At 52.1% G+C, this 71,199-nt stretch overlaps 1 protein-coding gene across 1 annotated transcript; it reads left to right on the forward strand.

Annotated features, from left to right (window-relative positions):
• The first annotated feature begins 29,793 nt into the window (after window positions 1-29,793).
• Window positions 29,794-30,927, forward strand: ACTRT2 (actin related protein T2). Its single transcript, XM_068537696.1, has one exon. The coding sequence runs from the start codon at window positions 29,794-29,796 to the stop codon at window positions 30,925-30,927; it is 1,134 nt and encodes a 377-aa protein (XP_068393797.1).
• The last annotated feature ends 40,272 nt before the right edge of the window (window positions 30,928-71,199 follow it).

The following is a 71,199-nucleotide window of genomic DNA, read 5'->3' on the forward strand; positions in this document are numbered from 1 at the left end:
ATGCTGGTGTCGGCTTCCCCGAGGGATGACCGGGGTCGCGGCCGCGTGGCTGTGTGACGATGCCGGTTGGTGGGTGCTCGCCCCCTCTCCTGGGGATGGCATCCCGGGCCCTTCCCAGGTTTGCTATTGTGAACGATGCTAAGATGGACCTTCTTGCAAAGGTTCCTTGACACCCACAAGTGAGCTTCTTAAGAGCGGAATTGCCAGGCAGGCGTGTCTTCACCTGCGAAACTTGCCAGGTCGCTTGGGGGCGCTGCGTCAACAGGGGTGCCTCCAGCTGCTGGCGATGGGACAGAGGTCCCCAGCACTGGTGTCAGCAGACCTCTTCTGGTGCCCGGCTGGGCTCTGGGGGCCTGTCACTCCTGCTTTGATGAGCAGCTCCCTCGGGGCTGGTGAGTTTGAGCATCTCTGCCAGGAGTTCAGGCATTCGTGTTACCGTCCCCGTAAAAGCCCCTGATCGCTTTTACCCATTTTTCTACTGGAATCCTTTGTCATTTTCCTTTCTCTTGTGTTTCTTTAAATGAACATTTTATTAAAAGACAACATACATACAAAAAAAAATGCAGGGCTTCCCTGGTGGCGCAGTGGTTGAGAATCTGCCTGCCAATGCAGGGGACACGGGTTCGAGCCCTGGTCTGGGAAGATCCCACATGCCACGGAGCAACTGGGCCCGTGAGCCACAATTACTGAGCCTGCGCGTCTGGAGCCTGTGCTCCGCAACAAGAGAGGCCGTGATGGTGAGAGGCCCGCGCACCGCGATGAAGAGTGGTCCCCACTTGCCGCAACTAGAGAAAGCCCTCGCACAGAAACGAAGACTCAACACAGTCATAAATAAATAAATAAAAGAACGTGAATTTCTTTAAAAAAAAAAAAAAAAGCAAAACTGGGCTATTCATTAAAAAAAAAAAAATGCAAAAGTCGTAAATGTGCAATTGGGTGAATTTTCACAAAGTGGGCACACCCGTGTATTCAGCACCCAGATCCAGAAACAGAACATTCTGGAACCCCACAAGTCCCCTCGGGTCCTTCCCGTCACGACCCCACCTTTGGCACCAAAGGTAGTGACTATCCTGACATGACACCGTGGATTCGTTCTGTGTTTCTGAACTTCAGGCAGGAGGGACCACGTGGCATGTTCTGTGGGTGAGTCTTGTGGTTTCCTGCAGGGCGTAAGTGCTGGTGGGTCTCTGTCCCCCTGAAGCATTCTCTTGTTTAAATGAATTATTTATCCATCCATTCTACTACCAAGCTGTCCCCAGTTTTACGATATTTTGATGAAGGGTCTTATCCACAGTCCTGTGGATGCCTGTGGGTACACCTGTGTGCCGCTGCTCTTGGGCATGAACTTGCGGTGGGCCCCTCTGGCCACGCGGGAGGGTTCCTCTTGCTCCCCGTTCCTGCTGACTTGCCTTATCAGCCTTTCCAGTTTAGCCAAGCCAGGATAGCTTATTGTGGTCTTAATTTGCATTTTCCTGGAGGCTAAAAAGGCTGGGATTGTTTCATGCTTTCTGGCCATTTGCTGCTCCACCTTCATGAAGAGCCTGGCTCAGATGCACCCGTGTTTCCGTAAGGTTGCCTGCTGAGACTTACTGATCTGCGCACGTTCCGTGTGATTCCAGAAGCCATCCTTTTGTCACTTACATTGCTGCAGAGGTCCTGGCCCATGCTCTCGCTTCTTTTGACTCCCATAATTGTCTTTTGTAATGGATAGAATCCCTTCATTTCACATAATTCAGTTTATTAATCTTCTTCTTCTGGTTAGTACTCTGGGTGCCCTGTTCAAAGTCTTGGCCTGGTGAGGTCATGAACGTAGTCCACAAGACCCTCTAGAAGCTTTATTGTTTTTCCTTTCCCAGTTAGAGCTGCCTTCCACCTAGACTATATATTTTTTGCATGGTGTGAGGTAAGGGCCAAGTTTCATTTTTTCACTGTACGACTATCCAATTGACCCAGCGCAACTGATTAAAAATACCATCCTCTCCCTACTCTTCTGCCTCAACATCTTTGTCAGAAGCAAGTGTCCTTGTAAGTATGCATCTGTTTCTGAACTCTGTTCTGCTCCCTGAGTCTGTGAGGATGAGGATGAAATCAGCATGGAGCTAGGAAGTTGTAAACAGAGATGGGACATGTATCAGTCTTCTAAGCTGTGTAACAAATACCACACCCTTAGTGGCTGAGAACATCACCTATTGTCTCAGAGCTTCTGTGGGTCAGGAATCCAGGTACAGCCCGACCATTCTCTGCTCAGGGTTGCACAAGACTGTAGTCAAAGTGTCAACTGGATCATGTTCCTTTCTGAAGTTTGGAATCCTCTTTGGAGCTCATGGTTGTTGGCAAAAATCAGTTCCCTGTGGTTGCAGAACTAAGGCCTTTGTTTTCTTGCTGGCTGGCTGCCAGGGTCTGGTCTAAGCTCTAAGTCCTTGCCAGGTGGCCCCCTCCAACCTCAGAGCCAGCAATGAAGACCGTCCCTCACGTATAATGGCTCTCTCTAATGGAAGAGGCTCCAAATCTCTTCCCCCAGAACAGCGCTGCTCCCTTCAAGGGCTCATGTGAGTAGGTGAGGCCCACTGAGGAAAATCTCCCTATCTACTGATTTGCCACCTTAATCACACTTGCAATTAAGTTCCCATTCACCCTGTTGTGGGTTAGCTGCATCAGGGGTGGATGATGGGTCTCCCAGCATTCTACCCAGATCCAGGGAGAGGAACACACATCACTGACACAGCTTGGGCTCTGAGATGGTGTAATAAGTAGATGGAAATTCATTTGCTCTCTCACAACAGTAGAATTGCAGGTTGTGAGCTAAGTGGATGACTGCCCAGAATGACAACCCAGCCTCCCTTGCAGCTAGTTGTAGTCATGACAACAATTTGACTCATTGGAGTTGAAGTGAATGGACAATTTCAGGATTGTGCACATAAGGATGTTCTGATCTTTTTTGTGGCCTCTGTCCTACATAGACATGTAGTTGTGGTCTTGAATCTTCCTGGGTCAGACAGCTGAGGGTCGCACCTTAGAGGTGGGGAGGACAAAATAGAGAGAGCCTGAACCCTCAGACAGCCTCCTAAAGGGAGCTGCCACAATAGCTGTGGATGGCCTCTTTCCACCCCTGGGAGAATTAAACCTTGTGTGTTTACTGCGTATTTGACTTTTTTGTCAAATGCTTTAAACCTAAGCCTAATTAATACTCAAGGTAACTGATGTGAATTAAACTTTCTAATGTTAAACCATTTGCATTGCTCTGATAAACCCAGTTAGGTAGTGATAGTTTGTCTTTTATTTGTTTGCATATTTCATTTTGATGGATTTAATTTTTGGCAGTATTATTTATGAATTTTTAAAAATCTCTGTTCGTAAGTGGATTTAGCTTATAACTTTCGCTTCTTGTATTGTCTTTGTCTGCTCTTGACTATCAAAGTGATTTTAGCTTTGTTAAATGGTTTGGGGGGGTTATTTCTTTGTTAGTATTTTGTGAGAGTGTTTAGATTTGGAATTTTTACTTATTGAATATTTTGGAGACTACCCTTTAAAGTGTTACGATTCTAATGGTGTGTTTCATGGGTCTATTTTGCATTATCTTTAATGGTAAGAGATTTTTGCTGATGTTTATATTTCTTTTTTAGTAAGTTTTTTTAAAAAGACTAAATTCTAGACCTCTTTTGGATTTCAGCAGCATTCCTACCAATGTGCTTTTTCTGTTCCAGGATCCAATCCACTGTGGTCGGTTGGCATGTGGTCTCTTCCAATCTGTGACATCCTTGTCTTTCCTTGTCATTCATGGACCTTGACACTTTTAAAGAGTACACGTCAGGTATTTAGAAGAATGTCTACAAACTTGAGTTTCTTTTGTTTTCTCATGGTTACATGGAGTTTGGCATTTTAAGGAAAGAATGCCACAAAAATGCTACGTCCTTCTCAGTGCATGCTATCAGGGAGCAGTGATGTTACTATATCTTAGGACAGATGATGTTAACCCTGACCTCTTGGGTAAGGTTGTCTCTGTCAGGTTTTACACTGTAAAGTTACTATTTTCCATTTGTAACTAATGGAAATATTTGAGGGGAAATACTTTGAGGCTATACAAATATCCTGTTTGTCCTTAAACTTTTACCTACTAATTTTAGCTTTTATTGATGGATCCTGCCTACAGCAATGATTATTGTGGTTTTCTAATGATGATTTTTAAATTTCCATCCATTCATTTTACATTTATTAATTGAAATGTTTCTCAACAGAAGAGTTGCCTATTCTCCCACATTTATTTATCTATTTAATCATTTGTTTATGAAACCATGGATATTTTCCCTTCTGGGTTTTAATCTAATACCATTATTATTTATTATATTACTCAAATTGTTCCAGCTTTGGTCACTGAAAGCTCTTTTGATTGGTTCCTATGTCCTTCAGACATGCACCTCCTTCCCATTTGTTCATTTTTTTCCAAGCTTGTTTTGACTCTTCTGGTTCCTTTGGATTTGCATATGGATTTTAGGATAAGATTGTCAATTACAGTTTAAGAAAAAAAAGCCAACTGGGAATCTGATAGAGATTTCATTGACTCTCTGGATCAATCAGGGGAATATTGCCATTTTCACAATATTAAGTCTTCTGATCCATGAACATAAATGTCTTTCCATTATTTAGTTTTTTAATTCCTTTCAACAGTGTTTTAGAATTTTGAGTGTACAAGTCATGAACATCTTTTGTTAAATTTGTTCCTAAGGATTTCATTCTTTTTGAAGCTATTTATTATAAATGAAGTGGTTTTATTAATTTCATTTTCAGAGAGTTTGTTGCTAGTGTATAGAAATTTAATTGCTTTTTGTACATTGATCTTGTATCCTACAAATATCTTGTTTATTAGTTCTAATAGATCCTATTCCTCAGGATTTTCTATATAAAAGACTATGTCATCTGTGAATAAATATAGTTTGCTTCTTCTCTAAACTGGATGACATTCATTTCTTTTTCTTGCTTAATTGCCCTGGCAATTACCCCCAGTACAATGTTGAAGTGATGAGAGAGCTGCCATCCTTGTTTTATTCCCAATGTTAAGGAAAATCTTTCAGAGTTTCAGTGTTAAGTATAATATTAGCTCTTGATTTTTCATAGATGTCCTTTATCAGATTGAGGAAATCTCCTTATATTCCTTGTTTGTTGAGTGTTTTTACCATGAAATGGTGTTGAATTTTGTCAAATGATTTTTCTGCCTTTATTAAGAGGATCATGTTGTTTTTGTCCTTTATTCTATTAACTTGCTGTATTAGGTTAATTGATTTTCATATGTTAAACTAGCCTTACTTTCTTTGCATAGATTCCCATTGATCATAGTGTATAAGCTTTTTTATATTATGTCATTGGATTCAAATTGCTAGTATTTTTGGATGGTTTTTACATCAATATTCATAAAGGATTCTAGTCTTTTTTCTAGATTCTAGTTTAGTTTTCTTTTCTTGGGATGTCTTTATCTTACATTAGTATCAGGATATTATTGCCTTCATAGAAAGAAAATATTCCCAGAACTTCCCTGGTGATGCAGTGGTTAGGAATCTGCCTGCCAATGCAGGGGACATGGGTTCGATCCCTGGTCCGGGAAGGTCCCACATGCTGTGGAGCAACAAAGCCCGTGAGCCACAACTACTGAGCCTGTGCTCTAGAGCCCGCGAGCCACAACTACTGAGCCTGCATGCCACAACTACTGAAGCCCATGTGCCTAGAGCCCGTGCTCTGCAACAAGAGAAGCCACCGCAATGAGAAGCCTGTGCACCACAATGAAGAGAAGCCCCCGCTCACTGCACGCAACAATGAAGACCCAATGCAGCCAAAAATAAATAAATAAATACATTTATTTTTTAAAAAAAGAAAGAAAATATTCCCTCTTCTATTTTTTGTAATAGCTTGTGCAGGGTTCTTTTTTAAATGTTTGGAAGAAACTTGAGAACCAGAAGAGCTGATCTTGTAGCTCCAAGAGCTGACAGGCTCAAGACCCAGGAAGACCTGGTGTTTCAGTTCAAGCCTGAGGCAGGAGAAAACCAATGTCCTATCTTGAAGGTGTTCAGGCAGGAGGCGTTCCCTCTTACTCACGGGAGGGCCAGACTTTTTGTTCTATTCAGGCCTTCAGCTGGTTGGATGAGGCCCATCTACTTTAGGGAGGGCAGCCTGCTTTACTGAGTCCACTGATTCAGATGTGAACCTCTCCAGAAACATCCTCATAGACAAACCCAGAATCACATCTCACCAAATCTCTGGGCCCCCCGTGGCCCATCGAGCTGACACACAGAATTAACCATCACACCTTCCTCCTGTCTGCATTAAGTTTGGTTGGCACCTCTTTTTCTAGTGTCTTAAGTTGGAAGGTTAGGTTATTGATTTGCGATCTTTCTTCTTTCTCAATATAGGTGTTTTTAGCTGTAACTTTCTTGCTATATTCTGTTTTGGTTGTATCCCATAAGGCTTTGGTATGTTGTGTTTTCATTTTCACCAATCTCAAAGTAATTTCTGATTTCCATTGTGACGTCTTCATTGATCCATGTGTGTTGTGTAATATCTACATATTTGTGAATTTCCCAATTTTTCTTCTGTTACTGATGTCTGCTTTCATTCCATTGTGGTCTGAGAACATACTGTGTATGATTTCAGTCCTTTTAAGCTTATTGAGACTTGCGTTATGACCTAACGTATGGTCTCCCCTGGAGAATGTTTTATGTGCACCCAGCAGAACGTGCATTCTGCTGTTGCTGGGTGGAGTGTTCTGTAGATGTCTGTTAGGTGCAGTTGTCTTAGGGTGCTTTTGAAGTATTCCATTTCCTTGGTGATCTCCTTCCCCGGTCTATTCATTATCAAAACTGTGGTAATGAAAGCTCCAACTATTATTGTGAATTGTCTGTTTCTTTCTTCAATTCCATCAGTTTTTGTTTCATGTATTTCAGGGCTCTGTTTTTAGAAAGATATGTTTATAATTGTTATGTCTTCCTGACAGATTCTTTTTATCATTAGAAAATGTCCTTCTTTTTTTCTCATGCCATTTTTGTCTTAAAGTTTGTCTATATGATATGAATATAGCCACTCTGGCTTTCTTTTGATTTCTGTTTTGCATGGTATATTTCCCCCATCCCTTTACTTGCAAACCATTTATGTCTTTGAATCTAACATGTGTCTTTTGTACACAGTGTGTAGTTAGATCATGATTTTTATAAATCTATTCAAAAGGCCAATCTCTGCCTTTTGATAAGAAGAGTTAATCCATTTACATTAAGTGTAGTTCAAATAATGTAAAATTTATGTCTCTGATTTTGCTGTTTGTTTTCTGCATGTCTTATGTCATTTTTGTTCCTGTGTTCCTTCATTACCACTTTCTTTTGCGTAAAATAGGTGCTTTCTGTGTGCCAATTTACTTCTACTGTTGCTTCTTTTACTATATTTTCTTAGTGTTTTCTCTGGGGATTACAATTAACATCTTAAATGATTGTAAGCCAGTTAGAATTAATATCAACTTAATTTATTATCTATAGTATACACAAACTTTGCTTTTCTATATAGCTCCCTCTATTCACTCCCCCATTTTGTGCCATATTGTTGTAAAAATTACATCTTTATACATATTAAGCCCATCAGCACAGTTTCATAAGTGTTGTTGTACACAGTTGTGTACACAGTTGTCTTCTAAATCAAATAGAATAAGAAAATAATTACAACCAAAAAATACATTTATACCATATTTTATGTTTACCTTTGCAGTTCTCTTTATAGGTACTTTTCATTTCTTTGAGTGGATTCAACATACTGTCTAGTGTCCTTTCATTTCAACCTGAAGAACTTCCTTTAGTGTTTCTTGTAGGGCAGGTCTGCTGGTGATGAATTGTTTCACTCTGTTTATCTTGGAGTGTCTTAATTTCTTGTTCATTTTTGAAGGGTAGATTTTCTGGATATAGATTCTTGGATGATAGCATGTTTCTTTCAGTGCTTTGAGTATATGATCCCACTGCCTTCTGACTTAAAGTGTCTCATGCAAAGTCAGTTTTTCTGGATATAGATTCTTGGATGATAGCATGTTTCTTTCAGTGCTTTGAATATGTGATCTCACTGTCTTCTGACTTAAAGTGTCTCATGGGAAGTTATCTTTTCTTTTTCTGTTTTAACACTGCCTCTGTCTTTCGGTAGTTTGACTATGATGTGTCTTGGGGCGGAACTCTTGTAGTTTGTTCTACTTGGAGTTCACCGAACCTCATTGATGTATAAAGTTTTACATCAAATTTGGGAAATTTTGGCCATTATTTCTTCAAATTTCTTTCTGCCCCTTTCTCCCTGTCATTCTGGGTCTTCCATTATGTGTATCCTGTCATGCTGCATGGTATCCCACAGGTCTCTGGGCCTCTATCGATTCTTTTAAATTCCTTTTTCTTTCTGTTCTTCAGAATGGATTATCTTAATTTACCTAACTTCAAGTTCACTGGTTCTTTCTTCTGCTCAAATCTGCTCTTGAGCCCATGTAGTGATTTTTTTTTCATTTCAGTTATTATAATTTCAACCCCAGAATTTCTTTTTTTAAATAATCAATTAATTAATTTTTGGTTGCATTGGGTCTTCGTTGCTGCACGTGGGCTTTCTCTAGTTGTGGCGAGCAGGGGCTACTCTTCGTTGTGGTGCATGAGCTTCTCATTGAGGTGGCTTCTCTTGTTGCGGAGCATGGGCTTAGGTGCGCGGGCTTCAGTGGTTGTGGCACGTTGGCTCAGTAGCTGTGGCTTGTGGGCTCAGTAGTTATGGCTCGTGGGCTCTAGAGCACAGGCTCAGTAGTTGTGGTGCACGGGCTTAGTTGCTCCATGGCATATGGGATCTTCCCAGACCAGGGATCAAATCCGTGTCTCCTGCATTGGCAGGCAGATTCTTAACCACTGCACCACCAGGGAAGTCCCAGAATTTCTCTTTAATTATTTTTAAAATAATTTCTACCTTTTTATTGACATTCTCTACTTGGTGAGATGTCATTCTTATGTTTTTCTTTAGTTCTCTAGACATGATTCCCTTTAGTTCTTTGAACATATTTATGGTAGCTGATTTAAATCTTTGTCTAGGGCTTCCCTGGTGGTGCAGTGGTTAAGAATCTGCCTGCCAATCCAGGGGACACAGGTTCGAGCCCTGGTCCAGGAAGATCCCACAGGCCGTGGAGCAACGAAGCAAGTGCGTCACAACTACTGAGTCTGCGCTCTAGAGCCCGTGAGCCACAACTACTGAGGCTTCATGATGCTACTGAAGCCTGTGTGCCTAGAGCCCGTGCTCTGCAACAAGAGAAACCACCACAATGAGAAGCCCACGCACTGCAATGAAGAGTAGTCTCCGCTCGCCGCAACTAGAGAAAGCCCACGTGCAGCAATGAAGATCCAACGCAGCCAAAAATAAGTAAATAAAATAAATTAATTAAAAAAAATAAATCTCTGTCTATAAGTCCAATGCTTGGCCTTCCTCAGGGGAAATTTCTACTGACTGCTCTTTTTTTTCTCTCTTGTTGACCTCGCTGTGCTGTTTCTGTTCAAGTCTCATAATTTTTTGTTGAAAAGTGAACATTTTGGGGAATTCCCTGGTGGTCCAGTGGTTAGGACTCTGCGCTCTCACTGCCGAGGGCCTGGGCTCAATCCCTGGTGGGGGAACTAAGATCTTACAAGCTGCGTGGCATGACCAAAAAAAATAAAATAAAATAAAAAATGAATATTTTAGATAATATAGTGTGACAACTCCGGAAATTAGAGTCCTGTCACCCTAGAGTTTTTGCTCTTGCTACTGTTTGTTTATTTAGTGACTTTCCTGAACAAATTCTATAAAGTCTGTATTCTCTGTCATTTGTGGCCACTGAAGTCTCTGCTTGGTTTGTTTAGTGGTTAATGAATATTTGGACAGAGATTTCCTTGAATACCATTGATCAATAAATCTCTCAGACTTTGATGAGGGCACTTCAGTGCTCCAGCAGGTAGGTTACTACTCTGTCTTAGCCTTCAATTCCTCCTTGTACAGAGCCCCAAATTCAGCTGGAGGTGAGAGATTAGGGCCTTCTCAGATTTTTCCTGGGCATGTGCACCCCCTTGCACATGTACGTGGATTTCTAGATTCCCAGGAATTTGTTGGAACTTCCCCCACCAGTGCCCATTGGGCTGTTGTTTTTTTGTAGCAATTGTTACTGACATGCTATTGGTTTTTAGGCCACCACACTGTTGGGAGAGGGGAATGGGGTAGGGCAAGTTAAAATGCCACAAATATCTCTGTTCTTAAGATTCAACCATTTTATTGAAGAAATGCTCTTCAAATTATTGGAGGCCTTAGATGAATTTCTAGAGTCCTAAAAAAGTTGTTTTTGGTAATTTTTGCAAGTGTTCACCTTGCTTTTATGGAGGAGCAGAGTTTTGGAGTTCCTTACTCCACCATTCTGAAAATGCTTCTCTTCAGATTTTAAAAATTTCCATCTCAGTCAAAGTAAAGCATGACAAACTTTCTTGTAATATTTGTGTGCCGCTAGGTGGATTTTGTTCATATTCATTCCTTTCACTGAGATTGTATGGGGACCACGGCTTCATGCAGAAGTCTCAGTCCAAACACTTTCCCCTTTGGTGCCTATGGGCTTCATCCCCTCTTCTGGGAGCCCATTTCAAGCCCCCTATCAAGACCAGCATCTGGGAGCCAGCCCCCAGGCAGCCACAGTGCTAGCTCACCTCAATTAATATTTTGGGTCATGGAAATTTCCATTACTCTTCTGCAAGTTCAGCTCTCCTTTTGAAAGATGTGTATCATATTTGCCTGGCATTTCTAAGCTATTTTTTATTCAGAAGTGTTCTCAGGTTATCTTGATTGGAATATTCCTAGGGAAAAAAAGGAGCACTCTGCATTTTACCGCTCACATAAACATACACATATAACTACCAAAATGCAATAGGTACAAGCAGGAAACATTGAACCATGATGAAGACAGTGAGTACGATTATCTTGCATGCAGATGAGAGAGTCTGACCTGGGTCCGGCATTCCTCAGGACCATCAAGTCCACCTGTGGTCCTCACAGGAGGTGTTTAATGTGATGGGAGGGGAGTGTTTATTTAGGGTGCTGCTAACAGCCAGGACAAAGGGAGCCTCCTGTAGTCCCAGAGCCTCTTTGTATCCATAAAGGGATCTACTTTTCCTGAAGCAGCAGTCTAGAGCTTCCAGGACTATTGTTAGGGACTCAGGAGCCTCCCCTGTCAGTGGAAATAGTGGAAGGTTCATAAGCCAAAGTTCAGTGGGGAGATTGTCTGCTCACTACAGCAGGTGCCAGGAGATGTTAGAAGAAGAGTATTATGGACTGAATGTTTGTCCCCAAAATCCATACGTTGGAATCCTAAACCCTAATGTGATGAGGCTAGGAGGTGAGGTCTTTGGGAGGTGATTAGGTCATGGGGGTGGAGCCCTCATAAATGGGATTAGTGCCCTTATGAAAGGGACCACAGAGAGCTCCCTCACCCCTTCCACCATATGAGGACACAGCAAGAAGATGGCCGTCTATTGACCAGGAGGTGAGCCCTCACCAGACACTGAATCTGCCAGCACTTTGACCTTGGACTTCCAGCCTCCAGATTGTGAGAAATAAATGTCTGTTCTTTATAAGTCCCCCAGGCTGTGGTGGTCTGCTAAGCAGTTAACACTGACTAAGACAGAGGGGATGCCCTGGGAGAGGTCAGGATGAAGTTGGTACTCCTGGAAGCTGATCTATTTCTATAAGGGCAATTTATGGGCTGGGAATGAGGGTGATTACTAGATTACCAAGGACTCTCCCTTGGTGAAAAGAATGCATCTATCTTTTTTTTTTTTTTTTAAGTTCTTTTTTAAAAAATTTATTTATTTATTTATTTATTTATTTTTGGCTGTGTTTGGTCTTCGTTTCTGTGCGAGGGCTTTCTCCAGTTGCGTCAAGCGGGGGCCACTCTTCATCGTGGTGCGCGGGCCTCTCACTATCGTGGTCTCTCTTGTTGCGGAGCACAGCCTCCAGATGCGCAGGCTCAGTAGTTGTGGCTCGCGGGCTTAGTTGCTCCGTGGCATGTGGGATCTTCCCAGACCAGGGCTCGAACCCGTGTCCCCTGCATCGGCAGGCAGATTCTCAACCACTGCACCACCAGGGAAGCCCCAGAATGCATCTATCTTAATGGGGTTCAAAATCCAGCAGGGAGAGACGTGTAGACTAAGGACTGAATAGGTGGTGGAATTGTCCAGAGGGTTGATGTTTTCTTAGGAAAAATATTTGGGAATATCCCAGTCATCAGGACGTAAATATCATATCTCCCTCAACCCCAGCATTTGAATATGTATATTCATACAATTCCACTTTTCTCCTTTTTCCCTGCTTTCCAACCACGTAGTAATTTTATAAGCTCTAAATTTAGAAAGCCACAGAGTGGCTGGGATTAAGCTCCAGGCATTTAGATGACTGGGGCCCTGTTTTTACTCAAATCTGATTGTTAGAGAGACCAGTGAGAGGGTGGAGTCTGATGTGGTAGAACCAAATGTCTCCGTCATCGTTATCATCGCCGTGTCATCAGTGACCGCTGTGCCCTGAGCGCTGACCCATGTGCAGGTGTTTTACTAAGTGCTTTATGGGCACCGTATCATTTAAACCTTTCAGTTTCCTGGGGTTTCCATTATTCTCCACACTTTACAAAGAATGAAAGTTAAAGAGGGTAAGGGAGCGAGCTGCTCATGGCCCCAGAGCTACGAAGTTGCAGATCTGGGATTTGAACACAGGATTTTCTCACTCTGGAGTGCATAGTGGAATTATCATGGTTTTTCCTGACACATTTTTCATAGGGGAAATTCTAGTCGCCCAGCCAGCAGCAAGGGTCGGCTCAAGTGTCTTCCTTGAGTCCACTTCCCCTGACCCCGGGTGTAGTTGTGTGTATCAGGGACATGTTCACCAGCAAAAGCCTGCAAGGGAGGGGCAGAAGCAGGGCAGGGAAAGAGCTGGTCCCTTGTGGTCTCAGCAGAGTCTCTGCAACATAAGGGGTTGGGCTCCAGAACATAGAGTGTGCTGCAGAGACCAAGGTCTCTCCTTTTATACTCTACTGTCATTGGCCAGGACTCTCCCCTGGGGGTTGCATAACTTCTAGGGCACCTGAAAGCAATTCTCAGAAGGAGGCAACATAAGCCATTAGCACCCAGCACTCAGGCAATGGGGAGACGGCGCCATTGATTGAGGATCTGAGAGGGGCCCCAATAGGGTCTACTACATTTCGCCCTTGCAGGCTCAGAGTCACCTCCTTCCCACAGTAAGTTCACCTCATCCAGCCACAGGTTCTCCATGAGCCTGGTCTTAATTCCTGGGAAAGGTTATAAGACAGTCAGTGAGATAAACAACAGTCCCACAGCTACAGTGGGTCTCAAGACTAAAACTGACACTCATCATCTCCTTATTCTAGACGTCCTCTCCCGAACTAATGCTCCTCCAGGTCTAGCTGACTTGACTACTGAGGGGACCCACTAGAAATCCTGGTTACTCTGCCCTTTAAGGCCATAATTATTGTACTTGCCCATTTACAGTTAAAACTGGGCACTGGAGTCCCAAAGCTCATATGAATGATCTCAGCGGATCATATGAATGCCAGGCATGTTCCTCCCTACCCCACTGTATAGCAGTCCCCCTTCCCCCCAACCAATGGTCAGGATCAATTATTCCTTCCAGGGCAATGGCTCTCTTGTGTCTGCTGGTTTACTGGTACAATGAGGCAAGAATAACTAGAGGGAACTGTCCTAAATTCAGTGGGACTCTTACGACTGTAATCCCTGGTGGAAATGTGTTCTTCTGGGAACCACAGAGCCAAAAGTGTGAGGATGGGAAGCTCACATTCCCAAAGTGAGTCACTTGGGATGATGGTGAGAGGGACCACCTGCTGTCTACTTGGTTCTGAAGTCCATGTGTTCAACCAGTTGTGGCTACAGCACCATACAATTGTTCCCGGCTTAAGGAGCAACCCTTGAATGAAGGAATAGCACTCCACATTCCAGAATGTCATCATTCTGAGCTGCATCACAGGGGCCCATCCATTCCTCTGCCAGGCTGGCCAGTTCTGGATGGTGTGGTGCATGGTAGGACCAGTAGGTCCATGGTCAGAGGCAACATGGTTCAAGACCCTCTGTTACTGAATCGGACACTCTGAGTTCTTGGTTATGGTGCCCGAGGAGATCCCACGTGCAGGAAAAGCAAACCCATACGTAGAACACAATCCATCAGGATGAGTCCCTGGACTTTCCAGCATGGAAATGGTTCCATGTAACCAACTGGCCACCGAGTGGCTGGTTGGTATCTTCGGGGGATGTTGTGGTGTCATGACAGGGACTTAGGGTCAGTCCCTGATACTGAGAGCTGGACATACAGCAATAGTAGAATTACATCAACCACAGTGAGAAGAAGACCAGACGGTAGCTTCAAACTCTATTGCCATGCCTACTTTGTCCATGAATGATCTGCCCAAAACAGAGATGGCCGAGGACAGAGGCTGCCTGAGGACTGGTCCAGCAATCCTGTCCATGGGGTTGCTCGGTGCCCCTGGTGGACATCGTCGTGTGACTCCGGCCCCTCCTCGAGGTCCATCCAAACGCCTCTTCCCCAGAACTGCTCGTCCCCTCTCTTCTAGTCGGTTTCCTCCCAGTCTTCTGAGCAGCTCATGAGGCCGTGCACCACTGCCCACGTGTTCGTGTAGATCCTCCCCTGGGCCACTTCTCTCTCCACCCAAAGCTCTGCCTGAGGAAGCCTCCCCTCACCATGTCCTCCAGGGTCACCTCTGCAGGGGGCAGCGCTACAGCCTCGATCCCTCTGCAGCTGGCGCTGTGCTACGAGCTGCACTGTGTCCTCCAAATTCAAGTGTCGAAGCCCAAACTCCCAATGTGATGGGAGTAGGGGTGCAGCCCCTGGGAGGTGGCTAGGTTTAGATGAGGCCACGAGGGTGGGACCCCATGAAGGGATTAGTGCCCTGATAAGAGGAAGAGGAGACCAAGGCACTCACCCTCTCTCCTTTTCTATCTCCCTTCTGCCCTCCCTCCTGCCCCATCTCCTATGTCTGGACACAGCAAGAAAGCAGCCTGAACTGACTCAGACAGGTGGTTAAGGGGGAGTCTGACCCAGAAATCCCACCTCAAGGATTTGATCATAAGGAGCAGATGACACCCCTGTGCAAAGACGTATGTCCAAGGATGTCCACCTCAGAGCCATCACCGTGGGAAGCTATCCACTCTTAGGAGGCCAAGCGAATAACCAAAATGAATTCCACTTACAGAAAACCCCACCTTTGCCCATCATTCTGCAGAGATGCTCATGGGCTCCCAGGAGGCAAGAGTGAATCGGGCGCTCAGCTCCCCTCCAGCTCAGCCTGACGCCCAGGCTGGGAGAGGAGCCCCGGCAGGCCCACCAGCCCTGGCCCCTGCCCACAGGTGGGAGGGCCCAAGCCAGGGTGTTGGGGCCACTTGACAAAGCTGAGACATTGGCCGTTACAGATGGGGCCCCTCAGGCCTCTCAGTGGGGGTGACGGCTTTCCCTGGAGCCTCCGTCTTCGGAAGGCCAGGCCACTCGGCCACGTTCTGTGGGGAGGACCCCGGCTGTGGCCGCACAAAACAGAGAAGGGGCTGAAGGCGAGGGGACCTGAACCCTGGGCTCCCGGCCACCTCAGCCCAGCCCAGTCCTGACCCCAAAGCCTGGCCGCCCCTGGTATCCGCTGGCATTGGGTGTGGTGCTTCCCCTGGCATGGACCTCTTTACTTACCAGGTCAAGGCTGATGGGGAAACACCCTGAATCCGAGAGCCAGTTTTCACGGTCAGCAGAGAACTAGGGGTGATGACATCCTTCCTGCCCCAGGGCCTTTGCCCGCCCCATGCTGTTCCCTTGCCATGCTGGAGTGCTCTGCTGCCAGCTCCCCCATGGCGCCCTCTGTCTTGTTTTTGGGGCCTCGGCTCAGTGGAGCCCTCAGCCCATGTGTCCTGAACTCTGTTGCATATTCTTCACGTCGCGTCCCCGGCTCCGACACCACCTGGATGTGTGTTTGTTACCTTGCTCCCTGCCCACCACACTCCCCCCGCCGAATGGTCCCAGCTCGCTCAGCCAGGGGCTCGGTACATGCCGTGGTGCAGTGGGAGGGCAAGGTGGGGACCCTGGCCGGGTCTGCACTGAATCTTTGAAACAACATCCTCGAAGATTCGGCCACTGAAGCACACAGGCGGCGGAGGCGGGACCATTACTCTCCCCAGAGCGGCAGACCCTGTCCTGGGTTCCTGGCACCTGCCGAGCTCCCGGGCCTCTTGGGTCTGGCAGTTTCAGGCTAACCGAGCTGCTTGGGAACGTGGTGATAAGGGCCGAGCACAGGTAATGGTTACCTCCCGGCCCTTGTGAGAATGGCGAGTGCGGTGTGACTGTTTGAAGTGTCTGCCGCTGGTTTTCCAGCGGTCTCTCTCTTGGGAGTCTGGACAGACAGGCAGGGGCGTGGGGGAGGGGCGCCGGTTTCCATTTTTAGGTTGAATTCCTTTCTGGAAAGCTCCAGGCATGTCTTTGGCACAGATGCCCGGGGGGCACAGCTCTCCCCAGCCGGGCTCCCCGAGGCTCACGTTCCTCCCTCGTCTGCCTCTTTCCGATGGGATGGGGCGAGCTCTTGACCCAGTGCTGCTGCGTGTTTGAGGTTCCTACGAGGAAAACGCCAGTCACCAACATGCCCACCCCAGAGAGCTTAGGACCCATGCCTGTGAGCTGGGCGCACGCACGTGGGGTGGCCAGGTTTGCAAATACAAGTTCAGGACACCCACTTAAATCTGCATTTCAGATAAACAAGGAAAAAGGCTTAGTACATGCAAGTCCTGTGGCAGGTGGTAACCCCACCTCTGCCAACCAAGGCTAAAGTCAAAAAATCCGCACACGGGCACACCCCTGATTAACCGGCCAGGTCGGGGGACGCCGGGCGGGGAGCTCAGGGGTTATCCTGGAGGGCGTGGCCCCAGACATCACTATCCACAGACCTCCATGCCCTGGTGGGCAGGCCTGCACAGGCATGTCCAGCCTGGCAGCTACCAGCCACATGTGGCTACTGCCTGGTGGCCTGGGGCACTGAGCTTGTCGACGGACACGGTCACAGGAGGCTGTGGCTACCCTGTTGGGCAGGACAGGAGGAGAGGGTGGTCCACGAGGCTCCCCTGAGCCTTTGTGTGGACGTCTGGAAATTTGGAGGAAATGCTCCCCAAACTGGGGAGAAGAGGCACCCCTGACCCCGAGGAGCTGGAGGACGGTGGGTGTGGGGAGCGGGCAGGGCCAGCTGGCCTCAGGCCTCTGGACACGGTCTGGCCGTGGATTTTGTTCAGCTTGAAGGACAGAAGCGGCAACGACACCGGCTGATCCCGTGCATTTTCACCACCCTTCCCCGTCTGCGGCAGCGGGCCTGGCCAGATGCTTTGCTGTGTCCACCAACCGGGACTGCCGTTCCCTGAGCACTGAGACAGTTGTCAGCCAGGAAGGAGTCAGGCAGAGAAGGCACTGGAGGAGGGGGCTCGGGGGTGCGGTTCTCCCGGCCTTGGGTCAGGAAACCCCTGGTGGTTGGAGGGCACCTCCACCCCCCCATACTCACCACCAAGATCTCAGATGCATGATCCTGGCTCTGCCCAGGAAGGCTTCTCCTGAGTGCCCTGGAAGGTCTCCCTCTTGATAGGCCAGCAGTGTTTATTTGTACAGAAATCTTGTCCCCAGCCCCCCGGAAACCCTAGATCTGTGGCCAGTTGCCCAGAGTCTGAGGCCGCCAGGGGGGACGGTGAGATGCGGCCTGGGGCTGAGATAGGGGGACCTCCCTGTGCCAAGAGCTCCTCCAGCCTCGTCTCCTCCAGGATGCTCCAGGGCCTCTGCCACCCAAGCTGGGAACGAATGCTGAACATGCGAGATTGCCTTCTGGGTACCTTTTAAGAGAAGGTCCTGTAGATCCTCTTAAAAAGAAAAAGAGCAGTCAGGACAGGGGAGATGGGTCATTTTGGAAAGGCAAGCTGCTGGGTGTGTTTCATCCCCACCGACGTTCCGCGGCTGCAGGGAAAGCTGCTGCAGAGGTGTGTCCGCAGGCTCAGGGCACCCGGCGCTGCCTCAAAGCAGCTCGGGGAAGGGAAGCAGCTCACAAAGGGGATGCTTTTTGTCACCCATCACGGCACCTGTGTTTACATAATGTCAACAGATGGATGCTGGTTGCAGGTACACAGCTCAGACCTCTGACCGTTGCCCTGTGAATCTTCTGGGCTGTTGTAACAAAACGCCACAGCCGAGGGCTTAAAACCACAGAAACGTGTTCTCCCGCGGTCTGGAGGCCGGAAGTCTGAGTCCGGGAGTGGGCGTGGCTGGTTCCTTCTGGAGGCTCCGGGGACTACCTGCTCTGTGCCTCTCCCCAGCATCTGGTGTTTCCAGCTGTCCTTGGCTTGTAGACACATCACCCCTGCTTCTGCTGTCACGTGGCCGTCTCCCTGTGTGTCTCTGTTTTTGCTTCTTCCAAGGACACGAATCATTGCAACTAGGGCCCATTCTAATCTAACATGACCTCATCTTAACTTATCTGATTGCATCTGCAAAGACCCTATTTCCGAACGTGGTCATATTCCGAGGTTCTTGGTGGCCGTGAATCTTGGGGTGACAATGACACAACACACAGGTTCACACATCCTTCAAAACTGAGCGTGGATTCTCCGGCCTGTCTCAGCCACGATTCCAGTCTCTTGGGACCCATCTCCTGGTGGCCCCGGCCACTTTCCTGATGTGTGGATCAGGCCGGAAGGGGGCGAGGCCAACTGTGGGCTCCCTCCTCGGATGGGCCCCGGCCCCCCACCATGGTAGAGACTGCTCTACGGGGCCCCAGAAGGTATGCAGCCGCGGGGGACCGTGTCCGCATCACGACGCCTCCATCTAGAAACCCGAGCTGTCGGGGAGGGACGAGCATCCTCGGAGAACGGGCAGCCCCTCCACTTCTCGCCCTGGGCTTGCGAGGAAGCAACCTCGCCGTGGACAAAAATCCTTTCACCTGGAGTCGAAACTCCATGGAGAGGATAAACCATGTTCCCCCCAAGTCTGGCTTTCAGAACCAATGCCACTCACAATATGAAAAATGTCGGCTAGCCGGCTGGAAGCAGCACATGGTAAAAAGGTTAGTCCCCGAACCTTGGGCTCCAGCCCGTCACCCTGCCCCCACCAGAACACAAAGCCTTTTCTTTCTCCAGCTGGAAACGCGCACGGCCCACCCGTGAATGCAAAGAGCTCTTTCAACGTTAGATTTTAAATTATTTGAATTAAATCTGGGATCCTTCCGGGCCCTGCGTGCTCCGGGTTATTTATCACTGGCTAAATGCAGAGGTCTGCAGGGCCTCTCCAGGGACGGCCCTCACTTAGACGCTGCCTCTGAAATGTTATAAACTATTTAAAACCGAAAGCTTGGCCGTGTCCGGCTTGGGGTGGGGGTGGGGGGGCAGCGTGCAAGCTCTGCTCTCCCGATCTCCCTGGGAAAACGGGCGACTCACCACTCTACACACTTGTTCATTTGCTCCGCTTTTCCTCTGGGTAATCACTTTAACACACTTGAAAATAAACCTTTTCCCCACTGAGGCAGGGTGATTTTTTTCTCCTATTTAGCAAACATTGATTTTTTTTTTCCTCCCCCCAGTGTCCTGCCTGCATGGAGCTAACAAGCCTCCTTTGTTCCCGAGCGCCGGCCCCGCCCCCTGACGCTCCCCCGCCACCGTCCCAGATCTCGAGGCGGTTCCAGCGGGGCGCCAGCAGGGGGCGGGAGACCTCTTTTTTGAGGGCCGCACGGGTGGGGGTGTGGCGGGCAGCTCCGAGGCTCTGGGGCCAGGGAGGCCTGCGCGGCTGGTGGATGCAGGGGCTGGGGGGGAAGGGCGGGAGGGGGCGGGGGGGGCGCCCTAGGTCCCCTGGGGATGTCCTAGGTCAGGACACAGCGTTTCGAAGCAATAAGAAGTGGCCGCGGCGGTGTTTTAGGTAAGCGAGGCTGCCAGGAGGGGCCCAGAAGAGGCGGCTCCCAGCCCCGGTGCTCCCGCCAGCTGATCTGTGCCCCCTGCTCTCCCCAGATGGCCGCACACCCTTTTCCCCTTAAACTCCATCAGTGCCCTGAGCTGCCAGGCATCAGGCGACATCCCTGCTGAGCGGAGGAAACCAAGGCTGGAGAAGCCGTGCTGGGGTCTGAGCTGCCCGCCGGCGACCCTCCACCCCGGTCCTGGCGCTCTGGTCAGCGCCCCGGGCAGGCAGCCTCCAAGATGGCCCTCGATGACCCCATCTCCCAGCACGTGTGCCTTTAGTAACACCACCCCCTGGTCGGCACTGGGCTGACTCGCTTCTGACTCGCTTCTGAAGCAGCAGAGGTGATGAGACATCACTCCCGAGATCAGGTTATAAAGGTGCTTCTGTCCTCGGTGTCCCCCCTCCCACACCCAGGATTGCTCTAAGGGAAGCCGGCTGCCATGTCATTGCGAGGCTTCCTGGGAAGGCACCTGCGGCGAGGGACCGAGGGCTGCCGACAGCCACGTGTGTGAGCTGGGAAGCGGAGCCCTCCTCACCTCTCTGCCCGGTCTTCAGATGAGACCGCAGCCCGGCCGGCAGCTGGCTGGCCACCTGATGAGGGGCCCGAGCCACTGCTCCAGGTGAACCACGCCCAGATTCCAGACCCATGGAGCCGTGAGATAAGAAGTGTATGTAGTGTAATGCCCTTGGCTGTGGTCCTTTGTCACAGTAGCCGGAGGAGACGGATATGGCAGGTGTTGCCATTCTAACCACGCCCCCCTCTGACTTTCCACATGGATGTTTTATAACACCTGGCAAGGAGAGAGACCCTTTAGGACTTGCTCCATCATCTCTCAAAAATGGGGCCTCAGAATTTGTCCATTTCTTCCAGGTTGTTCATTTTGTTGCCATAGAGTTGCTTGTAGTAGTCTCTTATGATCCTTCGTGTTTCTGTGGTGTCAGTTGTAACTTCTCCTTTTTCATTTCTGATTTTATTGGTTTGAGCATTTTCCTAAATGCCCATCAACAGATGAATGGATAAAGAAGATGTGGTGTGTGTGTGTATATATATATATATATATATATGTACACAATGGAATATTAGTCATAAAAAAGAATGAAATAATGTCATTTGCAGCAACATGGATGGACCTAGAGATTATCATACTAAGTGAAGTAAGTCAGACAGAGAAAGACAAATGCCATATGATATCACTTACATGTGGAATCTGAAAAGATGATACAGATGAATTTATTTATAAAACAGACTCACAGACACAGAAAACAAACTTATGGTTACCAAAGGGGGAAGGTGGGGGAAGGGATAAATTGGGAGATTGGGATTGACATATACACACTACTATATATAAAACGGATAAACAACAAGGACCTACTGCATAGCACAGGGAACTCCACTTAATACTCTGTAATATCCTATATGGGAAAAGAACCTGAAAAAGAATGAATATATGTGTATGTATAACTGAATCACTTTGCCGTACACCTGCAACTAACACAACATTGTAAATCAACTCTACTCCAATATAAAATAAAAATTAAATTTAAAAAATGGGGCCTCAGACCCCGGTAGCTCCCTCCACGCTGTAAACGTGTGCAGACTTCCCTGCGTGGTCCTGAGTCAGAGTCTGGCCCTTGGCCACACCAAGCACGTGGAGAGGGGTACGTGGGGAATATTCAACCATGGCTTCGTTTGTGATAGTTTAAAAAAAATCTGAAAAACCTCAATAACTGAAAAATTATTAAATGGAAAAACGTCAGTGGAGATTGTACAGACAAATTAGGTCAAGTGGATGACAGTCACCGAGCGGCCGTGAGAAGGTCAAGGCCGCGCTCCGCGGGCTCACAGACAAGGGTGTGATGCTCCCCAGGGGAGGGCAGAACAGCACGTGTGGCTGCATCCATTTTACAGCAAAAGCCTATTTCCGGGTGTTTCCATAGGTACTTGTGCCTAGAAAACATCTGGAAGATTCAGACCCAGTGGTGACTGTGGCCATATTTGGAGAAACACCGGTGGCGGAGGTGGTGAAGAGGGGTCTTCCTCTGTCACTTTACAGGGTCTGTTGCCGTCATGTTTCCAGTCAAAAGCCTGTTACCTTTAGAGCAAAGTCAGAAGAATGAAAGCAAAAGGGACGGAATGCATGGCGAGGCCGTTGCTCTCCTGCCCCGGCTGATGGAGCCTCTCGGGCTTGCCCAGCAGTGACCAGAGGCCAGCTCCAGGGCTGTCTCCAGTCTGTCCACTTCTGCTGCCTCTTGACAGGGTGCAGGGTGGGCAGGGTGCCCATGGCCCACACCACGCACATGCATTGTCCCAGAAGAGGACACGATGGGGCCCCAAGGTTTCCAAGTCCAGGAGGAGAGAGGACTGACTGCCCATGAGTGTGTCCCCCGTTCCTCTGGAGACAGGTGAGGCCCCTGGCCGGCCCTCTGGCTGCCCTCTCCTCGGACCACCTCTCCCTCCCCTCTGTCCCCGCCCCCCGCCTCCTGGGCAGAGGTGCTTGGCATCTCAGCATGTCTGGGCTCTCTCTCCCCTTCTCTGCATCCAGGTTGGATGCATAGTTAGGTGACGCCAAGGCTCCAGGAACCGGCCAGTAGACTGTGAGTGCTGAGTCGCTGATGACCTGGCCTCCGGCAATCCTGCCCTCAGAGTAACTCTCCTGCTCCCTTCCATGCAGGGATGGACAGGACAGCCCCTGCTATGGGCTGAATGTGTCCCCCCCCCGCCGCCAATTCCTATGTTGAAGCCCTGACCCCCAGTGCAGTGGTATTTGGAGGTGGGGTCTTTGGGAGGAGATTAGGGTGAGATGAGGTCATGAGGGTGGGGCCCATGATGGGATTAGAGCCCTTAAAACAAGAGGAAGATTCACCAGAGTTAGCCCTCTCGGCCCCATGAGGACACAGCGGGAGCCCAGGAAGCAGGACCTCGCCGGGAACTGACCCGGATCTCGGACGTCCAGCCGCTAGAGCGGTGAGGACTAAGTGTCCGCTGTGTGAGCCTCCCAGCCTGGGGTACTCAGTTACGGCAGCTGAGCTATGAGGGCAGCCCCCCAGGTGGCAGTCCCGGGTCTCTGGACCACGCTGGGCTGTGCTGGGAAGGCCAACAAACCTGCATCCACGTCCCTGACGCGTGGGCTTGGGCCACGCGGTTAGAGTTCCTGACGTCCGACACCCACCCGACACCCCCATCGGGAGAGGCGATCCTGAGGGGCTGTCTTTCCCAGCCTGCTGAGGTCCGTGGACCCCTCGCAGAGCCCTGGAGCTGTTGCAGGGGTCCCCTGTCCTGTTGGAGACAGAACCTGGATCCCCAAAACCTCAGTCTTGGGGTTGCAGCCACACCTGTCCCAGGGGAGGGTCCACCTCTCTGCCCAGCATGTGCCCAGGTGGGGCTCATCACCTGTCCAGGGAGGCCGGCTGTGTCTCCTGCCGGTTGGGGGCTGGGTGGGGCTGGTCCCCTCCCTCCGGCCACAGAGGCGCGTGTCCTCCGAAGCTGTGACCGGTCTCCACGGCATCAGAAGCCTAGATGCTTATGAGGCTTGATGGGCCAGCCTGTCACAGCACCCTTGACCCCAGATGACTGCCCGCAAGCCGCAGAAGCAAACGCTACAATAAGGCGGCCAGATAGTAAACAGTATGCACAGGGAGGGGCCAGGAAGGGCCCTCCACCCTTCACTCCCACCGGCATGCAAAAGCCCGTTGTTACTTTGGAACAAAATGACCAGGGACCTGTCACAGCACCGGTCAGGAGGGGGTGTGTGAGGTGGCGCAGAGAGGATTAGACAGGTGAGCGGGGAGGTGCGGACGCGCTGGGGCCGCGGTGGGGAGCAGGAGCCCGGCAGCCAGAGCACGGGCCCCATGCTGCCCCCTCCGTGGACCTGCACCTAGAGGTGGCCCAGGGTCAGGCTCTTGCCCATCTGCGAGGTGGGGACCCTAGACCTCCAGGCCCTCCAGAGCCCCTGGGGAAATGCTGGTGGTGCTAGGCTGGGGGCAGCAGCGGGAGGCCGTGGTCACACTGGGCACCTCTGCAGGGGAGCGGCCCTCCCGGCTGACATCTGCTGAAGCGTCTGGGGCAGGGAGCAGCTCTGACCCTCAGGTAGCCTGCTCCTGGCTCTGACCATGGGGGGGGGGGCCTTGTGAGACCCACTTAGAAGGAGGAGGGGAGGGGAGCTGCCCCAGGTGAAGTCTGAGGCCCCTCCACATTCTCCTACCATCACTGCCCACCCCCAACCCACCTCCACCCAGATGAGCGATGAACAAGGAAAGCCGTTGCCTTTGGGCCGTGGACACACCCACAGGGGTCCCACTATGACAGGTGAGGGGTGATCAGCCTCAGATCCTCTCCCACAGCCCTGGGGGCACTTGGCCCCTGAGCCACCAGCACCCCCAATTCAATGCATGACCAAGAGCTCCTGGAATGCAAGACAAACCCCACCCCCAACCGGCCCTGCACGGGGTCTCCCCAGGGCTCTGCCGGAGGACACTGGGCGGGCCTGAGCAGCCGTCACGGCGGAAAGTGAGGCAGGCAGGGTGGGAAGGACGGGAGCCCACGGGGTGGGGTGGGGAGGGTTGCGGGCCCCACCCTGGAAGCACGGACCCAGAGAAACAGCTGTGGGAAGACTCTGGGTGCGCCCGCAGGACGGGGCGAATGTTGACGGACGTGAGACAGTCCAGTGGAAGGCTGCACGTAGTTACAGGTCATCCCCAAGGAGCGTAGCAAAGTATCAGCAGGGCTTAGCCAGGTAGCGCCAGGGGTACTTTTTATCCGCTTTGTAATGCTGTTCTTGTGTTTTCCAAAGTTTCTCCAACAAAAATATTCTTTTTAAACATTTTCTGAGTGCTCAGGACCAGGGTTCCGGGAGAGTGAGGGGCAAAAAGCCGGGGTGGGGGTAATTGGTGGTCTGGCCTCAGACGGCCTCGCCCCCAAATGGGTCTGCGTCGCTCGACCCCTCAGTGGCGTGTCCACTAAGCGATGCAGGACCGTGGACGGCCCCACCAAGGGCTGCCTAGCTGAGCTCCCCAGAGCACGTCAGCCGGCTGCCAGCTCCTTCCTTCCGCTCCGCGAACACCGACTTTCACTGGTGTCATGTCGGCCGAGGTGGGCCAGGCCTGCCCCATCCGCTCCAGTTCAGTGAGCCAGCCTCACGGGAGGCTGAGAGAGGAGCGACCTAGGGGTGTCATTTCTGCCCCAGCTGGCTGGAAGAGGACAGCGGAGCAGGCAGGACTCACGGGTGTCGTGCTGGCAACTGTGGGGACGCAAAAGGCTCTGCTGAAGCCCAAAGGTCACCAAGAAAGGAGGGGGACAGAGACAAGACCAGATGCTCAGTTCAGCTGCTAAGAAAGGAAAGGTGGATGGGAGGGTGGGAGGGATGGGAGGCGGGGAGATAATTAAATAGGAGGTTAGATGGGTGGAGGGATGGATTGGGTGGGTAGATGGAAGGATGGATGGATGGATGGACGGATGGATGGATGGATGGACGTGTGGGTGGGTGGATGAGTGAATGGATGGAGGAGGGATGGATGGATGAATGGTTGGGTGGGTGCGTGAATGGATGAATGGATGGATAGATGGATGGATGGATGGACAGACAGATGGATGGATGGATGGACAGACGGATGGGTGGAGGGATAGATAGATGTATGGGTGGATGGATAGATAGATGTATGGGTGGGTAGATGAGTGAATGGATGGAAGGATGAATGGTAGATGGATGGGTAGATGGATGAATGGATGGGGGATGGATGGATGGATGAATGGTTGGGTGGGTGCGTGAATGGATGGATGGATGGGTGGATGGACAGACAGATGGATGAATGGATGAACAGACAGATGGATGGGTGGGTGGGTAGATGAGTGAATGGATGGAAGGATGAACGGTAGATGGATGGGTAGATGGATGAATGGATGGGTGCGTAGGAGACACAAGTTCCGTCTGAGAGATTCAAAGGGGCTAGGCTCCCAGGAAGAGCGCTCAGGGCTCTGGGCTCCTCTGGGAACGCCTGGGGCAAAGAGGTGGAAGAGAAACCATTCCCGGGGGCACCTGCAGGCACCCATGGCCCCTGGGCTCCCACAAGCCCCCTCTAACACGTACATTGCCCTCTCTCTTGCCTGAGCAGTGCCCATCTTGCCATCTACAGAGTCGCCCTGTTCCTTCAGGCTGCCGGCTAACACGGGGCCAGGCCCTCAGCAAGCAGGATAAGGCCACCAGATGTCAACCAGTACTAATAAGTCCAGTCTGCTGGTCACTAATTGGTCGAGGCTCTGGGCGTCGGTGACAGATGGAATGAGGGACGATGGGACAGACAGGGAAACCTGGCCCAGGGCTTGGGTGGCCCAGGCTCAGTAGCCAGGGCAGTGGGAAGCAGGGGTGCCCAGCAGACCCAGGGCTACCCACTCCCAAGTCTAAATGCCTGGCAGCCGCCCAAGGCTGCCCAGTCGCCGTCTACCTCCCATCGAGGGCATGGGCCTGGGGGCCGTGTGGGAGCTGGGCGGCTGCTGCTGGGTGTGACTGCTGGGGCAGAACCAGAGCGAGCCTTCCTGCACAGGACGGAAACAAGTGCCCTGCAGAGTAATCACAGCGTGAGCCTTGCCCTGCGGAGGGAGATGGAGTTATGGCCAGTTCTCCCATAAACTCGTTCAAGCGATTTACGAGGCATGGCCGGCATGGGGTGGGGGCAGGGCGGCCCTGGAGGGAGACTTCTAGCTGGGTTGGGAGAGGGCAGCCGTCCCTGGGTTAATAGCAAACACCCCCCCGCCCCCCACAGCGAATGCTCAGAACATCGCATCCCTTGAAGGGGCCAGGACAGCTGTGGCCATCGACATGGACACCTGCACCGAGATGCACGGGGCCCCTCCCAGACGTCCTGAGCCAGGTGGCCGGAGGGATGGGCGGCAGACGGGGAAGGGGAAGGAGGCTGAGCAGAGGATACCGGGCACCTGAGCGCCACGGGGTGGAATCTCTGTCCCGGGGCGAGCTTGAAACCAACGCAACATCACGTAGCCCATAAACCCACTGGTTTTCTTGGTGCCCACGTGGTGTCACCCCCCAGGGAGTATCCCACTTCTTGGGGGTGGGGTCCTCAGAGCCTTCCTGCCTCTCCAGGTGATGGACAATCTATGAGCCGGTTCAGACACTTGTATCAGTATGCAGAAGCCTTCCCCGAGCCTGGGGCGGGGCTCTGACAGCAGATGCAAGAATGCAGCAGGGGAGCTGGCCCAGCGGCCAGAAGAGAACTGGTTTGCCCAAGTGCACAGAGACAAGCGAAGTGGTGACCACTTCCCCGGGGCCTGCTCTGCCGGGCGCGTGGCACCCAATGGCCGTGACCGTCGTGGGTGGTCAGGAGTGTGGGGTCCCAGACCCAGGGTGAAGGGCTGCACTTCTCCCAGGCTCATCAGGGAGAGTGAAAACATTTAGGAAAAGGGGTCCTGGAACTCCTTGGATGGCTTTGCTGGGAGCCTCTGCCCTGATGGATGGCCCAGCTTTCACAGCTCTGTCCTCGAGGGTCTGAGCTTGTCTGGGATGGGCAACGGTCACAGGGGGACAGAGAACTGCCCGCTACAGGTTTGGCAACTGGTGGAGGGGCCTGGACTTACCCTGCTGGCTGTCGTGCACGCCGGGCCTGCAGAGAACGGGGAGGGGGCTGCGTGTGCCCGTGGGACCTGCACCAGGTCTGGCCAGCTGTCCTGGGACATTGTTACACATTGTGCTGTGTGCTGTCACAGCTGCGGGGTGCGGTGAGGCCTCAGAACACCCCCCCACCCAGCTGGTCAGTCCGAGCTTTGCATGAACGTTTGTCCTTCCCCCTGCTCTGTCCCCCTGCAAATGTCCGTGCCCCAGCCAGCCCTGGGCCCCCAGGACACACTGAAGGGCCCCGCCCCTGCGTTTGACCTCTGCACCCAGCATGGTTACATCACCACCCACGTGGGCCACTTTTAGGGCCAAAATTGAAAAAGCTTGAGGTCACAGTCCTGGTTCAGCCGGGAGTGTTTGGCAACAATGGGAAAGTTCTAGCAAAGCCTGAGAAGCCGAGTGCATAGGGCTTTTGTGATGTAAGCAGGCTGGAACCCCCAAGACACGGCACCCTAAGGACCGTCCTCGACCCAGCAGCCTCCAGGCACACGTGCTCCCCTGAACGCTGGGCCCCAAATCTTAGAGGCCCACACAGTGGTAGCTGTGGTTCTGGGCTGTGTAGTCTGGGGGGGGTGTCTTCTCCCAGCGTCAACCCCGGCGTGCATCTGATTCCAGAGGTGTCCTTTGCGGGAGAATCTCAGTGATACCAAGTCTTTATCGACTCCCCCAGTCTGAGCCCCAGGGGTTCCCACAAAGCTGCACGTCCAAGTCACTGGTCTACACCACGTGTCTATAACACACACCCACGCCGCGCATCTACCCTACATGACAACACTTTTTCACTTTTTGCTGGTGGGTTTAGAAGGGTCGGCAGGACATGCAGAGACGGCCACCCGCAGAGGGAGGTGAGGGGACCTGGAGGGGAGCTGGTCTCCTGGGAAAGCTTTCTGGTTGGGGAGGAGCTGGCCTGGAGGGTGATTTCGGACGTGACAGAACACCAAGTTAGCATTTTGTTCTCCAAGACCGGCTCCACCTTCCTTAAGAAAAAAGTCAGCCCTGGTTCCCTAGTCTGAGCTCCCTCCCAGTTTCTCCCCCTGAGCTGGAAACCAGCCCAGGGTGTGATTGCAGGGCTGCTGGAGGGGTTCTCCGGGAGGCTGGAGTGGGCGCCCCCTGCCCTCGTGGGCTTGGCTAAACCTGCAGCCTCACTGCCCTCCCGGCCTCACTCTCAGCCTCAGACTTGCTGACCTGGTCACTTCTGACAGCGCTTCAGTGGGCTTGGCCAACTGTGTCACAGGCCCAAAATAGAGATGTCCGGGGCTCCAATCAGGGCTGCCCCCCCGATGAAACCTCAGATCCCTGTCTTCACAGGCCACTGGGTTCCCAACCCACAACCACTGGATATTGTTTGTGACAGCACTTCCGGGACTGCAGAGAGCAAGGAGGGCCCTTTACCTCAAGCCAGAGCAGGGGTACATGTGCCTGGAGAGAGAGCCAATAGGCCCAGAGGGCTCTGCTTAGTAGCTACCCTGTGAGACAGAGTCAGGGTGCATGAGGTAAAGAGAAGAGAAATCCCTGAGAGCTTCCTGGAGGAGTCTGCATTCCAAAACTATGTTCTGAGTGCTTGCTGTATCGGAGCCCTGGGCATTGCTCCTCCAACCTGGACCTCTGCCTGGTGCTTGGTCTTCCCCTTTAGCAAAGAGAAGTGTGTTTGTCACCCTCCAAACGGCAGCTCCCTCCACACAGAGGGCCAGAGATGCCAGTTTTATGAGCTGGCCCAGGCTGGGCTGCTTCGCTGGTTCCAGGCTCCACAACAGGCTGCTCAACACGGCCCGTGGGAACAGCCGGACTTCCCCTTTGGAGTCTCACCAGGTGGGGGCGGGGGCAGAGACTCCAAGCCCCCAGCCCCAGAGGCCCTCTGATGCTGGCTGAGGACAGTGGTTGCCTTGGCTGGATTGTTACATATGGGACGTCATTCCTGAAGAGGCCTCAGCAGCCCGGGCTCCCTGAGAGGAGAGCAGATCTGCGGGTGGGGGTGGAGGGCTCTCGGGGACAGGCCGTCTGCTAGCCCTGACTGGGAGACGCCCCGAGAACTGTGGAATCCTGTGCCCTCGAAACTTCCAGAGGAGCCTCATATGTCACAAAGTGGCCCAGGAGGCTTCCATCTTCATTTTGGCGAAGTGCGGATGAGGATGCCACAGGCATGTTTAACCCACACGTGTTAGATTCTCCAGCTGTGATTTTTGACAATGGGTCCGGGCTCTGTAAGGCAGGCCTGTCTGGAGAGATCGGCCCCCGCCACGTCGTCCACTCCATCGTGGGGCACCCCAAGTTCAAGATGCCTTCTGCGGGGGCCAATCAGAAGCAGTACTTTGTTGGGGAAGAGGCCCTGCACAGGAACGAGGTCTTACACCTGCACTACCCCATCGAGCGAGGCCTGATCACAGGCTGGGACGACATGGAGAAACTCTGGAAGCATCTCTTCGAGTGGGAGCTGGGGGTCAAAGCCAGCGACCGGCCGGTGCTCATGACGGAGCGCTCGCTGAACCCCAGGGAGACCCGGGAGAAGACGGCCGAGGTGATGTTTGAGAGCTTCGACGTGCCCGCCTTCTACCTGTCGGACCAGGCCGTGCTGGCCCTCTACGCCTCGGCCTGCATCACGGGCCTGGTGGTGGACAGCGGGGACGGGGTCACCTGCACCGTCCCCATCTTCGAGGGCTACTCCCTGCCCCACGCCATCACCAAGCTCTACGTGGCAGGGAGAGACATCACGGAGCACCTCACCCGGCTGCTGCTGGCCAGCGGGAGGACCTTCCCGTGTGTGCTGGACAAAGCCCTGGTGGACGACATCAAGGAGAAGCTCTGCTATATGGCCCTGGAGCCGGAGAAGGAGCTGTCGCGGAGGCCGGAGGAGGTGCTCAGGGAGTACAAGCTGCCCGACGGCAGCATCATCTGTATCGGGGACCAGCTGTACCAGGCGCCCGAGGCCCTGTTCTCGCCCGAGCAGCTGGGCATCCAAAACCCGGGCCTCTCCAAAATGGTCTCCTGCAGCATCGCCAAGTGTGACGCCGACATCCAGAAGATGCTCTATGGGGAGATTGTGCTGTCCGGGGGCACCACGCTCTTCCGGGGGCTGGATGACCGTCTTCTGAGGGAGCTGGAGCAGGTGGCTTCCAAAGGGACCCCCATCAAGATCACAGCGCCGCCCGACCGCTGCTTCTCCACGTGGATTGGCGCCTCCATCGTCACCTCCCTGAGCAGCTTCAAGCAGATGTGGGTCACCTCTGCGGACTTCAAGGAGTTTGGGACGTCCGTGGTTCAGAGAAGGTGCTTCTGAGGGGCCCCGCGCACGGGGTGGCTGCAGTGGGAAGTGAGCTCACCATTTGGCATCCGCGGGATGTTCAATAAAGGACAAAATGGTGCAGCCTTTGGCCATGTCGGGCTTGGTTCATTCTAGGGGGCACCAGAATAATTTCTGACCCTGGTGGGGAATCTCTTTTCAGTGGTTCTGTCCTCCAGCCCCGTTTCTCCTGAGAAAGCCCCGGGTCATGAGTTGAGTGTCCATCTGTAGAGTTTGTGCCCAAAGCAGGGGCCAAGGCCTCCTGCCCAGAGCCTGGACTCTGCATTTTAAACATGTGTCTTAGGTGGGTCGGGAGTGGGGGCAGGAGCAAGCAGGAATGCTGCCCTGTTCTGAGGTCACGAAATCCTCCCCTGGGAAAGCACCATAGGGCTATCACTCTGCCTTTATGCGGCCAGGCAGCTGAGTGGAATGGAGCCCCTGTCCCGGGCGGGTGGGGACGGTCAGGAGCAGAAATCGCCGTCTGCTTAAGGCTCTGCGAAGCTCCTGCTCCCGGTGGGAGCTTAAGAATCAGGGCTTGATTATTGTGATGTTTCTACTTTCAAAGATGTTTACAGCCCTGTTTGGGGGTAAATATTGGAGACAAAGTTAATGGCCATCAGTAAAATCACATTTGAATAAATTATGCATACAGGGCATTTTTCCACATCGATGGGGTGGAACTCTCTCAAAATATTACTGGAGAGAAGTGGAAAATACAGAGATGCCCCTGGGCAGTGGTGCTGCTAGTATGTTTACATGACATTTAGCCCAAGGACAGACCACCAACCAATGGACTTGCAGACACCTTGAGGCTGGGTTTCTCTCTCCTCTTTTTGGAGAAAAGGAACAGGGCAGTGGAATTTTTTTGTTGTTTTTGTTTTTAAGAAACAAAACAGAACTGCCTTTGCACTAAATTAGTGACTTGGACTTTTGCACAGTGAAGACAGGCTGTGACACTCTGGATGTCTTGGTGTATGTGAACACACATCGCACACACATCGCACACACATCGCACACACATCGCAGACCCTCACGCAGGACTTCAAACTTCTGCTGAAACCTTGGGGTCAGGGAACATTTCACTGGGTGTGTTGTCCCCACCCCTCCCTTCCCCTTGCTCATTTGGATGTCACCTCTCTTAATTCTCCTGCCGCCACCATCTTTGATTCACCCAGGCTGTACAGTTTACAGTCAGAAAAGAGAAAATGGAAGGATTTTCTCTCTTGGTGGAATATGCAGAACTTGGCATGTGTGTATATATAAATATATAATATATATAAATATATACTAACTTAAAAATCAAATTCCCCGACATACATTTTTTTAAAAATCTGTGCCAAAAATGTGTTTTCAGAGAAAATCTTGTTTTCATACTCAGACTTTGTATTGTCACTCATTTGTACAAGTGCGCTTCCTTACAGCACGGTCCCTGTTCCCGCAATTTGGAAGTGTCACGGACACAAAAAGACTCTACAAAAGACTGGCTTCCCTTCTTCCTGTGACCTTGACCTCTCCCCCAACTTCCTAACACTTATTAATTTATGAAACTGTTTTTCTCAATGCAGTTTTGTTTTGTGTGTCCATTGGATTACAAACTTTATTAAAAAATACAGAACAACAACAACAAAAATACAGAGATGCCTTTATAAAATGAATTCCCCCTTTTTTGTTAAAGAAAGCAATGGCACTTCCCCGTGTATACCTGTGCACGTTGGTATGTACATATATAAGTGAATATGTGTTTTTATGGGCTTATAAGCCATAAAGAAAAGAACAGAAGGGTAGACACCACGGGTTGGTGGGGGAAGGAAGGAAGGAATGAGAGGTAGTACAGAGGGAGGGGAAATCTTACTTTTAGGAAATTTTACTGAAGAAATTCATCCTGAATGAAATAAACCCATCTATCTAAATTGTGTGTGTTTGTGTATTTAATGTTTGCCTGGTATATCTTTTCCCATGTGTTTACCTTCATACTGCTTATGTCATATTTGAAATGTGCATATAGTGTATTGGAAGATAGCATATAGCTGGGTTGTTTTTTTAAAAAATCCACCAATTTCTGTCTTTTAATTGGCATTTGTAGACGGTTTACATTTAAGGTAATATGTTCCATCTTAAGTCTGCCATTTTATTGTTTCCTGTTTCCTCTGTTTCCTTTTTCTCACCTTTGAAACCATGCCCCATAGGGTTAACAGAAACTGGTGACTAACACAAATTCTTGGGCTAGTCTTACAGCTTGTTAAAAATCCCTCTGCTGGTAGCCTGCCTTCACTTAATTATGCTATTGCAAATTGCATACCCTCCAAGATTCATGTAGCGCAAACAATAAGATGTTTGCCCGAGTTGTTTGCCAGAAGGTTAGAGTCAGCTGTGTCTAGCTCAAGCTCGAGCCGGCTAAGACTAGTTGGGACCACTGACCCTAAAACTGGGCCTGTGCAGGTGTCCGATGAGTGACCTTTTGACGTCAGGGGGCCCAAAACTCCACCCTCGGATCATACTAAGCCCCAACATTTTTGAACACGCATCCCATGAGGAAGCATGTAACTCAGATATGCCTGCACAGGACACCGTTTACCTCACCTTTTCCCAACCTCCAATCACCTTTCCCCATGCCTAAGCCCACCCTGCTTCTTTATCTCATAAATATCTCAAGCCCCCGGCCTTTGGCGGGGGGCTGTGGGGAGGTGGATCTGAGGCTGGTTCTCCCATCTCCTCGCTTGGCTGCCTTGTGAATAAGCCTTTTCTCTGCTGCAAACTTCGGCATCTCAGCGTTTAGCTTGCTGTGCTTTGGGCAAATGATCCTGGTTCGGTAATCCCTTCCTCTGGGTTACTAGAACACTTTTTAGGATTCCATCTTGATTTATTGCTAAGGTTTTGAGTGTACTGCTCTGTATTGATTTCTTGGTGATTGCTCCGAGTAAACATGACCACCCACTGGTAATAACGTTTTTACCACTTGGAGTGAAGTGTATTTAGGTCTCTTTACCCTCCCAACTTTTAAATAGAATTGTCTTAAGTTTTTCCTTCAACCCTCAAAGGATTTCAGAAACTCATGAGAATAGTCTAATATGATTACCACTATTTTTACCCAATCCCATGTTCTTTTGCCCTTTCTGGAGTTCCGAGCCACCTTTTGGCCCTGTGCTATTATTTCTTTCTTTTTTTTTTTTTAGAGAACTTCCCTTAGCAGTTCTTTAAGGGTAGGTTTACTAGCAACAAATTCTCTTAGTTGCCAACATCTGAGAATGTCTTTACTTCCCCATCATCCCTGAAGGATATTTTTGCTGGATATAGAATTCACAGTTAACCATTTTCTTTCAGCACTTGAAGAATATTGTGCTGGTTCCTTCTCCATGGCCTCTGTGGTTTCAGATCAGAAATCTTATTATTTGATCGGTGTTTCCCTACAGGTAATGCGTTATTTCTCTCCGGCTGCTTTCAAGAGATTTTCATTGTCTTTAGTTTTCAGAAGTTTCATTATGATGTGTCTTGGCGTGGATTTCTTTGGCTTTATCCTACTTGAGATTTATCCAGCCTCTTGAATCTGCAGACATGTCCTTTGTCAAACTTGGGAAGGTTTGTGCTATTATTTCTTCTAATATTTGTACAGTCTACTCACTTTTCTATCCTTCTGGGTCTCTGAGGATACCAAAGTTTGCAATTTTGTTTTTGTCCCAAAGGCCCCTGAGACTTTGTTCATCATTTTCCAGTCTACTCTGTTTTCAGATTGGGTAAATTCTATTCACCTGTCGAGAAAGTCGGTGCTTCTACCCTCTGTCATCACACACTATTTTTGAGCCTTTCCAACACATTTTTATTTGAGTTATGTTTTTCAGTTTGATAATTTCCACTTGGTTCTCTTTTTATAACTTCTAATTATTTGCTGAGAGTTTCCATTTTTGCATTTGTCTCAAGGGAATTTGTCATTGCTTGCTGAAATGTCTTTATGATGGTTGCTTTAAAACCTTTACCCAGATAACCTCAACATCTGGTTCATCTCCATCTGCTCTGACAATCACATCTGCTGTTTGTCTTTTCTCATTCACATTACGATTTTCCTGGCTCTTGGTACGATAAGTGATTTTTTATTTTACCCGGGACATTTGGAATATCCTGAAACTCTGGATCGTATTTAATCTTTCTGTGGCAGGCAGTCCCCCTGTGGTGGTGGAACATGAGGGCTGGGTGTGTGGGTGTGTTCAGTTTTCCAGGGGGCCCCACTGACACCTCCCCAGCAAGGTGGCCACTACTCACACAGCCTTCTTACAGACAGGTGGGGTGGAGGCTCAGCTCCCTTCTCAGCCCCACTAACCCTTCTTGCCTCGCTGCCCCTGAGTGGGGTTAAATGCTCAGCTCTCTGCAGGGCCCCAGTGACACCAGGGGAGGGGAGGCAGAGTGTCAACTAGCTCACCTCCCCCTGCCACCTTCCGTCGTGTTCATGCTGGGTGAGGCGGAGGGTCAGACCCCTGCAGGAACCCACAGACACCAGGGGTGGGGGTGAAGCAGGGCTGAAAAGACACTGCCCACACCACCTCCTCCAGTCTCGTTGCTGCTGGATGTGGCTGGGCCTCAGTCCATCCCTGGACCCCACCAACACTACCCCAGCATGGGAACTGGAGCCCCTGGAGGTGGGCAGTGGGTGGAGTGGTGTGTTAGATCGACTCTCCACTCTGCCCACTGAAACCACAGGGGTGGGGCATGGTGTTTGGCATTTGGCTGGAGGAGGAGGACATTCCCCAAAGGCATTCTATTGTTAGGTCACACTTTGCCCAAGGGAACAGGATTTACTTGGAGTGTTTTGTCTGTGCCTGTTAGAGATTTGGGGTTGGAGGCCTCTGTGGTGCCCTGTGGGGATATATGGGTGATGATAAGGAAGCCCAGGGAGCCCCCCAAGCCCTCAGGCCTCAGCAGCCTACCACCTTCCTGCCTTCCAGACACTTCCTGTGCTTGCTTGTTGTGTTACTACCAGGACTTTTAGTTGTAAGAGGGAGGACCTGGAGGAATGGGGCTCCTGGGTAATGTTTTTATTTCATTCCATCATACCTGAAGGTCACAGGGGAACTTGGAGAAGGCCACTGGACCCACCCTCAACACCTTCCCTTTCAGGGTCACTGTTTTACAGGCGAGAACGTCAAGGCTCAGGGAGCTGGGGGCAGAGCGCAGCCCAGATTCCCAGTCCAGGACTCTTTCTCCACCAGTCTCCACCCAAGACTGTCCTTGTGTTACCAAACTACACCTTAAAGAAAATAACTAACACCTCTTTTTATTTTTCTATTCAAGATATTCTGCTTCCCTAGAGGGGTGGGATAGAGAGGATGGGAGGGAAGCTCAGGAGGGAGGGGATATGGGGACTTGTGTATGCATATGGCTGATTCGCTTTACTGTACAACAGAAACTAACAGTATTGTGAAGCAATTATACTCCAATAAAGAGCTATTAAAAAATAAAATAAAATAAAACAAAAATAAGGATACTCTGCTTCTCATATGGTGGCCTGCTGCTACTGCTGCTATTGCTATGGTGGTAATGATGTGGGTGATGGTGCTGCTGCTGATGGGGGTGGTGTTAATTACGGTGGTGGTGATGATGATGGTGATGATGAAGATGATGATGATGATGATGATGATGGTGATGGTGATGATGGTGATGATGGTGATGACGGTGGTGGTGATGATGGTGATGATGGTGGTGATGGTGGTGATGATGGTGATGATGATGATGGTGATGGTGTTGATGGTGTTGATGGTGATGATGATGGTGATGATGATGGTGATGATGATGATGATGATGGTGACGGTGATGATGATGATGATGATGGTGATGATGAAGATGATGATGATGATGATGATGGTGATGGTGATGGTGATGATGGTGATGGTGATGGTGATGATGATGATGATGGTGATGGTGGTGGTGATGATGGTGATAATGATGGTGATGATGATGGTGATGGTAACAATGATGATGATGATGGTGATGATGATAATGGTGATGATGGTGGTGGTGGTGATGGTGATGGTGGGTATGGTGGTGACAATAGTGGTTTTCTCTCCTCTAGATCATCTTCAGCACTAAGTTTGGGGTGCTGCTTGGGGTGTAGAGAGGGAAAGTAGCTCCCCAATTCCCTGACAGAATCCATATCAGACGCTTTGAAACTGATCTGACTTCCAATTCTGGCTTCCTTGAGAGGGGTGGGAGGTTCCAGGGGAGCGTCAGGCAGGCTAGGCTGCTGCTAATGAGGGAGGAGAAATAAAGTAGCCCTGAGTTCAGCCTTCCCATCCACAGCTTGACCCCTTCTTTGTCCTGGAGATGTCTAATGTGAAAGATCAGGGCTTGGGGATGGTGTGGGCTAAGTCCCAGAGGAGGGGAGAGAAGCCTTTCTCTGGCTTTGAGCTCCTCAGGCCCTGCCTGTCAGGAGGCCAAGGAGTGAACTGAGCCAGTTTTCCTGTTTCTAAGATATGGGTTCCCACTCCTCACATCTTGACAGAAGCCTCTTCAGACCCCTTCCCAGCCCTTTGGTCCTGAACCAGATCTTTCTGTGAAGCAACATATGGATGCAAGACGGGATGGAATGCTGCAGGCCGGCCAGCTCTGCTTGAGGTTCAAAATTCACAGACAGGAGAGGAGGACATGGAGAGCAGAGGCCAGTCTTGCCTGAGCATAACCCTGGCTCTGAGTGAGACTGACCCGCCAGTATCTCTAGCGGGGCCAAGATGATGTCAGGCCCTCCATCTCCCCGCCAAAGGCCTCTCTCCCAGCCCTGCCAGAGGTGACCACTCATATCCTGAAGGCCAGTGGTGTGACTTTGAAGCCCAGGCCCCTCCGTGTCCTGAGGGTAGACAGGGATCAGGGCCGCCCGTGCTCTACGGTGGCCCCCGCTGTGACGCTCCACCCACCCCCCCAAGGCCCAGCTCCCACTCTGGACAGTGGCACAGGTTTCTGCAGGGGACTCAGAAGCGGGTTCCATGAGAGATCCTGGCCATGATTGTGCGGTACCCCCAAAACCACGTGACATGGTGGGAACCAGACACAAGCAGTGCTGCCCTGGTGTGGGACTCAGGCTGAAGGTGTGCTCCCTCAAGCACCCCATCGGCCACTCCGTGGCACAGCGACCTCCTGGGACATCATGGAGGAGATCTGAAGGCACCTCTGTCACCAGGGGCTCCAGTGGTCCCAGCCTCTGATGGAGGAGCCACGAGTCCTGGAGAGAATCGGGTCGTTATGATGCAGTAGTCTGGGGGGACCTGGTGCTTTCGGGTCCTCCACCCCTCAGCCAAACCCCAGGCCTCATTGTGGACAGTTGGAGGCTGTGACGGCCACTGTGTATGTCCATGAGGACAACTGCCTGTCCCTCCGCACGACTTGAGCTGGGGGGCGAGACATTACTGGTGCCAGGATCCTGTGGGAGAAGGGACCCTCCTCTGAGGCCTGAGCTGAGGATGCCCTTGGGCATCTAAGTGCATGAAGGAGAGGCCGCCAGCCCCCAGAAGGGACAAAGTATGACAGGTGTGGCTATGTCCTTCCCAGGGGCCACCCCACCTGGAACAGAAGCCCCCGAATTCACAGCCGATCCTAACGGAGGGGCCACGTGCAGCCAAGCCATCCACCGGGCCTGCCGAGGAGTGTGATGGCGGCGGCAGACGTGCCCGACATGCCCAGAGCTGCCCGGCTGCCCTGCTCCGTGGGGGGCTCCTCTCTGCTGAGCTGTGGTCCACCCTCCAGGTGGTCGGTCACCTCTGAGGGGCTCGGTGCCTCCCTGGGCCCTGACAACGCTTCTCCCAGGCAGGACTGGTCACCAGCGGGCTCCCTGCGGTTGAACTCTGGCCTCTGCCCAGAGCCACAGCGACCAGCCATGGGCACATGGCCTTGGCCTTGGGCACAGGGGGTCCTGGCCTTGACCTTCAGGTGGGGTGGGCAGAGCATCCACTGGTAGTAACCCCTGAGCCTTGTGCCCACACTGCCCGTCTCTGGAGCCCACAGTTTCCACTCTGAGGGTCTCCATGGCAGCCCTGGACGTGCCCCACCCTGCCCGAGGGGGTGAGCCTGCAGGGAGCGGCCACGCTGTTCTGTCCCCCAGGGGTGGATGCAGCTGCCGAGGAGGGGACGGGGCCACGGGCAGAGATGTGAACTTGGATCGAACCCCCGGCGCCGCTGTGCGCCGTGAAGGACCCATCAGGGTACAGTGCCAGAGCCTGGGAAGGACGGGGGATTCCAAGTCCGGCAGCCAGCAGGCTCTGCATGCGGACCCCCGCCCCGAAGTGGCGGTGGCCCCAGAGCCCTGAGCAGTTTCCACTGTGTGCAGCGCCTGCCACCTGCACGGACCAGGTGCCGTCCAAACCACGAGCACCTCAGAGCCAGTGTCCAGAGGCCCGGGCTTGGTGCCGCTCCCGCCCCCAGACTCTGCCCTGAGGTTTGAAGACCCACGTGGGACGCTCTCCCCAGGGCCTTCGGGCAGAGGGGGCTGCCTGGGGCGGGGGGGGGGGTCCCAGCTCCTGTCCTGGAGGAGACAAACAGCCAGACAGGCTGAGCCTCCACAGGGTCCTTTCTCCCGCGGAGCCGGGGCCCGAGGCCAGACAGCCAACAGCTGTGTGCGGGTAGGGGTGGGGCAGGGGGGCACCTTCAGGCCCTGAGTCGCCCTGCAACCCCTGTGTTCTCCCCACCCCTGCCTTTCCCCAACGTGGGGACGGGGCTCCACTGGCCCTAGGATGGCAGGACCCCTGGCCCCCTGCCTGCACGAGAGACTGGTAAAGAAGTGAGGTACAACTGTGGACAGCTTGAATATTGTACAGCTTGCCAGCTTCCACGCAAGGGGGTTTACGGTTGCTTAAGAGTTTAGCCTTGCACTCCAGGAACCCAACGAGAGAATCGAGATGACGAGAGAATCGGGGGATGCTGGTGGAGACAATGCCCCTGGGAGGGGGCCCGGGGGAAAGACACAGAGCCGGGACCCTCCCCCAGGGCAGCCCCATCCTGACACCCCTCTGCCCCGCCCCATTCTGACCCCTCTGAAGGCCCAGGTGGTGGGCCCTTCTCCGAGGGGAGCCCAGCCGCCCTGGGAACACTAGGCGCCTGGGGGCGGAGGAGCTTGACCGTCTCGACCCTCAGAAGGGACACGCTGGACTCAGGCTGCCAGGGGCCCAAAGAAGGGCCAGTGTAGCCACCTGGTGCCCCGGGTTCTGGGTGGTGGTAGCCCTGGCGGTGCGGGCCCACGCGTGTGGCCCCAGGGCCCCTGCTCGAACGGGTGGCAGTGGGGGGCGTTGAGGGCCAGCTAGGGGTCACACGGGACTGTGGGAGATGCTGCGTGGCTGCACAAAGCCTGGTGCTTCCAGCAGGTGCCATCAGAGCCCAGGCCCCGGGCCAGGAGAGCCCAGGGGTCCAGGCAGGAGCCCGGCGCCGGGCAGTCCCGCCGAGGCCTGGGTCCGGCCTCAGTCTCCTCCTTCGCAGGCCAGGTGCCAGCACAGAGAGGCCGTGCTCTGAGAAGCGGCATCTGCTGCCGGCCGCAACCTTGTCCTGGGCACGGGCCAGAGGGGACACCTGTCCTGGGACGAGCAGGTGTAAATAAGGGGAAGGGGCACAGCGGCCAGGCCTCGGGGTGGCCCCAGAGGGCACTGACAGCTGGGTTCCCCTGTCCCCAACCTCCTGCCCACCTGGCCTGAAGCAGGACAGAGGGAGGCAGGGCCAGCGCTGGCTGAGGGGGGCTGAGTCTCGCTCTTCCCATCGTTCCTAGAATGTTCGGGGGGGAGTGGGTCGTCTGAGCGGGCATGACAGGCCCGCGCTTGGGCTGGTTGGGATTCGACGGTGTTGAGCTGGCCGGTGGGCCCCCGGGCGTGGTGCCCCTGTCCCTGCCAGGTCCAGGGGGGCTCTGGTCACACCCCCCCGCAGCGTGCTCGTGGCGGGGCAGGGGCTCTGCAGCAAGGACCCGACTCCCCAGAAGGTGGTGGCTCTTGGTTCCCTGGGACCTGGCATGGTGCCAGCTCTCATCCCAAGAGGTGACCTCCTAAGGCAGGTCCTGAACTCCTGGGCCCCTCGCCTGCTCTCAGGCAGGGGAGCCAGAGCCAGTTCCAGCCTCGTAGTTTTGCTACAAATGAAAACCTCTGCCCCCCACCAAGGGTGCCCCGGACCCTCCCACCGGTCCCTGTCGCCGCCCCAGGCAGCGCCGTCCGCAGCAGGCCGGGTCCCCCCTCCTCTGCTCTCAGCCCCGCCACGGCTCTCGTCTTTCTGGGATGCCCCGAGCCTGCCTCATCGTCCTGCTTTCCCCGTGTGTGCCGATCCCGTGTGTTTGGGGCTCTGCGCCGGTGACAGTGCCCGACACTGGGAACAACGCGCTTATTGTCACAGCCGGCCCTGGCTCGGAGCTCGGAAACGTTAGACGCGGCGTCCTGCGTTATCACCCTCACAGGGAACAGGGCTGGGCTCCAGCTCGCACGAAGACATAATAATTTTCTCCCATTATTCAAATCTCCTGTTTCCCTCACTCCACCTCTGGCGGCAGGAGCCGAGGGAAGAGGGTGGATGGGCTGTAAGGGCCCAGGACCCCGGCATGGCTTCGCACGTGGGTAGCTGGGCCACATCCAGGGCCACAGGGGTTGCAGCCGGGGCACCAGGCGCTACTCACGAGGGGCCTGGCCAGGGACCAAGACACCAGGCAGGGCGTTTCTAGGATCGGCTCCCCGCCCCACAGTTGTCTCTTGACCGGAGGCCCTCAGTGCTGGCAGGGCCGGGGATGACGCTGGGCAGAGATGCAGTCAGAGGGTGGGGGCAACCCCGCGGCCTGCCACCACCCAGGTCGGCCAACTCTGCTCAGAGGTGACCGTTCCCGGCCCCCACAGCTGGGGGCCCCGCCTGCCGCTGCCAGCCTGCCCACGGGGTCGGGGGTCACCATGGGGGACCGCACCCCACGCCTGGCAGGGAGGGAGCAGTGGAGGCTGGTCCGCCCACCGCGGCCCCGGTTCAGGCCTCGGCGAGAGGTGTCAGCCCGGGTAAGTGGATACCTCCCAGTTATGCAACCCAGGGTCGGCGAGGATGGGCCGCTCGGGTAGCCAAAACAAGCACCGTCCGGCTCCAGAGTGTGAAATCGTTGGGCCCAATTAGAGGGAGGCCGGGGAGGCGGGGCAGGGGCCGGACGCGGATCTCAGCCTCCCCGCAACAGGCCTGTGCTGTGAGGTCTGTGCTGCGACAGGCTGCTTGAGGCCAGCCTGGCCCCAGGGTCACCCCAACACCCTGGGGGAGACGGGGGTGGCGCTTCCAGCGTCTTCTCCCCTCTCCCCGCCAGACGCGGACATTTCACCCACAAACCCCGTGTCGGGGGGCACGGATGGAGAGGCTTTTGCCTTCCTTTCTCTGCGCCCGAGGGACGCTTCGGGTCCAGTCTGTTCACTTAACACTTGCTCACCCAGCAGCGACTCCGGGCCGGGCCAAGTGGGCCCCGGAGGTTCCGACAGGAGCCAGGGCAGCCCCGACCCCAGGCTCACGGCCTGGAAATTCACAATGGAGGGTCAGGTGCCACCTGTGATTTGGGGAAGACGGGGACCCCGCCATCCCTTTCAGCAGGGTGCCCTAAGCCTGGTAAGGACCTGGAGCACGGGGGATGCCCCCAAATGGGCCCTACGGAGGGCTAAGTAGGGGGCATGCCCAGCCGCCACGGAGGGGCCCAGGGCCAGGCTTCGAGTGAGAGGGTGATGGGGAAGGCCCAGGAAGCAGGCGCAGACAAGAGGGAGCTCGTACCCTCGTTCAGGGCCCTCTCTGTGTAGAGGGCGCTCCCCGCTTTCTGGCCAATGCTTCTCTGAGGCAACATGAGCGGCTCGGGGGAGGTATGGCCTGCCCCGGGGGGCAGGGAACAGCACGCTGTAGGGTCAGCCGGAGGAGGAGGAACTCGGTGCTCCTCGTGCACCGCCCCCCCCGCCCCCCCCACCCGGCTGGAGTCCTGGCAGAGCAGGCCGAGGTGGTCCCCGCAATGAGCACAGCCACCGCCCTCCACCCACACGGGAGGCCAGCGGGGCCAGGAAGCAGAGCTTTATGAAGACAGATGAGGGAGGAGACGCTCCACCCCGCTGGAGGGCAGGCCTTTTATCTCTCAGGGGCTGGAGAGTGTTTCACATAAAACATCCCCAGGGGCATCAGTCAGAAAGTGGAAGTGAGACTCTATAAAGACCTGAAAATATTGGCTGTGGCTTGTGCATGTGGGCGGTAAGGAGCTTAACCAGAAAAACCTGTGAGCCCATGAGAAGCTCGTTTCTAAGGCCCCGGGGAAGCGGGGAGCAGCGCGCCCTCAGACCCTCGCCAGAGACTGCTCTGGGTCCCACGGGGACCCGCTGGGGCTTCAGAGACTTTGGCCAATGAGGCTCCTTCCCTGTGTTACTCCCCACCTTGATGCCGGAAGCTCGGCGGGGAGCCCTGGCGGGGAGCGGCCACAACTCCCCATCAGAGCCCCGTCCCGCTGGTACCCACACACCACTGTCCTGGTGGGGGCCCCGGCGTCTCCGCTCCAAGCAGGGTCACCAGGCAACGGAAGGACCACAGCTGATGACTTTCCCCCAGTCTCCTCAGCCTCCATGCTCAGAGCCCTGGGTGGTCCCCTCTCAGGGTGGGGAGGCAACTGGCCCAAGCAACCTTTGTCTTCTTTTAGCAGAAAGAGGGGAGCCTGGAACACAGGACCCTCCCAGACCAGCAGCTGTGTGCAGGGGCAGAAATGCACCCACACCCCCCGGCTGTACACCCAAGCCAGCCCTGACATGTCCTGCTGCAAGAGATGTGTCTCCTGGGCTGCGAGGGATGGGCAGATCATCGGAGGTGACCGTAGACCTGGGGAAGCCCTGGCAAAGGCACTGGGAGGCCAGTGGTCTTCCTTGGGTCTGGGGCATGTCCCTTGATGGAGAATCCTGGCCCCAGGTCCAGCCATCATCACAGAGGTGCCACCCCTAGGCTCTCGGTCCGGGGCCCGACCCACTCTGCCCACGTTGCTCTGGTCAGCAGCTTGGACATCCCTGGTGATGGAACAATGCTGGCAGGCTCTGTGGACCCCTTTTGAACCCTCGCAGAGGGGGCTCATGAGCCTGGAGCAGGGGAATGTACCTCCCCAGGGTGGCTCCCAGACCCCTCCCTATGTGTCCACCTACGGTAGGTGGGCTTACTTGTCCAGGGCCTGGTGTCCTGATTCCCCTCCTCCCTGTCTATCAACGACTGGTGGCCTCACCTCTCCAGGGTGGCTCCCTGGCCCCTCTGTCCGTGTCGCTCCGTCCAACCCAGAGTTCTCTGCTTTTCCTTCACGGATGTGCAGACAGACGGTGGTGTGTGCCACCGGAAACCAAAGATTTTCACCCTTGATAGAAAGACGCATCTGTGATGCATTTACCCGGCATCTCTGCCTTTGTGAGCCGTTCCCAGGGTCTGGAGTGCGAGCCGTCCCAGCCCCAGTGCCTGGGGCCCAAGCTTCCCTGCGGCTCAAACTCTTCCTCTGGTCATTCCAGGGGTGGTTGTCTTGGCGGGGGGAGGGTTCTGGAAGCCCACGGGAGGAAAGCACCAGGTCCTCCAAGGAAAAGACACAAGCACCCCCATCCTCTCCCCTCTGGGGCCACCCTCCTGGGCTCAGCCTCGAAGGCCCTTCCTGGCCCTGAAGCCCGAGGGCCCCAGGCCAGGTGGTCAGGCCTCCCGGGGCTGGTCAGCATGCTTGTCAACTCCTGCCTTTGTTTTCTTGGGAGACTCCGTGCTGAATGTGGGGCTCAGAGCATGTTTTCTACTCTTCACGTGTCGGCACGTCTGCAAGGAGTTGTGATGGCCAATCTTCTGTGTCCTCTCGACTAGGCCACGGTGCCCAGACATCAGGTCCCACATGGGTCCAGATGTTGCTGGGAGGATGTTTGTAATGAGATCAACATCTAAGCGGACTCTGAGTGAAGCAGATTGCCCTGCAGACTGTGGAGGGCCTCACCCAATCAATCAAAGGCCTGGCTAGAAGCAAGACCGACCTTCCCCAGCAGGAAGGAGTTCTGCCTGCAGACGGCCTTTGGGCTCGAGCTGCCCAGTTCCCCGGTCTCTCTCTCTCCACACACACACACACACACACACACACACACACACACACACACACACCCTATTGCTTCTGTTTCTCTGGAGGACCCTTACTAATACAGAACACAATGGAAACTGTTTATGACATTTAGTGCAACACACTTTCTGCTCAAAATACCCCTGCTGTTGAGTGTGTCCCACCATGCAGGGGTGCCAGGAGGACCCTGGGAGAGCCCTGGGGCCTGAGCTGGGCAGAGCTTGCAGGACTGCTGGACCCTGGGTTCAGAGGTGGGGTCCGTTTGCTGAGTGCAAACCCGCTCACCACGGGCCGCCAAGCCTGCTTTGCTTGGCGCTTTGGGTCGTGTCTCTGCTGTGGGCATTGTGGACATGTGGCCCTTGTGCCTGCACTGGCCAAATTCCTCCCGTTTGCACTCAGATCTCTGAGTCTCCAGAGGGTGCCTGTGCCCGAGGGTGACACACACAGGAAGTGATGTCCGGCTGCCGAGGAGTCCGGGGAGGGGCTGGACTCCAGCCCTCTAGGCCCTGAGTTCCCCATGACGCTGATACAAACCTCACACCGCGTGGCTCAGCCCCTTTGCAGGACATAGGAAACCAACTCGCTTTTCTGAAAGCTGGTGGATAAGAAGCACGTGTCAAGCTTTCAGAACACAAATACAAATTTAATTCCTGCCACAAAACCACAGCAAGGCCCAGATCTAGGGGAAAATCACTGTTATTCTTGAAGGCAATCCACGAATATAACTTGCTGTGGGCCTGGGGAGCAGTTGAGCTGAGTGACCCCTTTGGCTGGTGGATCTTCGGTGACTCAGTTGCTGGGTTGTGACTCTGGCCTCAATGCCTGTGAGGACCCAGTGGCCCCGACCCTGAGCCCTGGTCCTCTCACCTGTCACCTCCTGCGTCTTGGGGGGCCTCCCAACTTGTGTGGATGTGTGCTGCAGGCTGCGGTGGGACACACACACGCAGATGCACATTTACGCACACACCTGCACGCAGAGAGATACACACGTGCACATGTGTGTACAGGCATGCAACTCACATATACACGCGTGTGTGCACATGCACACAGACACGCGTGCACCCGCAGACACGCAGAGACACACGAACACTCACACACAGGTGCGCACACACGGAGTGAGGCCCACAACAGCAATCAGCTCCATGTCCAAGTCGGCCCGGACGGCACCTGGGCCCCGGGATGGCCATTCCTTGCCATGCAAATGAAGTGCCCGAGATTTGCAGGCCAGATGCACATGACCAGCCTGTGATAGTAAAAACGCGGACTCCTTGGCCTGAACCATCCTGCAGAGGCAGGGTTTCCCCGACAAGCCCAGAGCAGGGCGGGGGCTGAGGGTCCCACTGCATCAGGGCAGCACGTGGGGTGACCAAGCACACACACACGCGGGCCCCTCCCATCTGGCCCTGAGTGCACCGTGGGCGTCTGGGGCACCAGCAGGTCAGGGATGCCCAGGGTGGCAGGACCGCCCCAGCCTGGGCGCCCAAGGGGGAATGACAGGAACTGGTATTTAGACCCAACCGCGTGTTCCCACCCAGATTCTGCCCCAGGCCTGGCGGCCCTGGGAGGAGCGGGCATGGGGAGGGGGTGCGGGGGCAGGAGATGCTCAGAAGTGATGCCCAGGCGCTTGGTCTGCAGACCTGCTTTGAGGGCGGAGGGGCGAAGGGGCTGTGGGGAGAATGTGGGGTGAGGGCTTCCCCGGTCAGGAGCTCAGGCTCACCCCTCGGGAGGCAGCCGCTGGTGGGCCAAGCCCGGAAGAAAGGTATCAGGACTGGTAAGCATGGTCCCCACTTTGTTCTTCTTGAATCTAAAGTTTCCAGGAGAGAGCTGCTTAGAGAAAGATGTCTCTTCTCATGATGGGTGTTGGAGGAGCGCCTGAGGGTGACTATTGCTCCTGACCCCACGAGCCTGGGGCACCTGCTCCGGTTTCTTGCCCAAGGATCTGAAGAGCAGTGTCCCAGCCCATCTCCCCCCGGTCCCTTGCACAGAGCATCTTCTGCAGCGGGGCCCGCTCGCAGCAATCAGCCGGGGGGCCGAGGCGTGGGCGAGCAGGGGTCCCCAGGCCCAGAGCCACGTGGTGCAATGAGGCTGGACTTCACATCTCACTGCCCGGACCATCCAGGAGGAGTCAAGACCCTCCTTCCTAGAAGCCATATAGGAAGACAGAGAAGGAAACCCAAGGCAGACTCGGTGAGATGACTCCAGGACTTACTTTGTTCTGCTGTCCTGCGGCTCCTCTCCTCCTAACCCCGTCCAGTTGGCCCCCTCCCCAGCTGAAGCGCGTGTACGGCCAGAGTCTGAAATGACTCCGGCGTTTCTGCTGGGGATTACTTGAGACCAAAATCATTCTTTCTGCAAGGATTACACAACCACTTTTATTCTAAATGCTTTTCTCTCCGTCTCGGGCGTAAGGAAACCTTCGGCCCCAAACCTTTAGCTGGAGGACAGTGGCTATTTCATGGGACAGAGCCAGGGGGTTGGATGAAGACCTGATCCCTTCCAGTGCTGGTCCCCAGATGAGGCCTCTCACCTCCGGGCAGAGGCTGGCGCCTGTGCAGATCCCTGCCTGGGGTGCTGGCAGGGGGGTGGCAGGGGAGCTGGTCGTCTCTGGAAGCACAGTTGTGTCGTGGTAAGGGAGCAGATTCTCTGACCGCTCTGAGCTGCAAGTGTTGGGCGTGTCCCCCGGCAAAGAACACATTTCAAGGGCCAAAGTGTGCTTTGAGCACTTCAGTGATGCCCAGGAGGGGAGAGCACAGGGAGAGATTGGAAGTGACACCGTTAATAGCCTGGGGTGGGGTTACTGCTGGACACCTGTAGGGGTGGCCGCTGGCTGTGCCTGGGGCCTCAGCGATGCTTCGTCCCAGAGGCCTTGGGCTCTAGCCCGGGCAGCCTGGTTGGGCGCCGGCAGCCATCAGGGGCCAAGGTAATGCTTCGGGCTCTTGGGGGGACCTGACGCCCCTGTATGGGGTGCCTGAGCCTGTGGGAGGACTCAGTGACCAGGCCCCGGCGGCTCTGGCTCTCAGCAAGACCAAGTCCAAGGACCTCTTCCTGGGGGTGGGGAGGACGGGCGTGGAGGTACCCAGGCCCACAGCGGAGCAGGGAGGCCCCGTCCCGCCCAGGACCCCCTCCTCCACGGGACTCCTCTGAGCCTCGGCCACGGCCTGCCGAGCCCAGCGTTAGTTAGGGCCCCCCCACCCCTGACGCCTAACCGAGTTCTTGGTGGCGACTTCCACCCGCGGCCCTGGCCCCCGTGCCACCCGCTGTTTCCAGACCCCGGGGTCTCCTCCCTGTCCCCGTTGACCCCACTTTCCTTACCTGCCCAGGTGGCTGAGAACAGCTAAGCACCAGGTATGGGGTTGGTCAGCAGCCTCGGGTCCAACAGCTCTGGCCCCGAGGCTGCTGTCACCAGCTCTGTCACCGCAGGAAGGTCATCTATCTGGTCGCTCTGTGACTCTGCTTCCTCATCTGTAAAATGTGGAAAAGCTAGAAAGTGTAGGAAACTGGCTGAGAGATAGCCCGAGGGGTGAGGCAGGTGACGGTGAACATCCGGTAACAGGGAGGGTCTCCGATCTCTCTGCACCTGCTGGAACTGCCCCCCTCAGGGCCAGCTGGAGCCCCAGTTAGCAGCGTTCGGGAGTGGGGGTGGGTCTCACGGTCCAAGTCCCCTGCCCCTCGCCTCTCCCCCAGCTCAAAGCCTGGACAGGTCAGGAGCCAGGACCCAGGGCCCTGTGCCCCAGGGGAGTCAGGCCTGGAGCCGGGGGACGTGGCTGGGAGGCCGAGGGAAGGTCTTCCCATGGTCCGTGACCAAGCTGGCACCTGCTGAGATGCACTGAGGCCGGCTGGTCCCTTTGGCACCTCACCTGCTGCTAACGCCGTGAGCCCAGAGGGGGCATCTCTGCCTCGACAGCCCCCAGTTTCCAGCCCCTGGTATGGGGGCAGGAGGGGGCTGCTTCCAGGGCTCTGTGCTGCACGTGGTGTGTACGTGTTGTGTGCTTAACTTGCTCCTGTGCTGTTGGTTTCACATGGCTTCATATACTTTTCAGTCGCCAGCATGTTTTTAAAGATTTATCCACCTGCCAGCATCAACCCCCAGACCGTTGTCTCTGGCCGTTCCATGGCTTTTCCTCCCTGTCTCCCACCTGCCCCGGCAGACACCCACTGTCCCCCTGAGACAGGCACCCCATGGCACCCTGCGCAGACCCGGGAGCAGGTCCCTGGAGTGGGCGGCGGATGATGCAGTAGTTTCACTAAGCTCTGCCTGATTCCGCTCTGGACACCCAACCCGTCCACCCCTCCCCTTACAGGACAGGGGCCCCCCCCGACATTCTCACCCACACCGGGTGTTATTTGACTTTCAAATTTCTGCAGATTGGTTGGGTGTGAGGTGGAAAATCTTTTTTAAAATTTGCATTCGTCTGATTACTATTGAGTCTGAAAAATCTCCACGCATGTGTTGGCCACTAAAGTTTCCCCTTCTCTGAATTTTTTCAGCAGTAGCTTGTCCTAATTCAGATTACATTCTGAATTAATCACTCAGTTGTTTTAGCTGTAACTTCTTCATGCTGTGAGCTTTCCCCACTGTGTTCTTCACTGGACAGATATCTTTATCTGTTTTGTATTTTTATATCTGTTTAAATCTTTAATTCCAATGGAGCCAAATCCCTTAATTTCCAGCTACAGGGAAAGATGTAGGTCTAAAGGAAGAATTTGTTACTGCCCCAAGATGACAAAGATATCACCCCCACTTTTCCTTCCATTAATAAAACTGATGTGGTTTTGTCATTCACACCCAGGACTTGATCTGGCCGAAGAGCACGTGTGCAAGGGGTTGTTTTTTTCCCACACAGTGAGTCTGTTTTCCAAATGCACTCACGCCACTGTCGTCCCTTCTCCAGAGGTGACACCCGTGGTCACCTAGGCCTCTTTCCAAGCTCTGTTCTCCACGCCCCGCTCACACCGTGCTCTGTTTCATTTGCTGTATTCCTGTAGTTCTGTAGAGGTCTAGTGTTTAGTAGCCTTGCTCTTCTTTTCAAAAATTTCTTAACTATTTCTGGCCACGTCCATGTTGGAATAAATTAATGAGATCCTCCGAACACAATGATGAGATTTTGATTGGACTGGAATGGACTCTAGAGATGAAACAGAGAACGGCCATCTCTGCAATGTTGAGTCGTTCTGTCCATCTCAGTTCTAGCCGTCGTGTTTCATGCTTTTTAAGAGAGATCAAGCATTTCCCCGAAAAGCCTTGTGAATTCTTTTTGTTTTCTTTAAATTCACAAAGCCCTAACTCTTTTTTTTTTTGTAAACTTTGGGTTTATTTATTTATTTATGGCTGTGTTGGGTCTTCGTTTCTGTGCGAGGGCTTTCTCTAGTTGCAGCAAGTGGGGGCCACTCTTCATCGTGGTGCGTGGGCCTCTCATTATTGCGGCCTCTCTTGTTGCGGAGCACAGGCTCCAGATGTGCAGGCTCCAGACGCGCAGGCTCAGTAGTTGTGGCTTACGGGCCCAGTTGCTCCGCGGCATGTGGGATCCTCCCAGACCAGGGCTCGAACCCGTGTCCCCTGCATTGGCAGGCAGATTCTCAACCACTGTGCCACCAGGGAAGCCCCTTGTGATTCTTTGTTAGACTAATTCCTAGGTACCTGGGAGACGTTGCTTCTAACGTGAATGGCATCTTATTTTTTATTACTTTTTCTAATTGATTGCAGTCCGTGCAGAGGCACGCTAGGATTTCTGTATGATGATCTCTCATCTGGAATCTTACTGAACTCGCTTAACTTACTATTTTGTTGTTGCTGCTGTTGTTTGTCTTAGTTACTGAGGACTGTTATATGGATGACCGTTAAATAGATGATCTTTCTTGTTTTCCTTTTTCTGTGGTTATTCTATCTTTATTCTTACAAATAACAATAGGTCAACTCCTTCCTTTCAATTCTTAGATGCTTATTTCTTGTTTGTGTCTGATTGAGGTGTCAGGACCCTTAAGCTCCACGGAGCAGTCGTGGTGGTGGAGGGGCAGGTATCCTTGTGTTGTGCCTGATGGCAGAGAGGATGCTTCCAAACTCCATGACATGAGAAACCTGCTCTAGGTTATTTGAAGACCACCTTCACCAAGTTAAGACAGCTTCTTCTTCTTCTTTTTGTTTGTAATTTAATTAAATTAATTAATTTATTTTTGGCTGCGTTGGGTCTTCGTTGCTGCACGTGGGCTTTCTCTAGTTGTGGCGAGCGGGGGCTACTCTTCGTTGTGGTGCACAGGCTTCTCACTGCCATGGCTTCTCTTGTTGTGGAGCACAGACTCTAGGCGTGTGGCCTTCAGTAGTTGTGGCACGCGGTCTCAGTAGTTGTGGCACACGGGCTTACTTGCTCCCATGGCATGCTGGATCTTCCCGGACCAGGGCTCGAACCCGTGTCCCCTGCCTTGACAGGTGGATTCTTAACCATTGCGCCACCAAGGAAGTCCCAGAAAGCTTCTTCTTGTCCCAGTTCTCTGGGCACCCTTAGAAAGACAGGAAGAGCTAAACCTCTATCAAACGCTCTTCCGCACCTGTTAAATTTTCCTTAGTCCCTTAATATGAATTGATCAACTTTCTGAATTTAAACCATCTTTGCATTCCTAAGAAAAAACAATATTTGATCATGATGTATCTTTCCCAACATTTTATTACAAAAATTTTCAAACAAACATATAGAAAAGTTGAATTTTACAATGAACACCTATATACCTGCCATTGAGATTAATATACAACTAATAAAATGTACTAATGTTTTATACCATTTATATTAATATTTTGCAAAACATCCCTTATCACATAGCTATCCATTCGTCTCTCCCTCTATCTATCCAATAATTCATTTTATTTATTTTTTGATGCATTTCAAGGTAAGTTGCAAACCTCAGCTCACTTTCCCCTAAATACTGCAGCAGGTATATCCTTAACTAGAGTTTAATATTCCTGCAAGGTCCCTTTTATTTCTTTTGTAGTAAAATTTACGTACAATGACTTTGCCAAATGCACTCACCTGGGCGTGACCCAAATCCAGGAGATGCAAAACAGTCATCCCAAAAATCTCCCTCACGTTCCTGCCCTGCTCGCCTCCCCAGAGGTAAACAGAGCTCTGAGTTTTTCATCCTAATTAGTTTTGCTTGCTCCAGAACTTCACGTAAACTGAGTTACGTGGTAGGTACCCTTTTGTGTCTGGCTTCTTTCAGTCGACATGAAGGTTTTGGGGTTCGCTGTGTCTTTGGGTGGATTGGGGGTCCGACTGATTTCATTGCTACAAGGACGGTTTGATCATCCTCCCACTGATGGACACATAGGATGTTTCCAGTTTTTTCACATTATGAATAAATTTGCTATGAACATTCTTTTACAAGTCATTTTGTGGACATGTTTTCATTTCTCTTGAGTAAACATCTCGAAGTGGGATTTCTGGGTCATGGGGTAGTCGTATGTTTAGATTTATAAGAAACCACCATATCTTTCCCCAAAATACCCCATTACACTATATGGGAGTTCTGGCTGCTGCATATTCTTGCCAACATGTGGGGTTTGGTCTTTTCAACTTTAGCTCTTCTGGTGAGTGTGTATTTTAAAACACATGGTTGGATCCAGGTAGCCAATGTTTTACTCAAGATTTTCCTGCCTGTGTTTATATACGCCTTTACTTCCTTTCTTTTTGTTGCCCTGATCCAAATTTAGCACCAAACTGACACCTGTCTCTTAAAATGAAACAGGTTGTTTTACCCCTTTTATTATTTTCTGGAAATATATATGTATATATATATATATGTGACTTATCTGTCCCTTGAAAGAACTCACCTGTAAACTGTCTTGGCATACGGCTCTTTTTTGAGAAGGGTAAGGACTTTGTTTCCCAATTTTGATCTATTTAAGTTTTCTATTTCTTCTTGGGCCAGGTTTGACATTTTGTATTTTCTCAGAAACATGCCCATTTTATCTCAAAGTCTTCCTTAAGTTCCTTGTTTAATATCGCAGCTGGGCATAAAGAAAGACCTGGGAACTCACCAGGGGCCAGAAGATCAGGGGGACCTGCTCCCTGAGGCCAGCGTGGCTCAGCAGTGGGCAGGAAGCCTCCTGGAAGGAGGTGAGTCTGGGGTGGGCTCTGAGCTCTAGGACCCTGCCGCGCTCCCAATGCTCTGCCTTCTCCCCAGCGTTGGAGGAGCTGAAGGAGCGAGCAGTTTTCCCTGGAGGGAAGGCCAGAAAGACGCCTGCACTCAGTGGCTCTGAGGTCTGGGTGAACTCCTGAAAGGCTCCTCAGGGGCCTCACCTGGGGAATGGGTACAGCAATACCTGGCTCAGGTGTGTGAAGGGAACAGGGTGTGAATTGTGGTGCTTGCCTCAGGTGTGTACACAGGTCAAGGCAGAGTGTGGTGCTTGCCTCAGGTGTGTGCAGGGGACAGGGTAGATTGTAGCACCTGCCTCAGGTGTGTTCTGGGGACAAGGTAGACTCAGTGAGAGGTAGGTGAAAAACATACCTCACAGCAGGTGCGTATTCCACCAACATTTTTTTCCTGCCTTCCTCCCACAGGAAATACAGCAGTAGTGAGGTTCTGAAGGTTTTCATTCCTCTTTTTAAAGTGGAAAGGAACAAGTCTTTGGTAACAGGATTTGACACTATGTGGCCTTGAGTGGGAGGTCCCTGGAGCTTCATGGCACTCCTCAAAATGTATCGTCTGTCCCAGACAGGTGTGAGGCACTGTGTCTGTTTGAGTTTGTAATAAGTGTGGAACTCCTGCCCCAGCTCACTGTCTGCAGAGAGTTTCCAGGCTGCAGTGCAGGGAGGGGAATCTAAACAGAGCCCAGAGCTCCTGGTGAGTTGAGAGATGGGTCCAGAGTCTCCTGCATTTTCACAATTGGTGAAATTCAAATGAAGTGCAGAGATAAGTCAAAAGCATTGTGCCAAGATGAACCTCCCGGCATGCACAGCCGTGCCAGGGTGATGTACAGTGTTAACACCAGGGCAGGATGAGCAAAGTGTATATTGAAACTCTGTGTGCTCCTTTGCAACTTCTTGAAGACTAAAATAATAGTCTGGTTTTTGGTTACCAGGCCTGAAAAGAAGCAGGAATATATGCCTCATCATCACGAGAAAAACCAACTAACTAAGAATAGACCCAGACGTGACACAGATGATAGAAATACAATAAAGGAATGTTAAATCAGCTACTGTAAGTATAGTTTATGTCATCAAAAGGGCAGAGGAAAACATACATATGATGAGGAGAAAAATAGAAGAGATTAAAAAGACCCAAAATGAACTTCTAGAGATGAAAAAATACATTGTCTGAAATGGAAAAATACACTGAATGTGATTAAAAGCAGATTAGATGCTACAGAATTTTTTTAAAAAAAGAAAAAAGATCAATGGGATCTTTTAAGAGAGCAGTAGAAATTATCCAAAGTTATATATATATAAAAAGAAAAAACGACTGAAAAAATGAACAGAGCAACAGTGATGAGTGGGATAATAAGAAGTGGTCTAACATACATGTCATCAGCTTCTCTGATGGGGATGAGGGAGATGAAGGACAGGAAAGTATCTGAAGAAATCATTGCTGAAAATATTAAAAATTTCGTTAAACAACAACAACATTGTAAACACACAGATCCAAGGATCTCAATTAACTCCAAGCAGAAAAAAATAAGAAGACAACCATACCCAAGTATATCATAACCAAATTGCTAAGGAGATAAAGGGACAATCTTACAAGCAGCCAGAGAATAAGAGATATATTATGTACAAATGAACAAAGATAAGTATATAAATATATTTCTCATCAGAAACTACACAAGCCGGAAGACAATGGAGAGACTTCTTCAAAATACTGAAGGAAGAAACCTAGAATTCTGTACCCAAGAACAATATCTTTCAAGTGACGGCAAAATAATATTTCAGTCAAAATTAAAGTGGAGAGACTTTATGGTCAGTAGACCAGCCCTGCAATAAATGTTAAGTAACATTCTTTACACAAAAGGAAAATTATGCCAGATGGAAATATGAACCTACACAGAGAAAGAATATTAGAAATGATAAAATGTGTGTAGATAAAAGAGTGCTTAATTTGAATTTTTAAAATTTAAAACATAATTAACTTCTCAGAGGAAAATAATGACAAGGTACTAAAAGTTTTATAAGTAAGTGAAATTTATGACAATAGCACAAAGGACAGACGAGCAGAAATGGAAACAAAAGGGGAAACCTACTGTAAGGTTTTTACACCATAAGTGAAGTGGTATAACATTCTTTGAAAGCACTTTGATAATTTAACGATGTAAAGACATAAACTGTACAGGAATCACCAAAGAGAAAAGGTATAGCTAATAAGCCCATGTTGTAGGTAAAATGGATATTTGAAAATGTTCATTTAATTCAAGAGGGCAGGAAAACAAGAACAACAAAGAAATGAGACGTGAAAACAAATAGTAAGATAGATAGTATATTTAAACCCAACCATATATATAACCACATTAAATGTAAATGGCCTAAACCTTCCAATTAAAAGGAAGAAATTGTAAGATTGGATTAAAAGAAAATCAGATCCCAACTATATGCTGTGTACAAGGAACTCACATTAAATACAAAACAAAATAGATAAGTTAAAAGTAAAAGGATGGAAAAAGATACACCATGTAAACACCAACCAAAAGAAAGCAGGAGCTGCTATATTAACTTCAATAACGGTTTATTCAGATTCACATTCTTTCCATAGGCACGTAAAAGAGTCATTAAGGGAGACCATATTCTGAGCCATAAAACAAGTCCCAATACATTTAAAAGGATTAAAATCATGCAACATATGTTTTCTGACTACAGGAGAATTAAACTAGAAGTCAGTAACAGACAATATCTGGAAATCCCCAAATACTTGGAAACTAACCAACACACTTCTAAAGAACTCATGAGTCAAAAAATAAATCACAAAAGAAATTAGAAAATATTTAAAAATGAGTAACAATGAAAACACAATATTTTTAAATTTGTGGGATACAGTTAAGCAGTGCTTGGAGGAAAACTTGTAACATTAAATTCTTATATTAGAAAAGAAGAAAAAATTCAAATTAATAATCTGTGCTCCCTCTGTAATAACTATAAAATGAAGAAAAATTAAATTCAAGGTAAGCAGAAGGAAATAATAAAGCTAAGAGAGAAAATAAATGAAATAGAAAACAACAGGAAGAATCAATAAAACCAAAACCTGTTCTTGAAAAGGTTTATCGATAAATCTCTAACCAAAATTATCAAGAAGAAAAGAGAAAGGACACAAATTACCAATGCCTGAAATAAAAGAGGGGACATCACTACCAAGCCTACAGACAATAAAAGAATAATAAAGGATGCTATGAACAACTTTATGCTAATACATTTGAAAACTAAGATGAAAAGTATAAATTTCTTGAAAAACACAAACTACTAGTGTTCACCTAAAAAGAAATAGGTGCAGATAACATATTTATCTATGTAGAAAATCTAAAGGAAACTACAAAAAAATCTACAAGAACTAATAAGTGAGTTTAGCAAGATCACAATGTACAGAAGTTCAACGTACAAAAATTAATTGGACTTCTACATACTAACAATGAACAATTGGAAATGGAAAATTTAAAAATTACAATAGAATAAAAATTATGTATTTAGCAATCAATTTAACCAAAAGAAAAAAATGTGAAGGCTCATACAGTGAAAACTACCAAGTATCAGTGAAATAGATTAAAGATCTAAATAAATGGAGAGATATACCATGCTCATGGATTGGAAGGTTCGGTATTGTTAGAATGACAATTTTCCTGAAATTGATCTGCAGATTCAAAGCAATAATACTAAAAAAAAAAAAAAAAAAAATTCGCAGAAAGCTTTCTTATAGAAATTAACAAGCTAGTTTTAATGTTTATGTGGAAACACAATCCACCTAAAGTAACCTAATCAATTTTGTAAAAGAAGAAAAAAGTTGGAAGACCTGTATGGTATCTCAAGGCTTATTATAAAGCTAGAGGACTCATGACAGTGTGGCATTGATGGAAGGATGAATACATAGATCAGTGGAGCAGAGTCCACAAAGAGACCCACGCATATTTGGTCAATTAATTTTTGATGAGGTTGCCAAGGCAATTCAGTGGGGAAATCATAGACTTTTCAACAAATGATGCTGGAACAACTGGACACCCATACTCAAAGAAATGAACTTCAACCCTTACCACACACCGCACACAAAAACAAAATCAAAATAGATCCCAGATCTAAACAGAACGAAAACTATAAAACTTTTAGAGAAGACACAGGAGAAAATCTTAGCAGCTTTGGGTTGGGCAAAGATTTTTTTAAACAGGACAGAAACAAAAGTACAAACTATAAATTAAAAAAAAATTTTAGGGCTTCCCTGGTGGCGCAGCGGTTGAGAATCTGCCTGCCAATGCAGGGGACACGGGTTCGAGCCCTGTTCTGGGAAGATCCCACATGCCGCGGAGCAACTAGGCCCGTGAGCCACAACTACTGAACCTGCGTGTCTGGAGCCTGTGCTCCCAACAAGAGAGGCCGCGATAGTGAGCGGCCCGCGCATCGCGATGCAGAGTGGCCCCCGCTTGCGGCAACTATAGAATGCCCTCGCACAGAAACGAAGACCCAACACAGCCAAAAATAAAAAATAAATAAATAAACAAATCCTTAAAAATAAAATTTTAAAAAAGGTAAAAAAAATTTTTATTGAAGTCAATTTTTGTTGACTTACAATGTCGTGTTAATTTCTGCTGTACAGCGAAGTGACTCAGTTATACACATATATAATCTTTTTCATATTCTTTTATTTTAAAATTTTAATTTACTAAAATTAAGAAGTTTGTTCTTCAAAAAACACTGTTGAGAAAATGAAAAGGCACGCCATATCCTGGGGAACATATCTACAAGTCATAAGTCTGGGGAGGAGGCACTGGATGATAAAATATCTGGGGAAACAGATGGGAAAGCTCCTGCCCAAGGTCCCTGGGTGCTCAGGGGCTGCACTGGCACCAAAGCCAGGTGTTCTGACCCAGCACGATTACAGGTACTGATGTTGTACTGAGCACAATCTAATCTTTTAGTGAATTCTCATCTTCCAAGTGTCTAAGCCTCTCATCGTTCATGGTCATTGGCCAGAGGGTCCAAGCTGGGCTGGGCTGCCCTCTCTCTGGGCTGCGCTTATCCCAGTGGGTAAGTTCCCCAATCATCACTGAGACAAAGCAAGCAGGTGAACTCGGGGCCCTTCCCTCCCACCCACCTGAGTAGGGTGGTCGGCGTGTCTGCCAGCGCATGGACCCCGCCATGCTGGACCCCTGTCTTCCTGGTCTCCTGATGCCACCCAGCAGGAGTGCCTCTGGGAGGGGGGTTGCTCCCCTGGCCGCTCGGGGCTGGGGTAAGAGGCAGCTGGACCAGTGCTTGAGGTGCCTTTGGAAGAAATCCACCTTCGAGGCAGTGTGGTTATTCTGGCAGAATCTGGAGAAAAAATAACGTTGCCTTTATAAGTGAGTCAGCTGACTATTTTACAATTCTTCCCCAAACCGACTAAGCCATTTTCACAACATAAAATGAGCAAAAAATGTAATTATTTCAAGGTGTCCTTCACCTCGAACTCACTGGAGGCTCACAGCTTAGGGGTTTAAAAAAATACATGTATTTAAAGCAAATATTATTGCAAATGACTACTCTGTAATTTGGATTAATTGCTTTCGGTTTTTTCTGGAAATAAAATCTTTAAGGCAAACCCATAAAAACCCTGGAGCCCAGGGCGGCTGTTCTCTGCAGCGCCTCGTTTACAGAGAGCCTGGGGCCGCCCTCCAGGGGACCTTGATGGGTCAGGGAGTCCCCTCTTGGGCCAAAGACCCTGGAGGAGGCTGTGCCATGCCCCCCAGATCTGTGGACAACCCCAGCCCAAGATGAGAGCCTGTGAGCCTCAGGGATGGTCCCAAGACCCTGACCCTGGGAGGGTCCTGAGAGGCCCAGCCAGGTTCATCATTAGCCCCTGTGGCAGGTAAGGTCAGAGGCCCAGGGACACACGAGGGAGAATGTGCCGGCATGGGGTTGGGAAGGGCTGGGCCTGGGCTGTGCCTGGGCTGTGCCCGTGGGCCTATGAAACACGTGGCTGCGTGTTGCACAGGGGCAGGGAGTGCAGGAAAGGTGGACAGATGGGAGAATCCTACATCCCGGGGCACCTCCCCTGGGGCTTCCTGCACACCATGGGGCATCCTGGACTTGAGGCTTTGCCGACTCAGGAGCCCGTCACAGGGAGGGGTCTCAGCAAGGCTGTGGGCGTGGGGGGGTGTCCGGTTTTAGGAGTGAGCTGGACACGCGTGTGCAAAGCTGCAGGGGCACAAAGAAGATGAGGATGGAGCGTAGACCACTCGGAGGTCTCTGGAGACCCCTGAGAGCAGTTTAAGCAGAATAGGGGCAAAGGGAAGAGTGTCCGGAAGGGGCTGGGCACAGGTGCCACATGACCACCATTCGCCTGGTCCCTTCAAGCCCATCACCTTATTTGTTCTCATCAGCAACCCCAAGTGGGCGCCATCTTTCCTTTTCTGGGTCCTCCACCCGGCGTGCCATGGCCAGGAAGGGCAGATGGGAGAGCTGTGCTTCCTGCAGGTGCATATGGACAGAGGGGAGGAGGGGCAGGTCCTGGGCTCCCCCGGGGCCAATGGCAGACACGAGACATGGGTCCTGCCTGTTTGTCAAGGTGAAATGTATCACTGCAGGCAGCTGGGCAGGGAGAACAGAGGTCTGGGGTCCTGGGCCAGCTCTGTTGCCTTTGTGCCCTGTGACCTTGAGCAAGCTCCACCCCACCCCCTGCTAGGCCTCAGTTTCCCCAGTTCAGTCCCAGTTTCATCATGAAACTCAATTTCCTTCATTCATCGGGCAGGTGGTCCATCCATCCATCCATCCATCCACCCATTCTCCATACACCCATTCATCCACCCATCTGTACATGCATCCTCCATGTATATATCCATACGTCCATCTACCAATCCATTCGCTCATCCACCCATACATCTATCCATCCATCCATTTATCCATTCATCCATATCCATCCATCCATCCATCCATCCATCCATTTATCCATTCATCCATATCCATCCATCCATCCATCCATCCATCCATCCACTTATCCATTCATCCATATCCATCCACCCATCCATCCATCCATCCATCCATCCATCCATTTATCCATTCATCCATATCCATCCATCCATCCATCCAAAACTATCAATCATCTCGCTTGTGTCACACTCTCTGCCAGGCATTGGAGAATAAAGGGAAATAAAACAGGTAAGAAGCCCACCCCCACTCTGAGTGACACCCTGTGAGTTGTATGGGGGGAGATAATAGTTTGAGGACCAGGCAGGAGGCGTTTGCAGTAAGAGTGCAGGTGAGAGATGGGGGCAGCCTGGAAGAGGCGGCAGCAGAGGGTACAGATTGCAGCTGGTTACTCTGCATGGAAAATAGCTGCCCTTGTTGGTGGGGAATAAGGCCTGTGTCCTGGGACAGGCCCAGGGGTCCCACCAGACCACCATCTGCCATCTTGGCCATGGCACCCTCCTGGCTGGCAGCCCTGATGAGTGGACCCTCGGGGTCCTCATGTGTCCACAAGCAGGGGCGTAGGGGGAGCCAGCTGCACTCAGGGTGGTGCAGGAGGAGGAGAGGATGGCTGTTCTGGCTGCCCCAGGCCCGGAGGGAACCAGGGTGTGTTCAAGCCCCTGCGGAGTCCCCGGTCCCCTGTCCTGGAGAAGGCGTGGGAGGACCGGGTGTGGAGGGCGGGGGGTGGTGAAGGAGCGCCAGGCGGCCAGCAGGGAGGGGTAGATGACCCATCCTGCTACAAGGAGGGGAAGTCCACCCACCCCATCCTTCCAGGGCTCAGCGCGAGGCGGCCTGCCTCCGTGTGCTTCTCTGTACGGGTCTCTTTTGACCACACAGCCCCCCTGGGGCCTCTGCTGGAGCCCATTCTCTGAGCCAGCAGGGTGGGTGTCAGCCTGTGATCCCCTCCCACCGGACCCCAGCTGCTCCTGTGCTCGAGACTGCAGCCCATGTATGTCCTGGAGGCACCAAGAATGAGAGCTAAGTTCCACTGGGCTGGAGAGGGTCAGGAGGGCTTCCTGGGGGAGATGGCCTTGCAGTTCTGGTAAACTCCCCTCCTGCAGTGCCCAAGGGGCTGCATCCTCCGTGTCCATGTGCAGGGAGGGCTCCCCTGGTGGAACGGAAAGTCTGGAGCTCTCTGGGTGGGTTTGTGTAGAGCCCACCCTGGTGTGGGCCCCCAGTGGCTCCAAGGTGCCCTGGAAGGCTGGGCTGCTTCCACCACAAGGACCCTTCCCCGGCGCCTCCTGTCTGTGTTTACAAAGTCCTCCTTTATCCTGCAGGCGTGCTGCCCGTGGCTCTGTTTGTGATGCCCGCATCTCGCATCTCAGGCGAATCTCATCCTGTCACTTGTAAACATCCCAATGCCTGGTGCCCGGAAGGAGCCTCGTTTTAGGAGGTTTTCCAAGAGTCACTTTTTTCAGGGGAGGCTGGGGTCTGGGGTGCAGCCTTCCTTCCCTGGAGGCTGCTGAGGCCGAGGACCTGGCCTGGGGTGGAGAGAGTAGGAGAGGGTGCGGGGGCGGGGGGAGATGCCAGGAGCCCTGGGACCGCGCCCCTGGCTCTGGCCGGCATAGCCCCCTTTGGGGTGACAGACCCAATTTTAAGTGTGTGGATGGAGGCCAGTCTCTGCCCTCAAGCCCTCAGCAAAGAGCCCCTGATTCCCCCTCCCCAGCAGGGCTCTGCCCCATCCCCCGTGTCCTCCTGGGGTCCAGGACTAGGGGAGGACCTGACCTGGGAGCCGCCGGAGTCTTTAGCACCCCTTGGGGTCCAGCCCCAGCTGGAAAGTGAGTAGAATCTCGACTCTGAGGTAAAGTTGTCCACTGATGAGTGGGGGCTTCGGAGGAGGTGTCCACCTCACACCCATTGGGGACCGGGGCAAATCAGATCAGAGCCCGTGCGGCCTCCGGGAGCTCAGTGTCAGGAGGGAGAAGACAGAGGTATGTGATGGAGTGCCCGCACCCCCAAAGACGCCCCCGAAGAGGGCTGCAACCCCCCCACCCTGTGCAGAGGAGCAAAAGCAATCCCACGCCACAAGCGAGATGCAGAAGAAGAACATTGGTGAAAGCAGCCCGGCAAGGTGGAAGCAGCTGAGTGTCCATCCACGGATGCGTGGGTGACCCAGGGCGGTCCAGTTCACTCTGCGGTAACAGGCACCCCGACAAGGCAGGAGATGCTGACGCCTGTTACAACACGGGTGAACCTCGAGGACACGGTGCTCGGTGAATAAGCCAGACACGAAAGGACGAATATTGTCTGGTGCCACTCATGTGAGGTCCCTAGGGGAGCCACATCCAGACAGAAGGGAGAAGGATGGGTGTCACGGGTGGGGGAGGGGTGGGGAGTGAGTGTCTTGTGGTCGCAGTGTGTCAGTTTGGGACGATGAGAAAGTTCTGGAGACCGGATGGTGGTGATGGTTGCACAACAGTGTGAATGTGCTTAATGCCACTGCGCTGTGCACTTAAAAATGGTTGAGATGGGGCTTCCCTGGTGGCGCAGTGGTTGGGAGTCCGCCTGCCAATGCAGGGGACACGGGTTCGAGCCCTGGTCTGGGAGGATCCCACATGCCGCGGAGCAACTGGGCCCGTGAGCTACGGCTGTTGAGCCTGCGCGTCTGGAGCCTGTGCTCCGCAACAAGAGAGGCCGCAATAGTGAGAGGCCCGCGCACCGCGACGAAGAGTGGCCCCCGCTTGCCACAACTAGAGAAAGCCCTGGCACAGAAACGAAGACCCAACACAGCCATAAATAAATAAATAAATAATTAATTAAAAAAAAAAAAAAAAAAGGGAACACTGCATTGACTGCAGTTTAAAAAAAAAAAAAAATGGTTGAGATGGTAAATTTTCCGTGTAGGATTCTCAGCCCTTCACACACATCAGCAACCTTCACCCCAAAACAGTCCACAGGTGGGTGCTGTTCTCACATTTGCAGGTGAGGAAACTGAGACCCGAACAAGTCACAGTATGGGGAGGGGCAGCTCTCCCCAGAGCCTTCACTCCTGCCCCCCCTTCCCCCCCTCCTCCGCCCCCACCCGGGGTTTGAAGCCCAGATGCCCCTCCCCACATCTGAAACAAACGGGAAACTGAGTCACAAGCTCAGGGCGTGTCCCAGTCTTCCACACCCTCATAGAAATGAGGCTCTGATTTAGAAATCAAGTTAATCTTTAGAAAATAAAGCTGTATTTAGTGCCCCTCTCACGCATGCAGTGAGGGAGCAGTGCCGACAGCGGGACCAGGAGAAGTCCCAGCGTGTCTGCGCTGCTCTCCAAAGACACAGAGGATTTTGTTCTTAATTTTAAACACCGAAACAATTACACAACTAATATATACTGCCTGGAGAAAAATTAAAATGCACATAAGCATAACAGAAAAAAGTTATAATATCCTGAAATCCCATCACTCAGAGAAAACTGCTGTTACTATTTCAACTGATGTCCCTGAAGGTCCCCCCACCCCAGGACATATCAGTGGAACTAACAGACTTCATGGATCAAGTCTTTTTTGCTGGAATGTGCCATGGGGGAGGCTCTGGGGAATTAAGCCATCAGCACCCAGGAAAGCTGGCTTGGAGAGGCTGGACCCTGCATAGTACCAGGCCCAGACCTAAGAATGGACACAGCTTCTCTACAAAAGCCTGCGGTTAAGACAGCAGATTAAACACATGTAACAGTCCTCTCACTGCAAACCCACTTCAACCACAACAAAGCGATGTTAAAAGACATTTATCCAAGAGGTGCAGAGGACAGAGAAACCACAAATGTCTAAAAGCCGAATTGCATGGGGCCGCAGTAGCTGGGTCACCAACAAGAGACACAGCCCTAAATGGAGAGTGGAAATGCGAGATTTTACCAGATTTAGGACAGAGAGTACCCCCAATCTCAGGATTGGCCATAAAAGCACCCCTAAATGAGGGGTGCACAAGTGGCTACGGTCAGGAAAGTGGACGTGAAAGGGGGTTGTGAGGAAGTTCGAGTCCTAGATCCCCTCCCCCTCCAGCCGCCCCTCCCCCATGTCAGGAAAGCCCCAAGTTCTATTCCCTGGAATGCAGGCAGCCTTACCCCTGTCTTCACCCCAACGTGGCCCCCAGAAGACTGTCAGCCAGACCCCTGCCTCAATCACTGGGAATTAGATTGGTCCCTAAGGATGACGTCACCAAGGGTTCCCAGGACCACCCTTCTGTGAATCTCAAAGGCAACAGCCCCCCGCCCTCTCAGATCTTCCAACCAGCTCTGTACTACCCCCTCTGGATCACGGGCAGACAGCCAAGGATCAGCAGATATTGGAGGAAAGGCAGAGACTGAAACAAGTAGTACAAAGCCATTAGGAGGAACCCCGGACCACATGGGCAGAAGAAGACTTCATGCTAACTATCAGTTTCCAAAAGCAAGGAACAGAGGAGACAGTGGAAAATCAGCAACAAAGCGTTTCAAGCAACGTTCCTAGAGCTGAAGGATGTAAGCTTCCAGTTTGAAAGAACCCACCGTGGATGAAATCAGACGCTTGAGGTGCATCATTGTGAAACAGAGGAACACGTGGGGCAATGAGGAGAGTCTGTGGATTCCAAAGACAAAAAAGCAAGTCACGTACAAAGTATAAGCGAACAGAATCTCCTTGGACTTCTCAACAGCTACCCTCGAAGCAAGAAGACAGTGGGGCAAAACTCTTAAAATTCTGGGTGACAATCATCTCCAATCTAGAATTTTATACCCAGCCAGGCTAGCATTCTGGGTGGTGGAAGAATAAAGGCACTTTCAGACATGTGAGGTCCTAGAAATGAAATGTATCTTCCAGTTTACCGGAAGTTACTGCAGCACGTGCTCCACAAAAGTGAGAAAGTGAGCCAAGAAAATACAAGCACTAGGGAGCAGGAGATCCAAAGGCATTCCCTAGGGGATAATGACCAGAGCTTCTAGGCTTGTGGCCGTGGGTGGGATGTCAAGGGCAACTGGTCCATACTGGGGCAGAGTGAGTAGGAGTCGGATGTGAGGACGGCCATGACCAACGTCCCGGCAGCCACTGTCCCCTGGATTAACTTGGGAGAGCCTGGCTCAGACCTTTATCTTGACCCAGCTTGTCTTCACCACAGATAGATGAGGTTCCCATCCCCCCACCCCCGTATGAGTTTCCTGTGGTTGCTGTAACGTAGCCTAAAACAGCACAGATTTACCATTTTACTAGTCTGCGGGTCAGAAGTCTGAAGTGAGTCTCACTGGGTGAAAATCAAGGTATCATTGGTCAGGCTGCTTTCTTTTCTGGAGGGTCTAGAATAGATCTTCTTGCCTTTTCTGCCTTCTAGAGGCTGCCTGCTCTCCTTGGCTCCTGGCCCCTTCCATATGCAAAGCCAGCAAGGCCATCTGAATCTTTCTGCTTCCGTCTACCACATTTAAGGAGCCTCGTGATGACACTGGGCCCAGCCACGTAACCCAGGAGATGCTCTCCCTACCTCGAGGTCAGCTGATTAACCATCTTAATTCCAGCCACAGCCTCAGTCTGCGGCCTCCCCCAGCCCACTACCCCCTGATGGATTTCCTGCTCCTCTCCCTCCTTCCTTCTGCTCCAGCACTGGGTGCTTTCGCCTCTGGGCTCCGCACTGGCTGTTCCCGTTGCCCAAATGCTGTTCCTCTCGATGTGCACGTGGCACCCTTCTCACTCCCTCACATCCCTGCTCAAATGCCACCACCTCAGGGAAGTGTCCCCAGGCCTCCCTTTTGAGAATTGCGCACTCCTCACCCCCAACCCCTCACCTCTCCTTTTTCCTTATTCTCACAGTAGTGCAGCCTTCCACCCGCTGTATCTGGCTTATCGCTCCCTCCCCATGAGAAAGGGAGCTGGTGGGGGAGGGAGAGCCTTTTGTCTGTTTCAGTCACTGCTATATCCTTGGGGCTACGGCTGCCCTGGCACATAGTAGGTGTGCAATGAACGCATGCTCCTGAATGGATAGATCACCCACACTCCGATCACGGGGCACCTGACCTTGGTCAGCCTTATTTTCCTGCTGGCTTCCAACTGAGGGTTTCCTGTCAACGCCCAGGGGCTGGAGCCAGACTGTGGTCTGGCTCATCTCTTGAAAGCTTCACCTGCTGAGATGCCACTGCTTTTCCTTCCACAGGTAGGCAACCACTGATCTGTGTTCTGTCCCTCTGGATTTGCCTATTTTGGACACTTTACATCAACAGCATCGTACAATATGTGGCCTTTTGTGATTGTCTTCTCTCACTGAGCATCATGTTCTCAAGGGCCCTCCATGCTGTAACAGGTGTGAGGACTTCATTCCCTTCTCTGGCTGAGAAACATGTCACAGTTTGGATTCACCACGTTTCACGTACCCGCTACTCATGATTTTAATGTTCCTCACTCACTTCAATTTGAGTAAGCTTCTGTGGCTGGACTCACATTTTCAGGATCTATATTACATGATAAAGCTGGAAATCAAGTCAAGGAGATGGTTAACACCAAAACCTGGGGGTGGTTACCTCTGGGCTGGTGGGAAGGGGACACAATTAGGGAAAGGGGGCTGCACGGAGAGCTTTGAAGAAAATGGTCACGTGCTTATGCTTCACCCAGGAGCTGGGGCCAGCGCTCACATTATACCCTGCAGGTATGCACGTGCCTCTTACACACTCATCCGTCTGCACGCTCATTTCAAAACTGAAAAAGCTGTAAGATGAGCATAAAGCTTTTGAAACGTACATACTCAGTAGTGATTTTTAAATAACTCATTTATTGAGATACAATTCACATAGCATGACATTCCCTGTTTTAAAGTGGGCTATCTAGTTCCAGAACATTTTCATCTTCCCAGAGGGAAACCCCGTGCTAAGGAAGCAGTCACCTCCACATACCTCTCCTCCAGCCCTGGCAAACAGCGGTCTCTTTTCTGTCTCTATGGATTTGCCCATCCTGGATGTGTCACATAGGTGGCATTGTACGGTATGTGGCCTGGTCTGACTAGCTTTATTCACTGAGTCCATGCCCATCGTGGTCTGTGTCAGGGCTTTGTTCCTTGCTGTGGCCGAACACTCCTCCGTAGTACGGATGCATCACTGGTGGTGATTTTCATCTTCCTCATTCATTTCAATGTGATGACTCTCATCCTAGGTTCTGGGAGACCCACAGGGTCCTCAGCTTCTGCTGGGGTCTGAACAAACCCTTCAGGAAGCTTTAATAGTCTTTCAACTCAGAACTTAGGTTTCAAAAACAAAGGCTTGAAATGCGGTCTGTGGCGTTGAGTCTGTGGTCGCCTTTTAGACCCAGTTCTGCTGATCAGAAAGGGAGAAACCTTCCTGATGTCCCGGGCAGAGCGGAGAAAAAGAGCAACGAGGATTCCAGAGCGGCTTTTCTTATTTTGCAAAAAAGCACACACACAAAAGGAAAGTCACTAACTGTTGATTTGATTGGGAAGGCAGCCTTCAGCGAATGACATCATTTGGAGAACATAAATCTTGGTTTGTATGATTTATTTATGTTAAGAAATCCACATATGATGCTGAGTTTTCAATGGCTTTGTTTAAGTGATAGTTTTTCCTTTTTAGCGAAAGTTGGAGCGATGATAAACAGCTCCAGCTGTAAAAATTAAAGGCGGAGGTGAAGCCAAGGTGATTATTACACAAAAAATCTGAGTTTGGTGGGGGGGGGGGCATTTGGCCCTTCTCTGCTCTAAAATGAAAATTACCCTCTGCCACCATGTGCCATGAACAATTACCTGCTGTTTATTAATTAACCTCTTTTTAAAGTGCCACATTTCTACTCGAAACTGTTATTTCTCTAATGTGAAAACTGGCTTATTCATGTTTATTAGAACAACTATGTCCCATGTGGTCCAGGCTCAGCGCACACTTAACTGACACATATATTTTCTCAAATGACACATTTCATGATTGGAAATTTCTTCCTAGAAGCCCAGATTCTGCGCCTGACTTGCTTGAAATGTTAGCTCCAAACTGGGCACCCGAAGCCACTGGTCTGTGCCCCGGGGACGGCCCTAGAATGGCCCTGGGATGCCACTGGGTGGCAGTCAGCCACTGGTCTGACTCCCCAGCGACAGCTGGGCTCTGAGAAAATACCAGCCCCAAGTGGCTGAGTCTTTCTGGACACGGTCATTGTCAGGAGCACATGGTGACCCAAAGGCCAGAGCCTCCTCTGGAGCTCACGATCCTGGCACCACATGAAACCCAGGAAAGGTCCCGGATGAAGACCCCTCCCTCCACGGCGGTGTGTCCGTCTGTCCTCCGCAAACCCTGCAGACATCCTGCTGCGTGGCACCTGGAACAGGGATCTGTGTCCAGCAGGTGACTCCCACTGTCCCGCCTCTGTGGGAAGTCCTTGCACCTCTGAGCACCAGTTTCTCCTGACTGCGGTTCTACGGTGTGGGGTTGCCATGAGGGTCACACGCACTGTGACGCAGCCCAGGGATGGGAGTGAGCTGGGCGGCCACCAGCACGCTGCCTGGTACAGGAGCCCCGGCACCACCCGGGCTCCATCACTCCAGGCCAGCGAAGCCCATGGAGAGACCGCATGTCTCCCGAGGATGCTCTTTCTGCCACTGTCCCCTGCCTCCATCATCCCACTGACCCCACCCACCCCAGAGCAAGTGGGCTTCCCTTTTGCAAACCCTGCACCTTGCAGCAGGGGACCTGGGTGGCTTGCTCACTGCTGTGTCGTCCCTGTCCCTTGGCACAGGCTGCTGAATGCAGGGCGGCCCTTTTTGAATCAGGACAGCTGAAGGAAAGGGCACTCAGCACAGGGCTGCACCTCCACTGCCCTGGCCTGGAAGGTTGCCCACGCCTCCTCCGTCTCCTGGGCTGAAATCAGCCTTCAGGTATCCCAGGTCACTTTCTACTCACTCAGCCCTCTTCATTTGTTCATTCATTCATTCATTCATTCATTCACTGAGCTCCAAGCACACTCCCAGGCGTGGGCCAGGCACTGGGACCCTGGGGGGAGCGGGGGGAGGGGAGGGTAAGATGCCCTGGAAGCTGCAGGTCTGCTGGAGGAACCGGCTTCACGTTCAGCCCCCGCCGTGCGACTGTAAGTTCCAGGCGCACCAGCCTTACCAGGGCCCCTGGCCATACATCAATGAATGAATGAATGAATATTAGGTCTGCACACAGTCTGAGGGCCTTGGCCTCTCAGGGGGCAGGTGGCGACCTATGGGAAGCACTGAAGGCAGGTGCCAGGAGACCAGCTGGCCCTCGGACAGCCTCCACTCTGACCAGACCAAGGTCAGGAGGGTAGGCCTGACTCTGGGAGTGTGTTAAGAGCTGCAGGGCGAGGGGAACCCACAGCTCCCGGAGCCCCGTCCCCAGTCCTTTGCCCTCTGTGTCCAGCAAGGGAGCGAGGACTTGCCCTCCATGAATCCAACTCAGAGCCCTGGAAGCAGGCCTTGATTCTGGGAGAGGAGGGGTCAGAGGGTGCAGGGACTCCTGCCATTAGCAGGCCCCTCTCCAAGAGCCCAAGAGCTCCCAGGAGGTGCCAGGTCCCGCCCCTGCAGGCAGCTGTGCCCACAGCACCCCATATTGCACAGCAGGAAATTGGGGTGCCCAGGAGGCCGGTAGGGGGCTGACCCAGAGTCCCAGGCGGAATGGGGAAGGAGCTGGCTCTGACTAAGCTGAACTCCTCCTGCCCCCCCCTCCCCCCAGCAGTCTGCTTGTCCTTCGGGAGAGCAGGGGAGGCGTCCTGTGTTACTGCGTGGTGAGGGCAGTGCCCAGGCAATCCCTCTGCTGCCCCCCACCCGGCAAGACACTCATCGTAGTTCCACTGATATCATGGGGGGGGGGTGCCCCATGAGTGAGGGGCTGCTACCCTCGTCCCTCAGTCCTCAGTGAGGACCCCTGACCTGCTTGAGGTGCAGGCGCAGGGCCCCGTGTCAGCATGTCCCTGTCATTCCGGCCACCTTTCCTTCCTTCACCGGGGAACCTCCTGCAGATTCGAGAGGGAGGACTGGGGTGGGAGCCCCACTGCCCTCGCAGAAGGGAGAGAAGGTGGAGAAGCCCTGGCAGGGGCAGCGGAGCCAAGAGCTGCGTGTGCCCTGTTTCCTTCTTAGAGCCCCCGGGTCCTGGGCTTGGGCGCCAGAGGCAGAAGAAGCCAGCCCTGCCCCAGGGGACAGGAATCCCCAACTGATTCCATCAGCTTCGGGTCACTCAGCACAAGAGGTAATTTTTTTCCCTGCCTGGGGCGGTCCTGGTCTCTTCCGTTTTCTTGCCGGTTCAGAGAGCTGCCGGCGATTACTGGTTTGGTGGCAGGTCAAGGAGACCTGGGGAGGGTGTGTCCACTTGGCGCCCCCTCGCCACCCCCCATCCTCCACTGGTCCTGCCCAGCAGCAGTGGGCAGCCGGGACGGTTTGAACAGGCCGTGCCCTTCCCCGAGCTCCCCTAGCTCCCTATTCCCTCCCTCACCACTAGCTGGGCTAGTTTAAGGCTGATCTCTAAGCCCTAGGTCTCGCCCCAGGGTCCCGCCCAGAAGCCCGACACCCCGCGGCGCGGGGAGGGAGAGGGATGGGGGCAAATTCCCTTCTGCGGGCTCACCTGGAATCAGGGCTTCTATCGCCTGTCTCCCCTCCCCCGGCATCCCCAGCACCCACCCTCTGTGAGATTTTGGGTGCCCGGTGGTACCACCCCGAGAGTTGGAGCCTGTTGTGTTAAACCTCCCTGGGCCCCAAAGGAAACTGAGAGAACCGCCCAGGGCGAGGGAAACCCTGTCCGGGGACAGAGCGGAGACTGGAGGCGCTTGGGCGCCGAGAGGGACCCTCGCACCTCCGCCACCGCGCCGGGGGGAGGGGCGTTCTGGGGTGGGGGCGGGGGGAGAAAAGGGGGAGGGCAGCGATCGCTCAAGAGCAACCTTGGGCCCCTTGCAGTCTGGGCACGACCTCTGAGCCCCAAAAGGTGGGCAGCGCTGGGCCCCGCCGGGCGTTTTCCATCCTCCGCTCTCCCTGCCAATCCCACATCAACCCTGGGAGGGGCGCAGGAGTATTTTGCCCCACTGCACAGATGGGGAAACTGAGGCGTGAAGAAATCCTCCTCCACGGTTACGTCGGGAGGACGCGGCAGGACCAAAGGCGAAATTTGGTTTACAGACTAACGGGGTCGGGGTGTAGGGGAAGGGACCAAGGTTCAGAGGACGC

Source organism: Eschrichtius robustus, chromosome 3, assembly GCF_028021215.1.
Source record: "Eschrichtius robustus isolate mEscRob2 chromosome 3, mEscRob2.pri, whole genome shotgun sequence".
In the NCBI taxonomy this organism is placed as follows: Eukaryota; Metazoa; Chordata; class Mammalia; order Artiodactyla; family Eschrichtiidae; genus Eschrichtius; species Eschrichtius robustus.

What these genes read in the sequence shown, in the direction of transcription:
- ACTRT2 (XM_068537696.1), top strand. Translation starts at nt 29,794, where the DNA reads ATGTTTAACCCACACGTGTTAGATTCTCCAGCTGTGATTTTTGACAAT.